Below are 51,484 nucleotides of genomic sequence, written 5' to 3' on the forward strand. Positions count from 1 at the left end.
CTTTTTTGGGAGATTTAGGCTTATTGATTTTAATTAAACTAGTACTTGTTAAGAAGGGCTACTGTAAGTATCAGTCAAGATGCTCTAGTTGGGGTGGAGACAGAGATTGAGAAAGTCTCTGCCGTCCAGAGCTGTGGAGCTTTGGTGCCCAATGAGGATTTCAGAGGAAGAAGAGAGAGATCCCTTTGAATTAGGATGATGAGAAAAATTCTTGAGGGCTGGCCTCGTGGCTTAGCGGTAAGTGCATGCGCTCCGCTGCTGGCGGCCCGGGTTTGGATCCTGGGCGCACACCGACACACTGCTTCTCCGGCCATGCTGAGGCCGCGTCCCACGTACAACAACTAGAAGGATGTGCAACTATGACATACAACTATCTACTGGGGCTTTGGGGAGAAAAAAAGGAGGAGGATTGGCAATAGATGTTAGCTCAGAGCCGGTCTTCCTCAGCAAAAAGAGGAGGCTTAGCATGGATGTTAGCTCAGGGCTGATCTTCCTCACAAAAAAAAAAAAAAGAAAAGAAAAATTCATGAAAGGGATAGCATTTAAACTGGGTCCCCAGAATTAGACTGAGACTGTACACCATTTTAAAATGCAGAGAAATGAGGGGGAACATTCTAGTTAGAGGTGATTGGAAATAGTGGTAATATCAAGTAGTTGTAATAAGATATGAGCCACTTACTGTTTTACAAATATTTTATAATTATATCCTCACTACAACCCTGTGAAGTAGGTACAATCGTCATCCCCTTTTGCAGATGAGGATACGGAGGCACAGAGCAGTGAAGTAATTTGCCCACACAGCTAGAAACAGGCAAAGCTGGGATACAAACCAAAGTTTTCTGATCCTAGAGCTCACCCTTTAAGGCAGAGGCATCGAAGTGATAAAATTTGAGGCATGTTTTGGGTATGTCCATACCATGCACTTAATGTATAAATGGGCACAAACATTTAACGTGGTAATCAATACTTTAAGACAATTCCTTAAAGTAAATCAATACTTTAACGCCAAGAGCCTTTTTTAGAAAAAGTAAAGTCAGGGACTTTACATATGTTTATTTTTTCCAGCATCCTTCTTTCTTCTGGAAACTATGCCCCATGAAGCTATTAGGTTCTACGGGGCTCTGTCAGTCTTTTGTCACAGGTGTGGACCCACCTCCTGAGCCCAGCAGTTGGGGTCATTCCCCACTAGCTCTCAGCTTATGATGATGGGGAGAAGCGGTTCCCTCGAGAGGCTCTGTGGGTGCAGCTGTGTCCTGGCGCACCAGCACAAGAGCAGGTGGCACCAACACCAGAGTGCTGTGGAGTCCTATGCCCTCAGACCAGTTTTCCCTGAGCCACACCCTGGCACTTGCGTTTTTTGAGTATGTAAAACAATAAACTATTTTTCTTTTTCTCTAGGACATTTTCAGTGGGCTTTCTGTCACACAGGACTAAAAGTAAAGGAGCTTCCATTCCCCACTCCTGGGCTCGCTCTTGCTTCCTGCCCAGGTTTCTAACTTTCTCACCTTCGTTTCTAAGATCATGACCTGTCAGAGGCCCAAACAAAACCACACAAATTCTTGATGTGTCCAGTAAAGATTTTTTGTTTTTTTTTTTTTGGTAAGGAATATTGGCCCTGAGCTAACATCTATTGCCAATCTTTCTCTTTTTGCTCAAGGCAGATTGTCGCTGAGCTAACATCTGTGCCAGTCTTCCTTTATATTTTGTATGTGGGAGGCCACCACAGCATGGCTTGATGAGTGGTGTGTACGTCTGTGCCTGGGATTCGAACCTGCGAACCCCAGGCCACCGAAGCAGAGCACATGAACCTAACCACTATGCCACCCACCGGGCCAGCCCCATGTCCAGTATAGTTCTTTTTTTTTTTAAAGGTTTTATTTTATTTTATTTATTTATTTATTTATTTTTTCCCCCAAAGCCCCAAGAGATAGTTGTATGTCATAGTTGCACAGCCTTCTAGTTGCTGTACGTGGGACGCGGCCCCAGCACGGCCGGAGAAACGGTGCCTCGGTGCGCGCCCGGGATCCGAACCTGGGCCGCCAGCAGGGGAACGCGCACACATAACCGCTAAACCACGGGGCCGACCCTCCAGTATCGTTTTAAAGGAACAACTCTCTGTGTTTCCTACAGGGCTCTGCTAACAAATCTACACTAAGGCCTCGAGCCCATGGCTTCCTTGGGCCCCATGGGGCTGGGAATCAGGGCAAAGCTTCAGAAGAGAACAGAATCCAGTGCAATGAGTGAGACCTGAAGAAAGGGATACTGGGATTAAATCCAGGGCAGAACAATTCCCAGGGGCCGACAGAGGTGAGGGGCATGGGGTAGGAGTGGCCTTGGGCCTCTGTTCTTCCTGCATCCTTAGCTGGAGTACCCCAACTGCATTGTGGTTATTCTGCTTTGAGCCCCAGGTCAGGGCCTGCTTCATGGGTGTGTGATCTGTGCAGTTGCACAGATCCCCAGGCTTAGAAGGGCCCCTGCTTGGTTTTATATTCTTCTGTAATTGTCTTGAGATTCTTAATGATCTTTCAACATCCTGCACTTTGATTTCCACTGGGCCCTGCTCCAGGTCGGTGTGTAGTTGTGGACCCAGGCGCTGTGGGAGTTGGTACAGATGTGTCAGCCCCTTCGGATGATGAAGCTGAGGCGCGAGAGGCAGAGGACTAGGAGTTGAACCTCCATTCAGCTACCCTCCTTATGGAATCCTGGAAACTTCTAGATTGGGGGCAGTTTCCTTTCTGAGGAAGTGTCCCCTACTCCCCAGAACCCCAGACACCGCCGACTCAGTGTCTTCCTCAGTGATTCATGTGCCTATGGTCCAGGTAAGCCCCCTCTCCATCTTCTCCCTCCCAGACTCAGCCCCTCTCTACCCACTCAGATCAGCTCCCCCCATCTCCTGCAGGTCTAGCCCAGGCCAGAAGGCCCCCAGCCCCTGCCTGTGTCTGTACACCTGACGGGTGTTCAGAAGTCTGTACCTCCCTTGGAAAGTACCCACCCCCACCCCCTCTTCCCAGGCCCTGTTGGCTTCTCACCATTCCCTGAGGTCAACTGTTTTGGGGCAGAGGGCAGAGGTCTTAAAAGAATTTGTCACAGACTGTGTGGGATATTCTGAGAGATGGAAGAGAGACGGTATGGATAGTCAACCTCTGGTTCTGCCAGGAGAAGGGTGGTGTGAAGCTAAGCCATGTCCTCTAGGAGACCCAAACCTTCTTCTCTGTCCATGAGAGCATCAGGGAAGGGGAAGGAGGAGAAGGTGGCAAGACCATGGAGGTATGGCCTGGCCCCTCTTCTGGATGCCTCTTCCTCCTCCTTTTTATTTTGCGAGGAAGATTAGCCCTGAGCTAACATCTGTTGCCAATCCTCCTCTTTTTGCTGAGGGAGATTGGCCCTGGGCTGACATCTGTGCCCATCTTCTACTTTACATGTGGGACGCCTGCCACAGCATGGCTTGATGAGAGGTGCCTAGGTCCACGCCCAGGATCTGAACCCGTGAAACCCAGGCTGCCAAAGCAGAGTGTGTGAACTTAACCTCTAGGCCATTGGGCTGGCCCCTCCTCCTATTTTTAATTTATCCTTTTCTAACACCTCTCCTCCTCCTCTACTAACCCCTCCTGTCCACTCCTTCCCTCATACCCTCCCCAAGGCTGGACTATACCCAGGACAGGCCACAAGAAGGGAGGACTGTCTTCCCTGCAAAAGGGAGGGGTCACAACCCTTTCCCATTCCCCGAGGTCTCAGGAAGATGCTGGGACAGGATGGGGAGGATTGTCTGCATGCAGCAGAGCAGAGCCTTGACTGTGAAGCAGGAAAACTAGATTTGCCCTTGTTTCTGCTTTGGAAAGCTGTGTGACCCCAGACAGGACACTTACCCTTTCTGGGTCTCTGTCCTTAAAATTGCAAATAATATCAGATGGGGCATTGTATATGCAAAATGAAATATGAAACTGCAAATAATACCAGATGGGGTATTGGGATATGAGTTCATGTCTATTTGACATGCCTGACTGCCAAAATTCCCAACCTTTGAGCAATATAGGCAGATATTCTTATTGTCCTGTTACAGATGAAGAGGCTCAGGAAGCCTAAATGACTCACGGAAGGTCACAGGCTGGTCAGTGGCAGAGCTTCTAGCCTGGAAGGTCTCTGAGAGCAGAGACCGTGTTTCTGCCCACAGTGTGTCCCAGTGTGTTGACAGAATGGGTGGCACAGAGTGAATACGTGCGTAAATAAATGAATGATTGTTGAATGAGCCGGGTTGGAACTTAAGTTTATCTGACTCTAAAGCCTATGATTGTCCTAGTATGTCTTATCTTATCTCTATGACAATACTTATTTTAACGATAGTTACCATTCATTAATTCCTGTATTGTGGGCAGGGCTGGGACTTGCGTGTGGTGAGTGAGGGACTGGCCTTGTGCTCAAAATTTAAGGGGGCACCAAAAAACTGAGTAATTAAGACAAATGGTATTGTAATGAAATATTTTAAAAATCAAAATTAGTGCCAAAATATCAAAATTTTAAATAAGGATGGGATAAGTAACAGTGCTATGCCAAGCCATATTGGAGCCTGAGGCAAAAGGAAAAATCCGTGGGAGCTTTCTGTTAGAACATCCACCCATCGGTCCGTCTGTCCGTCCATCTACATAATACGTATTTACTGAGTGCCTACCATTTGCCAGGCCTTCTGCTTGGCACCAAGAATACCACGGAAAGCCAAAAGATCATGTCCATGTTCTCCTGGAGGCAGGCATTAAATAAATAATCACATAAGTAGATATATACTAATACATTGTAATAAACAATACAATGGAAAGTAGTATATCGGGGGCTAAGAGAATGCCTTTCTGAGAAGAGAACATCTGAGCTAAGTATAAAATGATCAATGTTAGGTAGGTTGAAAAGCAAGGAAAAGAGAAATACAGGTAAGGGAAACAGCTTGTGCAAAGGTCCTGAGGCAGGAGGTCCTAGCACACATCAGGAACTGAGTGTGGCTGGAATCCTGAGAGCAGAGGAAGGGAATACCTGTTAGGGCTGGAGAGGCAGACAGGGGTCAGATTGCACAGGGCATACATAGGCCATGTTGTGGTTATGAGTTTTACCCTGAGGACAACAGGAAGCCTTTGATGTGTTTTAAGCAGGGAAAGCATGATCAGTTTTACATTTTGTTAAGCTCACTCGAGTAGTTTGTGAAGAGTGGGTTCAGGCGGCCAAGGGTGGAGAAACCAGTTAGGAGGCTACTACAGTCCTCCAGGTGGAAATGATCAGGGCTGGACTCAGCTGTAACCAGGGGAATGAGGAGGAGAGGATCTCTTGATGGTGGGAGTGACTGGCTGGGACCTCCAGCTCACTTGCCAAAGTGGGGTGAGGGGCTGGGGATGAGGTGCTGCTTACTGCGTGAGGAACCCCGGAGGAGGAGCAGTTCCACATTCCCAGAGCTGACCACTCAAATACCAAGCAGGAACAGCCACCCCCACTGCGGCTTTGTGCTAACAGGGCAGGCCCATCCTCTTAGAGTATGTCCAAGAAGACACATTACTTCGAAGACCTAGCCTCACTGAGTCTGAATGTCCTCATCTATAAATGGGAATCTACACCACAAGACTGTGGGGGGATCAAATAAGATGTCATCTGTGGAGCACCTCACACGATACCTGGCACATAGTAGGTGCTCCACGAATCTGTCTCCCTTCTGTGACCCAGATGTCTCCCCTCCCTGGTGGGCCAGGTGACAATGGGCTGTCTGTAGGATTATAAGTCTAGGGTTTTTGTTAGCACCCCCGTCTGCCTTCCTCACTTCCAAGCCCTCTGTTTGGCCCTGCAACATCGTTTACCTGTGCCTAAGAGCTCACTGTCCCATTGTCCCCTGCCTTCCCTTCCATCCTTCCTGGAAGGCTTGGGTGGCCCCAAAGCCTGGAAGTCACCAGATGTTCCCCACCTCACAGCTGATTCCTGACTTTTAGTTTTGGCCTTTTAAGGCCTGTTAAAATGCTCTGGTGAGTCACCCACACTTTATTGTGAAAGGAGGCTCACAGAGCTGATTTTAGGATGGCGTCTGAGTGAGAAGAAAATTGAGGCCACGAGGAAATTAAGGATTGGGGCTTGGGAGACGCCCTAAAGTGGTCTAAAGGGGGAAGCTGAGGGCAACGGAGGCAGACTCTATTCATTTCCTGATTTTTCCCTTTACTGTATCGGGCAACCTCCTTTCTCTCCCTGAAAGACATGTAAAAAAAAAGATGGTAAATACCACTCACATGGGCATGATACCACCTTGATACAGATCCACAAAGAAGGTTGTGATTTTTAACCCCTGAACTCACATTGAATGTATTAAAGGTGGGAGGAGGTGAGAGATGAGGGAAGAAGGTTTTGGAGAGGCTGTGGTAATGCTGAGAGTTCTCCTTCTCTCGAGGAAGGCTGGAGATGCTTTCCTCTACATCTAAAGTTGGAAAGAGGGGCTTCAACCAGATGATTCAGCAGTTTGGGGGATGCAGCGGACAGCTGTCTGACTCTGGTCTGGAAAATCTACAGGAAGAGAGGTGGGCTGGCCGGCTGCTTTGAGTTTGGAGTTATTACAGGTAAAGCTGCTATGAATATTTGTGTATAGTTTCCTTTTTTTTTTTTTTAATTTTTTGTTTATTGCAGTAACATTGGTTTATAACATTGCAAAAATTTCAGGTGTACATCATTGTACTTCTATTTCTGCATGGACTACATCATGTTCACCACCAAAATACTAATTACAACCCATCACCACACACATGTACCGAATTATCCCTTTCACCCTCCTCCCTCCCCCCTTCCCCTCTGGTAACCACCAATCCAATCTCTGTCCCTATGTGTTTGTTTATTGTTGTTATTATCTACTACTTAATGAAGGAAATCATACGGTATTTGACCTTCTCCCTCTGACTTATTTCACTTTGCATTATACCCTCAATGTCCATCCATGTTGTCACAAATGGCTGGATTTCATCGTTTCTTATGGCTGAGTAGTATTCCATTGTGTATATATACCACATCTTCTTTATCCATTCGTCCCTTGATGGGCACTTAGGTTGCTTCCAAGTCTTGGCTATCGTGAATAAGGCTGCAATGAACACAGGGGTGCATGTACCTTTGCAAATTGGTGTTTTCAAGTTCTTTGGATAAATACCCAACAGTGGAATAGCTGGATCATATGGTAGTTCTATCGTTGATTTTTTGAGGAATCTCCATACTGTTTTCCATGGTGGCTGCACCAGTTTGCACTCCCACCAGCAGTGTATGAGAGTTCCCTTCTCTCCACATCCTCTCCAACACATGTTGTTTCCTGTCTTGTTAATTATAGCCATTCTGACGGGCGTGAGGTGATATCTCATTGTAGTTTTGATTTGCATTTCCCTGATAGTTAGTGATTTTGAACATCTTTTCATGTGTCTGTTGGCCATCTGTATATCTTCTTTGGAGAAATGTCTGTTCAGGTCTTTTGCCCATTTTTTAATTGGGTTGGTAGTTTTTTTGTTGTTGAGATGCATGAGGTCTTTATATATTTTGGAGATTAAGCCCTTATCAGATGTGTGGTTTGCAAATATCTTCTCCCAATTGTTAGGTTGTCTTTTCGTTTTGTTGATGGTTTCCTTTGCTGTGCAGAAGCTTTTTAGTTTGATGTAGTCCCATTTGTTTATTTTTTCTATTGTTTCTCTTGCCCGGTCAGATGTGGTGTTTGAAAAGATGTTGCTAAGACCGATGTCGAAGAGTGTACTGCCTATGTTTTCTTCTAGAACTTTCACAGTTTCAGGTCTTACATTCAAGTCTTTAATCCATTTGGAGTTAATTTTTGTGTATGGTGTAAGGTAAGGATCTACTTTCATTTTTTTGCATATGGCTATCCAGTTTTCCCAACACCATTTGTTGAAGAGACTTTCTTTTCCCCATTGTATGTTCTTGGCTCCTTTGTCAAAGATTAGCTGTCCATGGATGTGTGGGTTTATTTCTGGGCTTTCGATTCTATTCCATTGATCTGTGTGTCTGTTTTTGTGCCAGTACCATGCTGTTTTGGTTACTATAGCTTTGTAGTATATTTTGAAATCAGGGAGTGTGATACCTCCAGCTTTGTTCTTTTTTCTCAGGATTCCTTTAGCTATTCGGGGTCTTTTGTTGTTCCATATGAATTTTAGGATTCTTTGTTCTATTTCTGTGAAAAGTGTTGTTGGAACTTTGATAGGGATTGCATTGAATCTATAGATGGCTTTAGGAAGTATGGACATCTTAACTATGTTCATTCTTCCAATCCAAGAGCACGGAATATCTTTCCATTTCTTTGTGTCGTCTTCAATTTTTTTCAGAAATGTTTTATAGTTTTCGGTGTACAGATCTTTCACCTCTTTGGTTAAGTTTATTCCTAGGTATTTTATTCTTTTTGTTGCAATTGTAAATGGGATGGTATTCTTAATTTCTCTTTCTGCTACTTCGTTGTTAGTGTACAGAAATGCAACTGATTTTTGTATGTTGATTTTGTATCCTGCAACTTTACCATATTTGTTTATTACTTCTAAAAGTTTTCTGGTGGATTCTTTAGGGTTTTCTATATATAAAATCATGTCATCTGCAAATAGTGACAGTTTCACTTCTTCCTTTCCAATTTGGATCCCTTTTATTTCTTTCTCTTGCCTGATTGCTCTGGCTAGGACTTCCGATACTATGTTAAATAGGAGTGGTGACAGTGGGCATCCTTGTCTGGTTCCTGTTCTTAGAGGGATAGTTTTCACTTTTCACCCATTGAGGATGATATTAGCTGTGGGTTTCTCATATATGGTCTTTATTATGTTGAGGTACTTTCCTTCTATACCCATTTTATTCAGAGTTTTTATCATAAATGGATGCTGGATCTTGTCAAATGCTTTCTCTGCATCTATTGAGATGATCATGTGATTTTTGTTCTTCATTTTATTAATGTGGTGTATTACGTTGATTGATTTGTGAATGTTAAACCATCCCTGCATACCTGGAATAAATCCCACTTGATCATGGTGTATAATCTTTTTAACGTATTGTTGTATGCGATTTGCTAGTATTTTGTTGAGGATTTTCGCATCGATGTTCATCAGTGATATTGGCCTGTAATTTTCTTTTTTTGTGTTGTCCTTGTCTGGTTTTGGTATCAGGGCAATGTCAGCTTCGTAGAATGAGTTAGGGAGCTTCCCCCCCTCCTCAATTTTTTGGAAGAGTTGGAGAAGGATAGGTATTAAGTCTTCTTTGAATGTTTGGTAGAATTCACCAGGGAAGCCGTCTGGTTCTGGACTTTTATTTTTGGGGAGGTTTTTGATTACTGTTTCGATCTCCTTACTGGTGATTGGTCTATTCAAATTCTCTACTTCTTCTTGATCCAGTTTTGGAAGGTTGTATGATTCTAAGAATTTATCCATTTCTTCCAGATTGTCGAATTGGTTGGCATATAGTTTTTCATAGTATTCTCTTATAATCTTTTGTATTTCTGAGGTGTCTGTTGTAACCTCTCCTCTTTCATTTCTGATTTTACTTATTTGTGCCTTCTCTCTTTTTTTCTTGGTGAGTCTAGCTAAAGGTTTGTCTATTTTGTTGATCTTTTCAAAGAACCAGCTCTTGGTTTTATTAATTTTTTCTATTGTTTTTCTGGTCTCTATTTCATTTATTTCTGCTCTGATTTTTATTATTTCCCTTCTTCTACTGATTTTGGGCTTGGTTTGTTCTTCTTTTTCCAGTTCCTTTAGGTGCATTGTTAGATTGTTTATTTGAGATTTTTCTTGTTTGTTGAGCTAGGCCTGTATCGCTATAAACTTCCCTCTTAGAACCGCTTTTGCTGTATCCCATAAATTCTGGCATGTCGTATTTTCATTTTCATTTGTCTCCAGGTATTTTTTGATTTCTTCTTTGATTTCTTCGTTAACCCAGTCGTTGTTCAGTAGCATTTTGTTTAATCTCCATGTATTTGTGGTTTTTCTGATTTTCTTCCTATAGTTGATTTCTAGTTTCATACCATTGTGGTCAGAAAAGATGCTTGGTATTATTTCAATCTTCTTAAATTTATGGAGACTTGTTCTGTGGCCTAATATGTGATCAATCCTGGAGAATGTTCCATGTGCATTTGAAAAGAACGTGTATTCTTCGGTTTTTGGATGGAATGCTCTGTATATATCTACTAGGTCCATCTGTTCTAAGGTGTCGTTTAAGGCCAATGTTTCCTTATTGATCTTCTGTTTGGATGATCTATCCGTTGGTGTAAGTAGAGTGTTAAAGTCCCCTACTATTATTGTGTTACTGTCTATTTCTGTTTTTATGTCTGTTAATAATTGCTTTATATATTTAGGTGCACCTACATTGGGTGCGTAGATATTTACAAGTGTTATATCCTCTTGTTGGATTGTTCCCTTGATCATTATGTAATGCCCTTCTTTGTCTCTTTTTACAGTTTTTGTTTTAAAGTCTATTTTGTCTGATATGAGTACTGCTACCCCAGCTTTCTTTTCATTGCCATTTGCGTGGAGTATCTTTTTCCATCCCTTCACTTTCAGTTTGTGAGTGTCTTTAGGTCTGAAGTGTGTCTCTTGTATGCAGCATATATATGGGTGTTGTTTTTCATCCAGTCAGCCACCCTATGCCTTTTAATTGGGGCATTTAGTCCATTGACGCGTTTAAAGTAGCTATTGATAAGTATGTCCTTACTGCCATTTTTTAACTTTTTTTTTTCTCAGTGTTTTAGTAGTCCTTCTCTGTTCCTTACTTCTTCTATACAGAATTGATGGTCACTTTAGTTTGACCTCTGTCTGAAAGCTGTACTCTTTAACTACCCTCCTCCCTCCTTTTATGTTTTTGATATCATATCTAACCTCTTTTTTGTGCATTTGTATCCATTACGTTCTAATCGTGGAAATAGATAATTTTTCCTATTTGTGGTCTTCTCTTTTCCCCTTAAATCAGTCCCTTTAACATTTGTTGTAACACTGGTTTCTTGGTGACAAACTCCTTTAATTTTTGCTTATCTGGGAAAATTTTGATCTCTCCTTCCATTTTGAACGATAACCTTGCTGGGTAGAGTATTCTTGGCTGTAAGTTTTTTCCTTTTAGCACTTTAAATATATCGTGCCATTCTCTTCTAGCCTGTAAGGTTTCTGCTGAGAAGTCAGCTGATAGCCTTATGGGGTTTCCTTTGTATGTAACTTGACATTCTCTTGCGGTTTTTAGGATTCTCTCTTTATCTTTAATTCTGGACATTTTGATTATGTTGTGTCTTGGTGTGGGCCTCTTTGGGTTTATCTTGTTTGGGGCTCTCTGTGCCTCCTGTACCTGGATGTCTGTTTCCTTCCTTAGGTTAGGGAAGTTTTCATCTATTATTTCTTGAAATAGATTCTCTGCCCCCTTGTCTCGCTCTTCTCCTTCCGGGACACCTATAACACGGATGTTAGTGCGCTTGATGTTGTCCCAGAGGTCCCTTAGACTGTCCTCACTCTTTTTAATTCTTTTCTTTTACCTGTTCACCTTGGGTAATTTCTTCTAGTCTTTCTTCCAGCTCACTGATCCATTCTTCTGTATCCTCTACTCTGCTTTTGAGTCCCTCTAATGAGTTTTTCATTTCCAGTATTGTATTCTTCATTTCTGATTGGTTCTTTTTTATATCTTCCATTTCTTTGTTGACATTCTCACTGAGTTCATCTATTCTTCTCCCCAGATCAGTGAGCATCCTTAACACTCTTAGTTTGAACTCTCTGTCAGGTAGGTTGCTCATTTCTGTTTCACTTAGTTCCTTTTCTGGGGTTTTGTCCTGTTCCCTTACTTGGAGTGTATTCTTTTGCCTCCTCATTTTGCCTCTTTCCCTGTGCTTGTGTCTACGTATTAGGTAGGTCAGCTACGTCTCCTGCTCTTGGATAGGTGACCTTATGTAAGTGATGCCTTAGGAGGCTTACAGTGTGCTTCCCTCAGTTTTCAATGTTCCAGGGATGGCCCCTATGTGGGCTACGTGTGTCCTTCTATTGTGGCCTGTTAGCTCTCCCTATAGGCGCCCAGGGAGGCTGAGTTATGCTCCTGGCCAGCTGTTGTAATGCTCAGCTGCTTGTAGTTGTTGTGGGCCCTTCAGTCTCTTTATCAGGTGTGGGGAGCCCCAGCACAGTTGGCTGTAAGTTCTAATACCACATTTGTGTTGCAGTATTTCTTTTAAGTGAGTAGGCCCCCAGTGTGGCAGGTTGTTAGGCTCAGGGCCTTAGAATTGCTGTAAACCTCTAGCCTATTAGGTCTCTTGTCAGCTCTCTGAGGATTGCAGCTGGGTGGGGCTGGCCTCAGGCACAGGAGCACCCAATTGTTTCAGGCTTTGGAAGGTGGGGCAAACCTCCTATGTGGGTCTTTGAGAAGCACAAGTCTTCTGCAGCTGACAAGCCCTGTTGCCCACAGGTCCACACACACAGTCAACACAGTCCTGCCCCGTGTGAGCGCCCCGACCTCCCCAAGCGGACCCAGTCTCTCCACGGCGGGAGCCCCACACACTCCGCCACCACCCCACACTCTCCACCCGCTCCTTGTGCACACCCTGCCCCGCTCAAGTCAGCTCAGTTGCCAGGCTGCAGAGAATCCAGTCACCAATCTATGCAGGCCCACACATTGCCTGAGGGCTTGTTGTTGGGTGGGGCCAGTCTCTAGGGTGGGCTGCCTGCCCTGGCTGAGCTGGATTAAATCGGTGCTCTAGCGGGTGGAGCAGACCCTGGGCTAGCAGGTCTCAGGGAAAACTCCAATGGCGTCTGTGTCAGCACGCTCACACCAGGCCACAACAATGGCCGCCGCCAATGTCCCAGTCCCTGGAGAGGTCTCACCCCTCACCGAGATGCACTCAGGGCCTATTAGGTGAGTCTCTTGTCACCGAAGCACTGTGCACCTTTCTTTCTGGTGATTTTAGGATGCTTTCTGGAACGGGTGAGTTTGTGCACGGGCCCTTTAAGAGCCAGTTTTAGTTTCTTTGTGAACCGGGTTTTCTGGGGGTCTCCCCAATGCTTTAGTAGCAGGCAAAGTCAGATATTATGCCACTGGTGTCGATTGTGCTGAGTCCACAAAATGCCCACAACGGGGGCGCTCCCCGGCTCAGGGCCCCGCGCCTCCAGGGAGGGCTGCGTACCTGTGAGCTGCTCCCGGTGGCCGTGGAGCTGGCGGGTTGTGAAGGTGGTGTTTTTCCTCTTCAGAAGGGAGTCTCTGCCTCTTCTACCCCAGTTAGGATTGTCCGTTGTTGCAGGAGTTCCTCTTATCCAGTTTTCAGTTCTGTCTCAGTGGTAATTTTTCCACGAGTAGTTGTAAATTGGCTGTGTCCACAGGAGGAGGTGAGTTCAGAGTCTGCCTACGCCGCCATCTTGACTCCGCCTCAAGCTCCTTTGTTTTTAAGACTAATTGTAGCTTCATCAATAGCCTTTTCTTCCCCTATATAAATAACTTGGCCTAAAATTCCCCACAGAGAAAAAGAACCAAAAAATATCAGAAAAATCAACCTTCCCTCCTCTGCTAATAATATTAAATATATGAAATATAATATTAACTATTTCAAATCCAAAATCTTCAAGAAAAGTCTGTAAGCTCTAGCTCTTCTCTTATGAATCAGATATTAAACTTTCATGAGGCAAAATTTAGGGGGAAGCCCAAACTGAAAACCTATTTTTTCCCCTCAAAATTGAGATTCATAGTTGATATTGACAACCAGGTGCTGGGGTAGCATTCATCATCTATTGATTTATTGACGGATTGATTGACTGATTGATTAAACTAACAGTTATTAAGTGTCTACTAAAGCCCAGGGCCAGACAATTGGAATATAGTGGTGAGCAGAATGGAGACATCTTCTCATGGCAGCTAGTAGTAAAGAAATAACTACACAAATGAAACTCAAATTACAAATTGTGGTTAATGATCTGAAGGAAAAGCCAAGGATACTCTAAGAGAACAACAAGAAATCCTAAATTGGGTTTGGTGGCCATTTAGGCTAAGATTTGCAGAGTGGGAATGAGCTAGGGACAGAGTATGGGAAAGCCCTCCAAGAGGAATGTTGAGAAAAACTGTGAAAGATTTTGAAATGAACTGCCCCCCCCCCAAAAAAAAGGTTACTTGGTGTCCTCTCTGGGGTACTCTTCTGGATTACCTGATTCTTTCAGTGATGTTTTATAGTTTTCAGGGTACAAGTCTTCCATTTCTTTTGTTAAATTCATTCCTAAGTATTTTATTCTTTTTGATGCTATTGAAAATGTAATTATTTTCTTAATTTAATTTTTGGATTGTTCATTGCTAGTGTACAGAAGTATATTTGATTTTGCATATTGATCCTGTATCCTGCAACCTTGCTGAATTCATTTATTAGTTCTAGCAATTTTTTTTTGTTTGCTTAAAGAAATTAAAGAAGAGCTGAATAAATGGAAAGATATCCCATGTTCATGGATTGGAAGACTTAATATTGTTAAGATGGTAATACTCCCCAAATTGATCTACAGATTCAATGTAATTGCTGTCAAAAAATTTTTTTGTGTGTGGAATCCTTTGCATTTTCTATATATGAGATTATGTCTACAGTCTCCTCTGAACTGGAGTGGTTGTAATATCTTACTGTTTTCCTCATTATTTAATGAGTGTCTTTGTCCATTTGGTCTACTATAAAAAATATCACAGACTGGATAGTTTATAAGCAACAGAAATTTATTTCTCACAGTTCTGAGCCTGAAAGTCTGAGATCAAGGTACCAGCGTGGTTGGCTGAGAGTCTTCTGGGTTGCAGACTTCTCATTGTGCCCTCACATGGTGGAAAGGGCTAGGGATCTCTCTGGAGTCTCTTTTATAAGACAGTAATCCCTTTCATGAGGATAGTAAGTTTTGACTTACACCCTTGTGATTTAAGCACCTCTCAAAGACCCCATCTAATAATACCATCACCTTTGAGGGTTAGGGTTTAAACATATGAATTTTGGGGGAACACAAACATTCGGACCATAGCAATGAGTTAAATAAAATTTTTGACACTTTTAAAATATTTATATGAGAGTTATGATTTTACCTTTTTAAAACAATTATCTTTTAATGGAAACAGTTTCCAAGACAAGAAAAAGTAAATCTTGGGGAGTGAAAACAAATGGTTTGAGAGTGGGGAGAAGTGTAAGCATGGTGCAGAAGGGGCTGGAAAGGAAGTTGCATTGCGCGGACTGTTGTAGGGCAGGTTAAGGAATTTACATTTCTATCATAAATGTAATGGTAGGCAATTGAAGTGTTTTAAGCAAGAGAGTGACGTATTCTGTCATGTGCTATAAAAAATCACTCTGCAGACAAAGGACCAAGAGGATGCAGTCAGGAGGCTATGGCCATAGGTCAGGTGAGAGATGTTGGCGGCCTGGACTATACTGGAAGCAGTGGAGATAGAACAAATGGATGAATTTGAGATATAATGTGTTTTGGAGAAACAAGTAGCTTGGGGATTGATTACATGTTGAGACTAAAGGGTAGAGAAGTTGATTCCCAGATTTCTTCACGAGTGTCAGGGTGGATGGAGATGCCTTTGATAGACATGTGTAAGACAGTCATAGCACCCAAGCTATGAAAAATATTATCATGACATTGAGGCATCTGTTTTCTTCCTGTTACTAAAGAAAGACAAAAAAATTTGCCCTCCGCCTCATATCTCCTGTAAGAACCCTTTCCTTGCTCAGCTAAACACACTTTTCTGCATGGAGGAGAAGTGAAAAAATGATTTTCGTGTTCTAGGGGATTTATATACATCATCTAATTTGATCCACAAGGCAAACCTGGAGACACTGTAAGTATGATATCTAAGGGTTAATGAGGACAAGTAGCTTGTTCTGGGTCACACGGAGTCTGTGGCAAAGTTCACATTTGAAGCCAAAATGTCTGACTCCAATGCTCATACTTTGAATGCTCTTGTTAAAATTATTAACTTTGCAACCTTGGGCAAATCTGCTTACTTTTCTTAATCTTGTTTTTCACCCCTATAAAATAGGCCAAATAATCCCTACCAAGGTGTTTCGATGAATAGAGTAATATTTGTAAGGAATCAATACAAATTTCTTCCGTGTTTGAATTTCTAGAAGGAAAAGAGTGGACTATTGGCAAGCTGCTCTTTTCTGTGCCATTTGTCATAGACATTTCCATTGCTCATGCCTTTTTTTCCCTTTCATATCTTTCCCATTTCCATTTTATCTTCAGGCTGCAGCTGACAGCACAAGAGCCCTGCCAGTGGTGACATTTTCCCCCACTCACAACCTGGGTCTGTCCGACAGGGCCTCTCTAAACAAACTGTTTCGTAGAAGCTCATCAGATGCAATAAAACAGCCACTCCTTCCACCATTGCTGTTCCAGAGAACCACGCACCTTCTTCTTTTGATTTCTTTTTAATCGGTCTTAGCTTATAGCCATACAAAAATAGGTAGTGACCAGATTTGGACCCTGAGTCGTAGTTGCTGACGCTTGAATTAGAAAGTCATGAATGAAGGATGGTGAGAGGTCAAGGGTACTCCCAGGTCCTGCACCAGCAGTGGAAGGAATGAGCTGCTTTTTACCTCAGTGGGGAAGATGGAGCAGAAGTCTAATCACAGAGCCGTGGAAACAGAGAGCCCTGGGGCCTGAAGCATCCGTCATATGCTCATCCCTGCTGAACAAAAACTCAATCCTCATTCCACACATTTCCCCCCATTTTTTTTCCTGCTTGTTATAATCACTTCTTTTGCTTGAGGGAGAAGTACCAGCACTCTTTTTGTTGGTTAGGTGTTTTATAGACATCATTAAAACCCTGTGAGTTGGGTGTTACTGCCACGTTTTCTAGGAAAGAAGATGGAAACTTTAGGAGATTAACTTGCTCCTGATCCAAAAAAGAAAAAAAAGTTAAGTGGCACAGTTAAAACGAGACGCCAGGATGCCTGGCTCCTTAGCCTATTATTTGAACTTCTCCATTAACATTACTAGCTGGGTGGTATTGGAAAAGTCACTTATGGTCCCTGAACTTCAGTTTCCATACTTATAAATGGGGTAATACTTCCTGTTTTTGCGAATTGTTGAGGTGATTAAACTCAAGGAGTTTGCACAGTGCCTTAATGTGGTAGTTGTTCACTAGAGGCCATTGCTTTCTTACTACCGCCTCCTGGGTGCCTCCTCCTAAGGCACTGCTTGGTTTCCAGTGGGTAAAGAGCAGCCCAATGTCGCGGCTTCTTTTTCTTGCCTTTCCCCAGCCCTTCTCTTGCTCATTCCTTTTCTCCTTGGCACAGCCTCAGGCACCCTCCTCCATTCCCTATTATCGTCCAGCTGCAGGTGACAGCACCAAACATTCCTGGCCGAGTCACCTTCTCTTTCATAAGCCCTGGATCACCCTGTCCCTCTGCAGCCCTGGGCTCTCTTGGCTGGGAGGGGTGTGAAGATTTGTACCCAAGGAGCCATTCCTTAGAGGTTATTGGAGGCAGGCAAACAGGTGTTCTCCTGCCACCACTGCTCTTGGAGATGTCAGAGCAGCTTAGGTCAGAACACCATCAAGAAAAGTAGATGTTAAATTAAGTTTTCTCCCTTTCTTCCTCCTTCCCTGCCTCCCTCCTTCCCTTCTTCATTTCCTCTCTTGCCTCTTTATATTTCAGGTACTCAGATGTTAACCCCAAGTTAGCATCTTGCCCCTCAGTTCATGGCCCCTCACCACCATCAGTCGAGTCCAAGTCACTACTGAATTTTATTGTTTTCTCCTTTATCCTCTATGACTATGCCCACTCTCCTTCCCCTGTGGGCACTCATTCTGATGTGCTTAATGTGTGCCCTTCTTTTGTTTAGATACATGTGTATTCTTTTTTTTTTTGCTGAGGATGATTAGCCCTGAGCTAACATCTGTTGCTAATCTTCCTCGTTTTTTGCTTGAGGAAGATTGGTCCTGAGCTAACTTCTGTGCCAATCTTCCTCGACTTTATATGTGGGTTGCTACCACACACGGCTGGTGGGTGGTGTAGGTCCACACCAGGATCTTCTTCTTTTTGCTGAAGAAGATTAGCCCTGGGCTAACATCTGTGCCCGTCTTCCTCTACTTTATATGTGGGACGCCTGCCACAGCATAGCTTGATAAGCAGTGCGCAGGTCTGCGCCTGGGATCCGAACCCATGAGCCCTAGGCTGCCGAAGCGGAGTATGCGAACTTAACCGCTATGCCACCAGGAGGGCCATGCAAACTTAATCTTTGCCTATGGGTATTAATATTCTTGGCTGATTTACATCTTCCTATCTATGTTTAAGTATAAACTTTCTGAGGCTTACCCACTAGGGTACAGTGTTATTATCTTAAACAAATTGAGATTACTGAGCCAATTATTTACAGTCTCCACCAGATCACCATCCCAACAGCAAGGGTTGCTTATTGGCCAAAAGGGACTTGAGATCTGGGCCTGTGCACTTCCAGAGTGTTTCCTCTCCACCATAACTGCGTACATGGAGCTCTATTTTAGTACTTGAAATGACAACAAGAGTTTTGGAGTTCACTTTTTTAAAACAAGTTGGTGTCCTCTAGGTTCTAATTATACTCTCGAGTGATTCTTCTGTGTGACCCGTGTAGACAGAAGTCAGCACCGTCACTGAGGGTGCAGCAAACATTCCTCACATGTAGGCTAGAATCTTTCATTTCTTTAGTTCTCATAGCACATTTATTACCTTCCCTCCTGACACTAAAGACACTTTAATGCCAGTCTGTCGCCCTTTAGATCTTTCTATAATTCTCTCTGAGCTGCGTGGGTGGAATTTTGCACCCTTTACTAAGGTTGTGGCTGACTTCCTTCAGGAATTTCTTTCCACATAATTGAATTCTGAATTTTCATGGTCTTCTGACTGCCTGGGTATGGTTCACAGATGCCTGATTGGGTTCTGTGTACCTGCCAAACCCTCGTCCAGTTCTGAGGCTCATCGTGAGGTCATGTGGATGAGACCTTGGACTGGAGTGGTGGTAGAGGAGCCGAAGAGGATTTGAGAGAGATTTTAGCAGAGCTGACAGAATTTGTTGATGGATTAGATGGGGGTGTGAGGGAGAGGGGTTTCAAGGACGACTTCCTATTTTCAGCTTGAGCAACTTGGAGAATGGAGATTCTGTTTCCTGAAGAGGGTGACTTGGAGAAGGAGCACTGCCCACAGCAGTTATAGTTCTGCATTCATAGGACATTCAGTATCCGTCTCAGCTCCCCTCAGGGCCAAGCACTCCAGATACCTAAGGAGAAGAGCCACATCTGAACAGCAGCAGGAGTGAACTGCCATTGTTTTCTACTTTCTGGAGCCTGTCCTGTGAAGTTCATTAGTGGCTATCCCCCAGCTTGGAAGACATGCTCTTCAAGACAAACTTGTTCCAAAGATTGTCTCCTGGCAGTCCTCTCCTCTGTAGGCTTGTTTCTGAGCCTACGTGACTTCATCCAACCATCCATCCATCCATCCATCCATCCATCCATCCATCCATCCATTCAACAAATAGTCTCCAGTGCCTACTCTGTACCAGGTACTCTCTAGGCACTGAGGGTAGAGCAGTGAATAAATATTAAAGAATCTCTACCATCATGAAGCTTACATTCTAACTGAAGGGGACAAGTAAACATAAATAAGTAAATGTATAGTGCAATACAAGTTGATAGGTGCTATGGAGTTAAAGAAAACAAGTAGGGAAGGAGTATAAGGAATTTTTCTGGGGGGAGGGAGGTGCTATATAGTATAGGATGTTCAAGGAAGGCCTTCCTGATAAGGTGGCATTTGAGCAGAGACTTGAAGGAAGCTGACCAGATGTGAGGGAGGAGCATTTCCACAGTGGGAACTGGCACAAGACCCTGGGGCTGGATCCTCCCTGTTGTGTTTGGGGAACAGTAAGGAAGGCATTGAACTGGAATGGGGGGAGCTGGGGAGGAAGCAGGAGATGAGATCAGAGGGTATGGGGGCTGGTGGGCGAGTCATGTAGAATCTTGTAGACACTGTGAGGGCTTTGACTTTGACTCTGAGATAAGAAGCCATTGGGGGATTTTGAGCAAGAGAATGGAATGATCTGACTTATGTTTGAAAAGGATCATTGGCCGTTCTGTTGAGATTACAAGCATGGATACCTTTACAAGACTATTTTAACTGTCTTGGTGAGAGACAGAGGGTGATGGAGTAGCAGCAGAGGTGGCAGTGAGTGCTCAGGTTTTGGATGGCTGAAGTACAAGATATGTGAGGTGGGAAAGAAATAGCAGAATCATGGATGACTACAGGATTTTGTTTGGAGCAGCTAGAAGGATGGAGCTGCCATTTACTGAGATGGGGAAGGCAAAGGACGAGCAGATTTAGGGACATTCAGGAGTAGTTTTGGACCAGAAAAATTTTTTTTTTTTTTTTATTTTTCCCCCCCAAAGCCCCAGTGGATAGTTGTATGTCGTAGCTGCACATCCTTCTAGTTGCTGTATGCGGGACTCGGCCTCAGGATGAACGGAGAAGTGGTGCCTCGATGCGCACCCGGGATCCGAACCCCGGCCACCAGCATCGCAGCGCGCGCACTTAACCACCAAGCCACAGGGCCGGCCCAGGACCAGAAAAATTTGAGGAACTATTAGACACCTAAGTGGAGATGTCTCAGCTGGGGAAGTGTTATTTTGGAAGTTGTCAGTGTACAGGGGAGTACGGAAGCTGTGAGTCTGGCTGAGATCACCTAGGGAATGGGATCGATAGAGAAGAGTTAGGAGGACTGCGCCCTGAATGGACTTTATGAGCTCTATACCACAGGGATATGGGATGATTAAATGATGTTGTGTATGTAGAGAGCTTTGCACAATTCTTGGCACATAGTAGGTCCTTCTGTAAGCTCCTTCCTTCCCTCCTGTAGGTAGACACGTTCACCTTGCTGGTGGCCAGGTGGCGGTGGGTTACCCGTATGACTGTAAGTCTCCTGTCTTTGTGTCCCTGCTGCTCAACCTCCACCTGCAGCCTTGTTGACCAGCTTGGTCCTCCAGCTTCAGGGCATCTTCTGTGTCCAACAGCTCACTGCCCCTTGACATTTGGGCTCCCTCCCATCCTTCCCAGGGACCCCAGGCCTTCCCCACCTCCTCACTGATTCTTGTCTGTTTGGATTTGGGATTTGAGCTCCCCCAAAGCTTTGATCACATTTTAGTGTGAATAGAAGTGCAGAGAACTGGTTTTCAGAGGGGATTTGAGTATGAGTAAGCCCAGGAGCATTAGCGCTCTAAGGGTTGGATTTGGGGAGAGAAGGGGGCTGTAAAGTGAGGAAATGGGCCTTGAGTGGGGAGTGTAAGGGCACCAAAGAGACTTTGCTTATTTCCTAACTTTGCCCCTGACAGTAGCTGGTCCTGCACACCCCACTACTAAACTCACAGATCTAGAGATCTCTGACCTGGTGTCAAACAGCATCCTTCTTCCACAGGAGATTAGGATTGAGGTAGAAAACCATGCTGTGTCTTCCCCAAGGTCTAAGTTGGAGGGCATGTGCTGGACCACACCAGCATCCCTGAGCCCCTTCTCTGGTCTGTGTCCTGTGAAGCATGGCCAGGTTGGCATCAGCCTCAGCATCCCCAAGAGCAGAGTACCTCCCGCCTACCTACCTTTTCCTCCTTGTACCCCACAAAGCACTGCCTTGTACCTGGCTCGGTCTTTAGTTGGGGTGGTGGTGGTGGGGACAGTCAAATTTCCAAAGTCACTTTTATACCAGGCAGCAGGCATAAGGGCCAAGAGAGCAACTGAAAAGAATACAGACTTCAGTGGTTGGGGGTGAGTGGCTTTGGGTGAGGAGGACAAGAGGTGCTATTTACACTAGATCTTGAGAGGTGGACAGAGAAGTAAATGTTTTAAAAGGCAGAGATGTGGGGAAGAGCTCTCAAGGAAGAGCGAGCTGCAGCCCCTAGCATGGATGAGGGGAATGATGAGGTGTATTAGGTGTGCACCTCAATTATCCACTTCATATGCAAACAAACAATACTCAACATGGTTGTCTGTATTTTCACACTGTTCCCATTATGTAAGGCCCTGAACTAAGGGTCACTTGTTTTCTGTGCTCCTGATTCTGACTCTGCTCCATCATTCCACTTTTTAAATTGAAGTGTTTAGAACGGCACCTGCTACCTAGTAAATACCACAGTATCGTCTGTAAAATAAAAGAAATAACAAGGCTGTCTTGTGAGAGAACCAAAGTAAATAACCAGGTTCTCTTTCTACAGTGCAGTTTTATTTCAATAACCAGGTGCCTGCGAGGGGAAGACAGATGGTGTCTGGGGCCACAGTGTCCACAGGCCCCAGAGGGCAGAGTGTCATGGCAAAGCTTCAGGAGCGAGCAGGAGACCTCAGAGCATGAGAGCACAGAAAAGCAAGAATGGGCTTCAATTCAGGCTGGGATACTCCTGGGGACCATCTGGGCCTGAGAGTTGGGGAGGGGAGGTGGCTCTGTGGCTTCGTCTCATGTTCCTTGGGCCGTGCGCCCAGATCACTTGGACTGGCCGTCCAGGTATGTGATGTACTCCTGCACCCAGGCAACGCTGGGGTTGACGCAGACCTGTCGCCCTTTTCCAGTAAGGAAGCTGTGGAGAAGAAGGAGAAAGAAGAGAAGCTGAGAGTCAGCAGGCGGGAGAGGAGCCCATTCCACCACCCCACTCTCTTCCCCATGTAAACCTCCCCACCCCTCTCTCCGCTGGATGTGGCTCCTCGCAGAGAGAGAGACCGCCCCCAACCTCAATCCCCACTCTTACAGCCAGCCTCTGTTTTTCCCCAGGAAGTCAGTGAAGGCCTCACCAGGAAGCCCCACTTTCCTCCTCTTTCTTGATCGCTCTCTATGCACTGGGACAAGCTCCCACCACCTCCCTGCAGGCCCAGCTCAGGCTGGGAAGTCCCCAGGCCGCAGCTTCCTCCTGTGTCCCCTATTAATCCCCCTCACCATTCCTAGAGAGTCCCACCCCCTGCTTTCCTCTCCCAGGCCCTACAGGTTCTCACATTTGCACACCTTCCATTATCGGTGGGGCTGTACTTACACAACTGCTGGCATGGGGCATAGGTCACTGGTCCTATAATAGTCTTTTACAAAGCGGAGTGGGATTTTCCTTGAGATGTAGTTGAAACAGCAGGGAGTCTGATCATTGGCTGGTTCTGCAAAGTAGAGAAAGGGCTGTATGACTCGAAACCTTCTCCACGTGGAAGCTTAGACCTGTATCTCTACTCCCCAGAGCATCCGAGAGGGGATATGGGGAGAGGAAGAGACAAGATGGGAGCACCTGGGAGGGAGAGTGGCCTGGCCCCTCTCAGGCAGCTCTGCCTCCTCCCACTCTTCATTGAAGATGATCCTTCTCCAATACCTCTCCTCCCTCCCCACTGCCAGCCCCGCCTGACCTCTCCTTCTCTCAGACCCTCCCCAGGGCTGGGATGTGACTCTGTGGTCATAGTGTTTCAAATTTCTGACAGCCTTCAGAATTCTGGAATAAGAAATCAGAATTCCTGGGAGTTCTCAAATCATAAATCATTTTATATTTTTCTTTTTCTTTAAATTGAGATATAGTTGACATATAACATTGTACTAGTTTTCACTGTACTGTATATTTTTCATAACACTTTATTGTCATGTTTTTAAATAATAATGCATGACCATACAGTAAACAGTGAATCACTTTTCTGTGATAGGGTTGTACTAAAAGTTTCAGTGGTTTTGTGTATAAAAAAATAATAATAAATGCAAGGTAAGGGGCCGGCCCCGTGGCTTAGCGGTTAAGTGCGCGCGCTCCGCTGCTGGCGGCCTGGGTTCGGATACTGGGCGTGCACCGACGCACTGCTTCTCCAGCCATGCTGAGGCCGTGTCCCACATACAGCAGCTGGAAGGATGTGCAACTATGACATACAACTATCTACTGGGGCTTTGGGGGAAAAATAAATAAAATAAAAATAAAATTAAAAAAAATGCAAGGTAATAATAAATATCTATGTGTTATGACAAGATTATATCTTCAATAACATGTCAGATGTTCTCTAGCAGATACAGACAATCAATAATAGAAAACATGAAAAGAAAGGAACATTAACACAAAATAAATGGCCAATAAAAATCATTTAAAAATAGAAAAAAAAATACTACAACTCTAATATTTAAAATATTTAAAAGTTATCATTCAAAAATGAAATTCGAAAACACAGGAAGCATTAATTGCCCTGTTTGTAATCTTTATCTTTGTTTTGTAACAAATATTCCAGACATAGAACATTTTTTCCATTTTGCATTGATGTTGGCCGAATTGTTGAAAGTGTGTCCAAATGCACCTTCAAGGTGGGCGTTCGAGTACATAATGCTTCATATAAGCTCATTCCTTTTTTAACAAAGGGCATATCTTGTCTACTTGTCCTGACTTTGGTTTTCCCATTCAAATTGATATTGCTTTTGCTAATTTAGATTTTATATACGAATTAGCAAATATTCCTGGTTTCATGTCCCAGGATTCCACGGCATTTACATATTTTCTCTTTGTATTTCTTCTGTTAAAGCATTTATAAAGAACTACAGCCTATAGCAATTATTCAAACACTGGGCAATGTCAGTGAACATTATTGTTCAAATAACATAATATTCACATCTTCTACAAGAATCATAGTTGAAATTGCCCGTTTAAGGACATATTTTGCTTCCAAAACTTGCTATTTCTGGAGACGATTTGTGTAAAGTGTATTACACAGACTGTATACAAACTCATTAGCGTTTACTTAGCAGCGGACAGGCCCATGAACCCACACTGGTAACATGGCAACGGCTTCAAGCTGTTGGATTGTGACCGCGCCCACTCTGTGTGCTCCTGTCCCAAGTCCCCAAAACGCTGATCGTAACTTTGAGTTCCCAGTGTCAAGTGTTTTCTGCTCTTGATGTTAGTGGATTCCTTTAAATCAGTAACGTCTCTATGTTGATTGTTAAGCTTTAATTCTTGCAGGAGAATTATAATACTTTTCCCCATTTTCCCAATTTCTCAACTGAGTTTACTTGGGACTTGGGATTTGGAAAAATGTATAATTTTCTGACAAACGCTGAGAAGGAATTCACGCATGGAAATGCTAGTGGATGCCCAGGGTGGGCCACAGCAGGGCAGGACTGCTCCCCTGCATACGAGAGGGTTCTCTTTCATAGGCCTCAGAGAAATGCTAGAAGGGGGAGGTTTGCTATGCCAAGAGGAGCAGAGCCTTGGCTGTAAAGCAGGAGAGCTAGACTTGTCCTTGCTTCTGCTCTTGAAAGCTGTGTGACTCCAGACGGGACACTCACCCTTTCTGAACCTGTGTCCTTAAAATGGCAAATGACGGGGCAAATACTGTGCATATTGATTTATATACCAATGACTGTTTTGTGCAATAAAGGCCTTATTACCCTTGTGTAACAGACGAAGAACTGGAGGCTCAGGAAGCCTAAACAAGGCGCAGAAGGTCACAAGCTGACCAGTGCAGAGCTTCCAGACTGAGGCTCCCTGGAAGCAAAGACAGTGTCTGCTTCTGCCCACCACTGTATTCCAGCATGTTGACAGAAGGGGTGGCACAGAGCAGGCTTTTAATATATATTTGTTGAGCGAATGAGTGAATTCAGTTTGAATCTATGACTTCCTGACTGTAAAGCTAGTTATTTCTCCATTCTGTCTTGCTGTTCTCTGAAGAGAAAAAAAAAAAGCTTCCGTTTACATTAAAGTCTCTAGTACAGGCCTGGTGCATGGCTTAGTTCCTGACAGGGCTTATCTCCATTCCTCACAATAACCCTTTGAGAAAGTATTACCTGTTCTGTTTGCAGATGAGAAGTCATATGATGATAACGGGAATTATGGGAAAGCATTAAGGAGCGCTATAGCTCATTGCAGTCAAAAGTCCTGGAAAGCAGCCATCATTCCTCGGACTAGTAGGGATGTCAAATGAGAATTCTAGGACCCAGTGTTTTTCTGTCTCTGATTTTGATTGAAATTCAGCTCAGGTGAGTAGTTTCCCGGAAATCTCCTCCCAGGGCCCCTGGCTCCAGCCCACTGCTGAGAGGCAACCATGCCTGTTTAGGCAGGAAAGGGCTTTGAGCTGGGAGTCAGCACACCTGGGGTCGAGCCCTGCCTCTTTCAGTCACCAGCTGCTTCCTCTTCGTGTATCCCACAGATGTTTATTGAGAGCTTACGATATGCCGGGAGCAGCTCTGTGCCATATAGACAACTACACATATCTTTAGGGAGAGGAGGGAAGCTGATTCCGGGGCCTCAGGCTGAAATGACCCTGCAGGCCAGGCAGACAGCAGCTAGGTGTGGCCCGGCAGTGGGGACTCCTGAGACCTGGGGAGCCCACCCTCTGTCTAAAGGGGAAAGCACCCACCACCTCATTTCCAGTCGAAGGTTAGCTTGTGGAAACTTGGGCTCAAGTCTGCTTGGTCTTCCATATTTGCAAAAGAAACGGGAAATATAGATTTTTAAATGTTTCCAATTTTTAAATGTTGGCAAGCAATCCAAATATTGTAAAACCCCATCTAAGCTAAGCCGTGCAGACAGTTTGATCCTTGGCGGTTTCCTCTCTCCCAGCCTACACTTACACGTGGCTCCTGTGTCTCCCCAGGAGGCGGCGCAGCAGATAGCCTGGAGGACTCTGGATCAGCTCCTCTCTGCTGGGTACCCAAGGGCCAGGGAGGCTGTATTCAGAGGCAGGTTTTCCTCTCCCCAGAGGAGGCGGAAGTGAGTCTTGACCAGGTATGGGGAGAGAACTGTGGTAAAGACGCTATCTGTTTCGCAGGGACCCCCAGGCAGCCTTTTCTGGAACGCCCACCTCTCCTCCCTGCAGCTCCCTGCCTCCAGCCACTGTGTGCTCTTTGTTCAGAGGAATGAGAGTGACAGATCTCACCTTCATTGGCTTCAGAGTGGAGGGCAGCAATGAGGAGGAAGGCCAGGGTAGCCAGGCTGCCCTTCATCTTTCTGGCGGCTGACGAGCTGCAGGAACAGGGCTGGGCCAAGGACTCGTGGGTTCTCCGATTCCTTGAAATCTGGGCCCTGAGCTTCCTTTATAAGAGGTTGCTGGTCAGGAAGTCATGAGATAGAAAAATCCAAGATTGCATGGGAGTTTTGGCTCTTTAGAATCGTGACTGATGAGATATCTAAAATATGAGAACTGAGTCAGTTTATTCAAAGAAAAGTATAAGGCAGAGAATGACCCTAGGTTTCACATTTGGCTTACATCTGGAGGGTGGTGGTGGGGGAAGCCCAGAGACCAAGGGCTTTGGGGTGGAAGCTGCCCTCCTCCCCTGCCCCTCCCCAGGGAGCTTGGTTAAGCCTCCTTGCTAAGCTCATCTTTGAGTGTGGACCATGAGTTCAGAGGCCTGGGCAACTGTATCAGGCTCAGCAACTCCAGGGCCCACCGGGATAGAGATGTGCTGTGTCTACCTCCGGCACGAAGCCTGGACTCAGGCCTGATGGGGGCTGGGATTGGGGAGCTGGGTCCGAAGGAGATCCTGGGATGGTTGGGCCTCACCAGCCAGGATTGGACTGGAACCCTTTACCTAGGCTGAGCTGAAGGCCCCTGCCCCCGCCCAGCACAGGAAGCTTGATCAGATCCTTAGCAACCAAGGAGGGTACACAGGGCTCTCTGATCTCTCTGGGTGTACAAATATCTCTTTGAGACCCTGCTTTCAATTCTTTTGGGTATATACCTAGAAGTGAGATTGCTGGATCATATGTTAAATTTATTTTTAATTTTTTGAGGAACAGGTGTCCTGTTTTTCCACAGCTGTTGCACCGTTTTATATTTCCATCAACAGCACAGAAGAGTTCCAATTTCTCCACATCCTTGCCAACATTTGTTCTTTTCCGTTTTTTTTTGATAATAGCCATACCAATGGGTGTGAGGTGGTACCTCATTGTGGTTTTGATTTAAGCACCTGTGTTTTTATCAGTTTTATATAAAGGGGTTCCAGGTAAGTCTGTTTGCAAAGAAAACATGCCCCTACTAAAAAGAAAATTTTAAACCCCCGTTCTAATGGAAAGGGCTTTTGATCTAGACAGAGGCATTGTTTTTCGTCTTGGAATCCATCACTCATGAGCTATGGGTACTTGTGAGTAATTTCATTAAGCTTTTAAAGCTTCATAAGGCTGCTGAAAGGAATTTGTAACATAAACAATCTGAGTGAAATCTTCCTTATGTGTCCATAGTCAGACCTTCCTCAGGGCTGATGTTTGTTCTTTCAGTAGATGTTCATTGAGCTTCTACTGTGTGCCAGGCACTTTCTAGGCCCTGGAGATACAGAGGCAGACAAGAAAAGCAAGGCCCCTGCTCTTCAGGTGCTCAAATTCTAGTGGAGGAGACAGACAAACAAGGAGGCAGGAGATGGAGTTAAAAGCTAGGAAGAAAATCAACCAGGGTGATGTGATAGAAAATGCCTGAGGGTTGGCTGGAGGTTGCTTCATAAGCTGGTCAGAGGAGCCTATTCAGAGGGGGTGTTATTTCAGCTGAGACCTGCTTGTTGAGAAGGAGCCAGACTCACCCAGATCAGGGGGAAATGTGTCCCAGGGAGAGAGAACAGCAAGGGCAAATATCCAGAGGTGGGAATGAGCTTGTGCATTTGAGGGACAGACAGAAGGGCAGGTGACTGGAGAGAAGGGGTGACAGTGAGAGTGTTCAGAGATATGGTCCATTGTCCAGGTCTTTTGGGTCTGGACACTCAACAGTTTGCATCCCATTTTACCACCATCTCATCCATGTGGGCACTGCAGGTGGTGACAAAACAAGCCAGAGTGGCTCATATTCCTGGGGGACCCTGGGTAGCTACGTCCTGGAGAGCAGGTGGGTGGATTTAACATGAACACTTGTCAGTTGCTTTAAGGGAAAGCAGGGAAGAGAAGACCATGGATTCCTCCCCGCTTGGACTTCAGTCTCCCTCCTCTAGGTGGATGGAGAGGGTGTGAGCTGCCTGCTTTCTCCCAACAGATCAGGAGCATAAGTGGGAAACAGCATGTCTCTCCATTCCTTGTAGGTTCAGAGAGAGAGAGAGAGAGACCTGGATGGATGCCTCTAATGTCTGTCTTTCTCCTCCCTGCTGACTGTGGGCTACAGTGTGTACACAGCAGGTGGCAGGTGGCAGACAGTGGCCTTTGTCCCCTTGGTTAGCAGAACATCAGATGTGGGGGACACACACGGGCAGGAGGATGGAAGAAGCTGACTCATACCATCATTTGGGTCCCTGCACCAACTCCTGGGCTCCTGAATCTAAGTTACTGATGACACAGAGTCATCTGCCTTCCATGCTTTGAAAGTAAACCACATCCACCCTTCTCCCGGAGCTTCAGTCTTGTTTGACTGACTCTACTTCCCCTATTCAAATGAGAAGGGATGGAGTGGAGGAGGGGGACTTGGGGAGGGTTAAGACTCTAAGGTTTTTTTTTTTTCAGTAAAACTGTTGTTTTTGTTTTTGCACACTGGCACATACAACAATGGTGCTGGCCCACAATAGATTATACATTAGTTTCCTGAATTTTCCTGTTTTCCCAGCTGATTCCAGTGTACTTTTGTTAAATGCTGAAGACCAGAGTCTATCTACAGCTCTCTCCAGCCCATACATCCTCAGATGTCCCTTGCTGCCAGAGAAGGAAGTGGGGTTGGTCCAGCCTGACTTGCCCCAGCTTTACTCATGCTGACTTGCGGTGATCACTTCCTTTTTTAACGTGCCAGCAAAGGATTTCTTACCAAAAATTGCATAGATATAGAATCTTGCCCGGAACAGATGTGGCTGACCACTCTTAAGCTCACGGAATCCATCTTCTTTCCCTCTCCTTTTTTGGAAGACTGGCTGCTGTTTGCTTGTCTTCAATATCCTGCAGCCTCTCTGCCTCCCAAGGGTCCACAAAGATTATCAGACTCTACTGTACATTGTCTCAACTACTAGAATGGACTTCATCCAAGCCAAGGAATGAAATGCCATGCAATCTACCTACCCATCTTGGCCTTCGATTTCTTCTTATCTTTGGGAAATACACCCTTTCTAGACTATAATGGACAGAGAAGGGACAAATGAAAACTGGAGACTAGGTGTTCTGCTTTATCTCTTTCACTTGTTCAGTTAGCACTCTGTTCATTCATTAATTCACTCATTTACTCATTCACTTATTCTATAAATAATTGTTGAGTGCATACCGTGAGCTGAGCACTGTTCAAGCACCAGAGATATTAGCCGTGAACAAGATGCATAGGGTCTTCTGCGAATTTAAGCAAGCAATAGGCCTTTGACAGTTTTTTCTGAAAACAAAACAAGACAAAATAAAAACTTTCATCATGATTCATTATTTAAAAAGCAACACTATGGAGAAATTTGGGAAATACTTAAGCAAAAAGAAGTAAGCAGAAATCCCCTGTGATCCCACAGTAACATTTTTTAGATGTATCTTCTGTCTTTCTCCTCTACATGCTTTCTCCCTAGCTGAGGTCATACCAAAAACCCAATTTCATAACCCATGATTTGACATATTGTGAACAATTTCATTTCGTTATATGCAATTTAAAATAATTTTTAGCAAAAATGGTGCGTGCTTTTTATAGAATTTTGAAGAAAATTAAGGAGGAAAAAACTCACTGTTTACCACCATAAATATTTCAATGTGTAATTTTCTAGTCACTTTTCTATATATAATCATTATACATATTATATACATACTTAACTAAACAAAAAATGGGGTCATACTAACTGTTCTTTTGTATAACCTGATTTTTATAGTTTTGTAATTATTTTTATTTGCTATCGAGGAGGCATAAAATAGAGATTGATGATAAAGAGAAACAACACAACAAACGTCCTTGCATCCACCACCCCTCTGCAAGCCTGTCCCCACTCCCTTCTTCCTCTGACCACTCTCTCTCGCAAACATTATTCATACTATACTCTTGCTTTTCTTGTAGTTTCACCATGTGTATTTGAATCTTAAACAGTGTATTTTTAGTTTTGTATGTTTTTGAACTTTATATAAATAGAATCATTATATGTATTCCACAGCCTTTTTCTCTCTCCACATTGTGCTTCTGAGATTCACCCATATCACTGTGTGTAGCATTTGAGCATTGTGGAGACTGGACAATCATTCACCTACATTTGCTTTCACTCCTGATGGAATTTCAGTGTATGAATATACCATGATGCATTTTTCATTTGCCCCCTTTTATTTTTGCTAATGCTAACAGGGCTGTTATGGGTATTCTTGTGCATGTTTCCTCCTGTACTTGTGCTAGGGTATTTGTGGGATGTATCTGGAGTGGGAGTGCTAGGTCTTTGGCTGTGCACGCCTTTACTGTACATGATGACAACAGTATTTTCCAAAGCGATAGGACCAATTCACACTCCCAGCAGCAGTGTGTGCGTATCAGTTGTTCCATACCCTCTCTAATATTAATACTTCTCAAATTTAATATTTAATTAAATTTGGAGGGAGGGACACAGGAAGGAAGGAAGGAAAACTTTATTCTTTCCAAACCCAGAATCCAGAACTAGGTACTCATAGTTAATAAATATTGCTGGTTTGATAAATTTCTTACAATGTCTGCCTGGACCCAGCGCATTGCAGCCACTGAAATCTCCTATGTGACTGAAGGGAAAAAGATGAGGGGAAGCAAGGGGGGGCCATGTGATCTCTCAGAACATTTAGTAAATAATACAATTCGAAACTCAAAAGGAATTTCAACCATAACGTAGCATACATAAATCTAAAATAAACGTGAACAGAGCCCTAGAGTATGTCTGGAAGCGGCTTCTGAGGTCTCAGGGAACTTGCCTGGCTCAGGTCGCCGTGTCCAATCTGTTCACATCTCTAGCGCTTTCCTTGCTGGTTCCAGACCCCTCAGGGATCTAATTCCAGTTGCTGATGTATTTCTGGAACCACACCTTGCTGGGGTTGGCACAGACCTGTCCAGTCTCTTATATGGAGGAAGCAATGGTGAGAGGGAGAAGTATACAAAAAGGAACAATTCAGCAGCAGGATGCCTGTGGGATTCTCTCTCTCTGCTCTATGTCTCACTCTCCATAGGGGTGGGCAGGAAGACTGGCTCTGACACGGCACCAGGCTGGGAGTATCAGCTGCTGGCCTTTAATAAGAAATTGTGAGAGACCCAACGAGAAATGTATGAGAAGCAACAAGGGTTTATCAATTTTATTAATCTTCCCAAATGACCAATTTTTGACTTTGCTGATTTTTCTCTTTTGTTTGTCCATTTTCTGTTTCATTGCTTACCAATCCATTTTCTTCCTTCTACTTACTTTGGGTTTAATTTGCTCAATTTTTCCTAGCTTCTTGAGGTGGAAGCTTTATTCATTTATTTCACAGCTTTCTTCTTTTTGAATAGAAATATTTAAAGCTATAAATTCTCTTCGAGGTTTTGCTTTAGCTCCATAATGCCAGTTTTTTGTATGATGTGTTTCATCATCATTCAGTTCAAAATATTTTTTTATTTCCCTTGTGATTTCATCTTGGTTGTATGAGTAATTCAAAATTGCATTCATTATTTCCAAATATATGGGTGTTTTTTTAATATATCTTATTATTATTGATTTCTAATTAAATTCCATTATGGTCAAAGAATATGCTCTGTGTTCTTTTAATGCTTGGATATTTACTGAGACTTGTTCTTGGCCAGGCTGTAGTGTATCTTGGTGAGTGTCCCAGGCACAGATGAAAAGAATATGTATTCTGCACTTGATTATGTTGTGGTTAGTTGTCATTTTCTTTGTATTTGCCTTGCTTGGGGTGCCTGAGCTTTCTGGATCTGTAGTTTGATGTCTTTCATCCATTGTCTTCAAAGGTTTTTTCTTCCCCATTCTCTCACTTTTTCTGGTACTCCAAGCACATGTGTGTTACTTAGATATTTTCTTATATACTTTGGGTGTGCTCTTCTTTTTTATTTTCAACATTTTTTTTTTTTTACTTTTTTGCTTTTTGTGTTTCAGTGTAGATGTTTTCTATTGACCTGTCTTCAAGACTACTGATTTTTTTCTTTGCCCTGTCTAGTCTACTGTTAGCCCAGCTAATGTATCTTTGATTTATATGATCTTGTTTTTCATTGCTAGCATTCCTTTTGGTTCTTTTTTTAAATTTTAATTTTTTAATTTTATTGTGGTCATGATAGTTTAAAACATTGTGAAATTTCAGTTGTACATTATTATTTGTCATTCACCATATATATGTGCCCCTTCACCCCTTATTCCCACCTCCCTTACCCTCTGGTAACCACTAATCTATTATCTTTGTCCATGTATTTGTTTATCTTCCACATATGAGTGAAATCATATGGTGTTTTTGTTTCTCTGTCTGGCTTATTTCACTCAACATAATGCCCTCAAGTTACATCCATGTTGTTGCAAATGGGATGATATTGTCTTTTTTTATGGCTGAGTAGTATTCCATTGTAGATATATACCACATCTTCTTTCTCCATTCATCAGTTAGTGGGCACTTGGGTTGCTTCCACGTCTTGGCTATTGTGAATAATGCTGCAATGAACATAGGGGTGCATAAGTCTCTTTGAATTGTTGATTTCAAGTTCTTTGGATAAATACCAAGTAGTGGAACAGCTGGGTCATATGGTATTTCAGTTTTTATTTTTTGAGAAATCTCGTACTGTTTTCCATAGTCGCTGCACCAGTTTGCATTCCCACTAGCAGTGTATGAGGGTTCCCTTTTCTCCACATCCTCTCCAACATTTGTTGTTTTTTGTCCTGGTAATTATAGCCATTCTAACAGGTGTAAGGTGATATCTCATTGTAGTTTTGATTTGCATTTCCCTGATAATTAGTGGTGTTGAATATCTTTTCATGTGCCTGTTGGCCATCTGTATATCTTCTTTGGAAAAATGTCTGTTCATATCCTCTGCTCATTTTTTGATCAGGTTGTTTGCTTTTTTGTTGTGGAGTTGTATGAGTTCTTTATATATTTTGGAGATTAACCCCTTGTCAGATATATGATTTGCAAATATTTTCTGCCAGTTGATGGGTTGTCTTTTCATTTTGTTCCTGGTTTCCTTTGCCTTGCAGAAGCTCTTTAGTCTGATGGAGTCCCAGTTGTTTGTTTTTTCTTTTGTTTCCCTTGCCCGAGTAGATATGGTATTCAAAAAGATCCTTCTAAGACCAATGTCAAAGAGTGTACTGCCTATATTTTCTTCTAGGAGTTTTATGGTTTCAAGTCTTACCTTCAAGTCTTTAATCTATTTTGAGTTAATTTTTGTTTATGGTGAAAGATAGTGGTCTACCTTCATTCTTTTGCACGTGGCTGTCCAGTTTTCCCAGCACCATTTATTGGAGAGACTTTCCTTTCTCCATTGTACATTCTTAGCTTCTTTGTCAAAGATTAGCTGTCTGTAGAGTTGTGGTTTTATTTATGGGCTTTCAATTCTGTTCCATTGATTTGTGTGTCTGTTTTGTTACCAGTACCATGTTGTTTTGATTATTATAGTTTTGTAGTATATTTTGAAATCAGGGATTGTGATGCTTCCAGCTTTGTTCTTTTTTCTCGGGATTACTTTAGCTATTCGGGGTCTTTTGTTGCCCCATATGAATTTTAGCATTCTTTGTTCCTTTTCTGTGAAGAATGTCATTGGGATTCTGATTGGGATTGCATTGAATCTGTAGACTGCTTTAGGTAGTATGGACATTTTAACTATGTTTATTCTTCCAATCCATGTGCATGGGATATCTTTCCATTTCTTTGCATCATCATCAATTTCTTTCAATAATGTCTTATAGTTTTCATTGTATAGGTCTTTTACCTCCTTGGTTAAATTTATTCCTAGATATTTTATTCTTTTTGTTGTGGTTGTAAATGGGATTTTATTCTTGAGTTCTCTTTCTGTTAGTTCATTATTAGAGTATAGAAATGCAACAGATTTTTGTAAGTTGATTTTGTACCCTGCAACTTTCCTGTAGTGGTTGATTATTTCTAATAGTTTTCTGATGGATTCTTTAGAGTTTTCTATATATAAAGTCATGTCATCTGTAAACAGTGAGAGTTTCACTTCTTCATCAACAATTTGGATACCTTTTATTTCTTTCTCTTGCCTAATCACTCTGGCCAAAACCTCCAGTACTATGTTGAATAAGAGTGGTGTGAGTGGGCACCCTTACCTTGTTCCTGTTCTCAGAGGGATGGCTTACAGTTTTTCACCATTGAGTATGATGTTGGCTGTGAGTTTGTTTTATATTGCCTTTATTATGTTGAGTTGCTTTCCTTCTATACCATTTTATTGAGAGTTTTTATCATAAACAGATGTTGGATCTTGGCAAATCCTTTCTCAGTATCTATTGAGATGATCACGTGGGTTTTTTCCCCTCATTTTGTTAATGTAGTGTATTACATTGATTGATTTGTGAATGTTGAACCATCTCTGTGTCCCTGGTATGAATCCCACTTGATCACAATGTATGATACTTTTGATGTATTGCTGTATTTGGTTTGCCAACATTTTGTAGAGGATTTTTGCATCTATGTTCATCAGCAATATTGGCCTTTAGTTTTCCTTCTTTGTGTTGTCCTTGTCTGGCTTTGGGATCAGGGTGATGTTGGCCTCATAAAATGTGTTAGGAAGTGTTCCATCTTCTTCAATTTTTTGTAATAGTTTGAGGAGGATAGGTACTAAATATTCTTTGAATGTTTGGTGGAATTCTCCAGAGAAACCATCTGGTCCTGGACTTTTATTTTTGGAGAGGTTTTTGATTACTGTTTCAATTTCTTTGCTTGTGATTGGTCTATTCAGCTTCTCTATTTCTTCTTGGTTCAGTTTTGGGAGATTGTATGAGTCTAAGAATTTATCCATTTCTTCTAGATTGTCTAATTTGTTGGCATATCATTTTTCATAGTATTCTCATAATCCTTTGTATCTCTTTGGTATCCATTGTAATTTCCCCTCTTTCATTTTTTATTTTATTTATTTGAAGCTTCTCTCTTTTATTCTTTCTTAGTGAGTGTGGCTAAGGGTTTGTCAATTTTGTTTATCTTCTCAGAGAACCAGCTCTTAGTTTCATTGATCCTTTCTACTGTTTTCTTGGTTTCAATTTCATTTATTTCTGCTCAAATTTTTATTATTTCCCTCCTTCTGCTGACTTTGGGCTTTGCTTGGGTTTCTTTTTCTATTTCTGTTAGGTGTAGTTTAAGATTGCTTATTTGAGATTTTTCTTGTTTGTTAATATGGGCCTGTATTGCTATGAATTTCCCTGTTAGGACTGCTTTTGCTGCCTCCCATATGAGTTGATATGGTGTATTTTCATTTCCATTTGTCGCCAGATAGTCTTTGATTTCTCCTTTAGTTTCTTCAGTGATCCATTGGTTGTTCAGTAGCATGTTGTTTAGTCTCCACGTGTTTGTCAGTTTCCCAGCTTTTTTCTTGTAGTTGATTTCTAGTTTCATAGCATTATGGTCAGAAAAGATGCTTGATGTGATTTCAGCCTTCTTAAATTTATTGAGGCTTGCCTTGTTTTCTAACATATGGTCTATCTTCTAGAATGTTCCATATGCACTTGAGAAGAATGTGTATTCTGCTGATTTTGGATGGACTGTTCTATATATATCTATTATGTCCATCTGGTCTAGTTTTTCATTTAGTTCCACTATTTCCTTGTTGACTTTCTGTCTGGTTCATCTATCCATTGATGACAGTGGGGTATTAAGGTCCCCTACTGTTATTGTGTTGCTGTTAATGGCTTCTTTTAGGTCAATTAATTGTTGCTTTATGTACTTTTGTGCTCCTGTGTTAGGTGCATATATATTTATAAGTGTTATGTCCTCTTGGTGAAGTGTCTGTTTTATCATTATATACTATCCTTCTTTGTCTCTCATTGTCTTTTTTATCTTGAAGTTTATTTTGTCTGATATAAGTATGGCAACACCTGCTTTCTTTTGTTTGCCATTAGCCTGGAGTATTGTCTTCCATCCCTTCACTCTAAGCCTGTATTTGTCTTTAGAGCTGAGAGGTGTTTCCTGGAGGCAGTATATTGTTGAGTCTTGTTTTTTAATCTATCCAGCCACTTTGTGTCTTTTGATTTGGGAGTTCAATCCATTTACATTCAGAGCGATTATTGATATATGAGGGCTTAATGCTGCCATTTTAGCTCTTGTTTTCCGGTTGTTCTGTATTTCCCTTGTTTCTTGTCCTGTGTATTTTGGACTGCAAGTTCAATTTGGTGGCTCTCTATGATGGTTTTCTCAGTTTTCCCTTTGTTTATCATTTGTATCTCTGTTCTGATTTTTTGTTTAATGGTTACCATGAGGTTTGTATAAAAGATCTGGTAGATGAGGTAGTCCATTTTCTGATAGCTTCTTATTCCCTTAGTCTAAGCAGGTTCCATCCCTTTCCTCTTCCCCTTCTAAGTTGTTGTTGTCACAACGTATTTTGTTTTGTGTTGTGAGTCTGTGGTTAAAATGAAGCGATTATATTTACTTTTGATGTTTTCCTTCCCTTTATCTTTAAAGTTATAATGAAGTGTTTGCTAATCTGTCTGATAGAGTTGCAATTTTCTGATTTTGTCTGCCTATTTATGTCCTTGCTCAAGGCTTTGTAAATGCTTTCTTATTTTTTCAGATATGAGGGCCTTCTTGATCATATCTTGTAGGAGATGTATTGTGGTGATGAACTCCCTCAGCTTTTGTTTATCTGGGAAAGTTTTTATTTCTCCATCATATCTGAAAGGATATTTTTGCTGGATATAGTATACTTTGCTGAAAGTTTTTGTCTTTCAGAATTTTGAATATATCATTCCACTCTCTCCCAGCCTGTGAGGTTTTTGCTGAGAAATCTGCTGAAAGCCTGATAGGGGTTCCTTTGTAGGTTATTTTCTTCTGCTTTGCTGCCCTTAATATTTTTTCTTTGTCATTGACTTTTGCCAGTTTTACTAATATGCCTTGGAGAAGGTCTTTTTACATTAACGTAATTAGGAGTTCTATTAGCCGCTTTTACTTGTAATTCCAGCTCCTTCCCCAGGTTTGGGAAGTTCTTAGCTATTATTTCTTTGAACAAGCTCTCTGTTCCTTTCTCCCTCCCTTCTCCCTCCGAAATACCTATAATCCTTATGTTACATTTTCTAATTGAGTTGGATATTTCTCAGAGAATTTCTTCATTTCTTTTTAGTCTTAGTTCTCTCTCCTTCTTCATCTGAAGCATTTCTATATTCTTATCCTCTAGATTCCTAATTCTATCCTCCATAATATCAGCTCTGTTATTTAAGGAGTCCAGATTTTTCTTTATCTCATTCATTGTGTTTTTCATCTCCAACATTTCTGATTGGTTTTTCTTTATAGTTTCAATCTGTTTTGTAATGAATTCTTTCTGTTCATTAATTTTGTTCCTGATTTCATTGTACTGTCTTTCTGAGTTTTCTTGTAACTCATTGAGTTTTTAAAATGATAACTGTTTTGAATTCTCTATCATTTAGATTGTAGATTTCTGTGCCTTCAGGATTAATTTCTGGGTGATTATCTTTTTCCTTCTGGTCTGGAATATTCATATTTCTTCATACTATTTGATGGGGTGGGTTTGTGCTGTCACATAGTAATAGTATCTGGTCACAGGTTCCACCTGACGCCACTGGAGGGGGTAGGAGCTGTGCATTCTGAGCCCACCACAATCCCTGTCAGCTGTGCCTGTTCAAGTGTGAGCTACTCCTTGGGACTGCAGTGGCCCTGTGGGTTCTCCCACTGAATGGGAAAGCCATTACATGGGGATTCAGAGCTGCCACTGCCTGCTCTGACAGTCCCACTGAGATGCACTTCCCCTTTTGGGGCTGCAGCAGTACTATGGGCATTTGCAGCAACCAGGAACTCATTTTCCTGGGTGTGCAGATCTGTTGCCCTCTCTTCCTAGATAGTACCAGCTGTTGTTCTTGGTGGGTGGGGCCTCCCTACTGGGTCCAAGCCAGAGCCACTCCCTGGGACTGCAGCAGCACTGTGGGCTCTCCCACCAGTCCAGAGAGCAATCACACAGGGATTCAGGGTTGCTGCTGCCTGCTCCCACTGTCATACCAAGAGGTGCTCCCCGCTTCATGGCTGCAGTGGTATTATGGGTGTTCACAGCAGCTGGGAGCTCATTCACTCAGGTGTGCAGATCCATTGCCATCTCTTCCTAGGTCACACCAGCCATTGTGCTTGGTGGACAGAGCCTCCCCACTGGGTCTGAGCCTGAGCTGCTCCCTTGGGACTGTGGCGGCACTGTTGTCTCTCCAACCAGATGGGAAAGTGATCACATGGGGGCTCAGGGCTGCCATCACCTGTTCCCACAGTCACGCCGAGGAGCACTCCCGCCCTCAGCACTGCAATGGTGCTATGGGCACTCTGGCCAGGAGAGCAGTCGCATGCATGTAGAGGGCTGCCAGGGGGCTGGGGAGTGCTCACCTAACTCCACCACCTACCTGAGGGTAGTCCATCCATCTTCAGACGTATAACTGCACGGGTCTCTCAGCACATCCACAGCCACTGATGTGCTGTGTGGGTGTCCTCTGCTGATCAATGAATGCCCATTTAACTGTAGTTTGAAAGGGGAGAGGCAAAGGAACAGCTCACTCAGCTATGTTGCTGACGTCTTCTTTTTGGTTCTTTTTAAAGGTCAGTGTCTCTGATGAAATTCCCATCTCTTCATTCATGCTGATCACCTTTTCTACCAAATATTTAATGCTTTTTATCATAATTTTTTTTTTGAGGAGATCAGCCCCGTGCTAACATCTGCCAATCCTCCTCTTTTTGCTGAGGAAGATTGGCCCTGGGCTAACATCCGTGCCCATCTTCCTCCACTTTATATGGGACACTGCCACAGCATGGCTTGCCAAGTGGTGTGTCGGTGCGTGCCTGGGATCCATACCAGCGAACCCCAGGCTGCCACAGCAGCGTGTGCACACTTAACTGCTTGCGCTACCGGGCTGGCCCCTATCGTAATTTTTTAAAAGTCTCCATTTGATAGTTTCAACATCTGGGCCATCTCTAGATCTGCTTTTATTGAATATTTCTTCTTCTTTTTTTGTTTTGTGAGGAAGATTAGCTCTGAGCTAACATCCATTGCCAATCCTCTTTTTGCTGAGGAAGATCAGCCCTGGGCTAACATCTGTGACCATCTTCCTCTACTTTATATGGGGTGCTGCCACAGCGCGGCTTGACAAGCAGTGCGTTTGTCCACCCCTGGGATCTGAACCTGTGAACTCTGGGCTGCTGAAGCGGAGCATGTGAACTTAACTGCTATGCCACTGGGCCGGCCCTTGAATATTTCTTCTCTTGATCACAGGTCATATTTTCTTGCTTCTTCCTATGTTTCATAATTTTTTTTTTTTGTGAGGAAGATTAGTCCTGAGCTAACATCTGTTGCCAATCCTCCTCTTTTTGCTAGGGAAGATTGGCCCTGGGCTAACAGCCGTGCCCATCTTCCTCCACTTCATATGGGACACCACCACAGCGTGGCTTGATAAGCAGTGAGTAGGTCAGTGCATGGGATCTGAACCTGCAAACCTTGGGCCACTGAAATGGAGTGTGCGAACTTAACCACTACACCACTGGGCTGGCCCCATAAGTCTTATAATTTTTGATTGTGTGTTGGGCATTTTGTATTGAAGAACAATAGGGACTGAAACAAATAATATACTCAGAATAGGCATATCTCTTCTTTTAGGCTGCTAGAGTATGGGGCTGATTCAACCTGATCTGTAGTTGAGCTGGATCTGGGCTTCGTTGCAGCTTTAGTTTGACTCGCTCTGCACTGGCTTTAAATATCCTGAGGAGAGGATCAGGACTTTTCCTTCAGCAAAGTTGGGGCTCTGAGCAGTGGAAAAATTCTCAAGATCTCTTTCTGCTGCCAGCTTTCTGAGTCACAGGAGATCTTTTTAATTTACAGCCTGTTTGCCAATCTAGGTTACTGGTAATTTCTTTACCATACAGTATTGCTCTCAGCTTTCTGCACCTCAGGAGATTTCTCTTTGCTTCTTTACTTAACCATAGATTTTGGAAGGCAGCTGCCTTATAATTTGTGAAGGAGTATAATGCCCCAGAGAGATTTCTCTATGCTCTCTTACCACTGACTTCAGTAGCTAAAAGCCCAGAGCATCCCAGAATGTTTTCTCTTAACTTTCCTACCCCCTCCTTTCAATAGCTGAATGCCTATAGTACATTGTATGGATTTACTTCAGATTTCTTGCCATCCCTTCAGTCTTTGGTAGCTGAAAACTTGGAGAAACTTGGATGAATTTCTTTCATCTGTCCTGCCCCACTTCCTTTGGAATGTAGTTGCTTTGAACTTGATGGAGGCTCCACGTGTCTCAGGGGGTTCTCTTTCAGCTCTGCTGCCCCCAGCCTTTAGCATGCTAGCCATGCTCTTGGTGAAGTCTTGTAGGAAAGAGTTGGCAGATAGGTGCAGGCTTGCTCTGTGTCTGAAGCTCCTTGGAATACTAATCTGTTATACTAATCCACACATGGCTATTGGAAGTTAAAGTTCAGAAGGTCACTTTTTGGAGTTTAGTTCATTTTGCTTTATTTTTTTCCGTTTGTACCTTTCTTATGAGCATGTGTGTGATATCACATTTATTGAGGTATAGTTTAAATACAGATAAAATTGATCATTTTTAAGTGTATAGTTTGATGAGTTTTGATAAATGTATAAAGTCATGTAACTGTCACCACAATCAAGATTTAGAACATTTCCATCACTCCAAAAAGTTCTCTTTTGCTTCTTTTGCATCAATCACCTTCCCTCATGCCCAGTCCTTGACAACCACTGATCAGATTTCTGTTCCTACAGTTTCACCTTTTCCATATGATCATATAAGTGGAAAAAATCAGTATATAACCTTTTCAGTTTGGATTTTTTTGCTTAATATTATGCTTGTGAGATTTATCCACCTTGTTTCATGTATCAGTAATTGGCTCCTTTTTGGTACTGAGTAATATTCCATTGTATGGATGTATAGTCAGTTCTGCTATAATGCTTATTTAGAAAATGTGAATTTATTCCAATATTATTGATATATTAGGAAACAATTTGAGCATAACAGAAGTTCTTCCATTTGCTTACATGTGATTTTATCTGTGAAAAACACCACGTGATCAAGCCTCTTAGGAATATACAAAACACAGACACACACACACATCTCAAAAACCTACCAGCTACCTCAGTTCACTGCATGTTATGAGCCACACCCATCTACAACTGAAATTACAACTTTCTGTCTGATTTCAGATAACCCTCCTTCTACCACTTCACAATAACTTAATAAACTGCAACACTTCTGACTCTCACTTCCACAAGCAAACTACAGATCTTTTTTCAAAGTAAAGTGTCACTTTTATTGTAGTATTTTTGTTAACTATTTAACATGTGTAAAACTCTGCTACCGTTTTTATTAGACTTCTATTTTTTTATTGAGGTAACATTTGTTTATAACATTATATAAGTTTCACGTGTACAACATTATAATTTTACATCTGTATACACTACAGTGTGCTCACCACCAAAAGTCTAGTTTCCATCTGTCACCATACAATTGACCCCCTTTACTCATTTCACCACCACCCCAACCCCCTTCCCTTCTGGTAAAGACCAATCTGTTGTCTGTATCTATGAGTTCGTTTTTGTTTTGATTTTTTTATTCATTTGTTTAATTTTTTTTCTATATTCCATATGAGTGAAATTGTATGGTATTTGTCTTTCTCTGTCTGACTTATTTACCTTAGCATAGTACCCTCAATGTCCATCCATGTTGTCACAAATGGCAAGATATCATCTTTCCTGGCTGAGTAGTATTCCATTGTATGTATATATACAACATCTTTATCCATTTGTCCCTTGATGGGCACTTAGGTTGTTTCCATATCTTGGCTATTGTAAATAATGCTGCAATGAACATAGGCGTGCATATATCTTTTTGAATTAGTGTTTTTGTGTTCTTTGGATATATACCCAGATGTGGAATAGCTGGGTCATAAGGTAGTTCTATTCTTATTTTTTTGAGGAATCTCCATACTGTTTTCCATAGAGGCTGCACCAATTTACATTCCTACCAACAGTGCATGAGGGTTACTTTTTCTCCACATCCTCTCCAACACTTGTTATTTCTTGTCTTTTTGATTATAGCCATTCTAACAAGTGTGAGGTGATATCTCATTGTAGTTTTAATTTGCATTTCCTTAATAATTAGTGATGTTGCACATCTTTTCGTGTTCCTGTTGGCCATCTGTGTGTCTTTTTTGGAAAAATGTCTATTCAGATCCTCTGTCCGTTTTTTAATTGGATTGTTTGTTTTTTGTTGTTGAGTTGTATGAGTTCTTTATATATGTTGGATATTAACCCCTTATCAGATACGCTTTGCAAATATCTTCTCCCATTTGGTAGGTTGCCTTTTCATTTTGTTGATGGTTTCCTTTGTTGTGCAGAAGCTTTTTAGTTTGATGTAGTCTCATTTTTTTGCTTTTGTTTCCCTTGCTGTTGGAGTCAAATCCACAAAAACATCACTAAGACGAATGTCCAGGAGCTCATTGCCTATGTTTTCTTCTATGTATTTTATGGTTTCAGGTCTTACATTCAAGTCTTTAATTCGTTTTGAGTTAATTTTTGGTGAATGATAGCGTGATGTATGATGTAAGATAGTGGTCTAGTTTTATTCTTTTGCATATGGCTATCTAGTTTTCCCAACACCATCTGTTGAAGCGACTTTTCTTTTCTGTTGAATGTTCTTGGCTCCTTTGTTGTAAATTAGTTGTATGTATATGTATGGGTTTATTTCTCAGCTCTCAATTCTGTTCCATGCATCTGTGTGTCTGTTTTGCTGCCAATAACATACTGTTTTGATTGCTATAGATTTGTAGCATAGTTTGAAATTAGGGAGTGTAATACCTCCAGGTTTCTTCTTTTTTTTCAAGATTGCTTTGGCTACTCAGGGTCTTTTTTGGTTTCATACAAATTTTAGGATTTTTTGGTCTATTTCTGTGAAAAATGCCATTAGGATTTTGATAGGGATTGCGTTGAATCTATAGATTGCTTTAGGTAATACAGACATTTTAACAATGTTAATTCTTCCAATTCATGAGCATGGAATATCTTTCCATTTCTTTGTGTTTTCTTCAATTTCTTTCAACATATCTTATAATTTTCAGCGCACAGATCTTTCACCTCCTTGGTTAAACTTATTCCTTATTTTATTCTTTTTGTTGTGGTTGTAAATGGGATTATTTTCTTAATTTCTTTTTCTGATAGTTTGTGTTAGTGTATAGAAATGCAACAGATTTTTGTATGTTAATTTTGTATCCTGCAACTTTACTGTATTCGTTTATTATTTCTAGTAGTTTTTGTGGTGTGTAGTCTTTAGGGTTTCCTGTATATAAAATCATGTCATCCACAAATAGTGACAGTTTTATTTCTTCCTTTCCAATTGGATGCCTTTTATTTCTTTTTCTTGCCTAATTGCTCTGGCTAAGATTTGTGTGTGTGTGTGTGTGTGTGTGTGAGGAAGTTTGGCCCTGAGCTAACATCTGTTGCCAATATCCCTCTATTTTTTGCTTGAGGAAGATTGTCCTTGAGCTAATATCTGTGCCAATCTTCCTCTATTTGTTTTTTGTATGTGGGATGCCACCACAGCATGGCTTGATGAGTGGTATATAGGTCTGCACCTGAGATCTGAACCTGTGAACTCTGGGCTGCCAAAGCAGAGCACATGAACTTAACCACTATGCCACCTGGCCAGCCCCCTCTGGCTAGGATTTTTAATACTACATTGAATTAAAGTGGCAAGAATGGGCATCCTTATCTTGTTCCTGATTTTAGAGAAAAAGCTTTCAATTTTTCACCATAGAGTATGATGTTAGCTGTGGGTTTGTCATATATGGCCTTTATTATGTTGGAGTACTTTCCTTTTATACCCATTTTATTGAGAGTTTTTGTCATAAATGGCTATTGAACCTTGTCAAATGCGCTTTCTACATCTATTGAGACGATCATATGGTTTTTTTCCTTCATTTTGTTAATGTGGTGCATTATGTTGATTGATTTGCAGATACCAAATCATCCTTGCATCCTTGGAATAAATCCCACTTTATCACAGTGTATGATCCCTTTAATATATTGTTGTATTTGGTTTGGTAATATTTTGTTGAGGATTTTTGCATCTATGTTCCATCAGAGATATAGGCCTGTAATTTTTTTTGTGTGTTGCCCTTGTCTGGTTTTGGTATCAGGGTAATATTGGCCTTGTAAAATGAGTTAGGAAGCATTCTCTCCTCTTCAATTTTTTGGAAGAGTTTGAGAAGAACAGGTATTAAATCTTCTTTGAATGCTTGGTAGAATTCACCAGTGAAACCATCTTGTATGACTTTTGTTTTGGGGAGGTTTTTGATTACTGTTTCAATCTCCTTACTAGCAATCAGTCTATTCAGATTTTCTATTTCTTCATGATTCAGTCTTGGAGGGTTGTATGGTTCTAGGAATTTATCTATTTTTTCTAGGTTGTCCAATTTGTTGGCATATGGCTGTTCATAGTAGTCTTTTGGGATCCTCTTATTTCTATGGTATCCGTTGTAACTTCTCCTCTTTTGTTTCTGATTTTATTTATTTGAGCCTTCTCTCTTTTTTCTTACTGAGTTTAGCTAAAGTATTGTCTTTTTAGTCTCTATTTCATTTATTTCCACTGAGATTTTTATTATTTCCCTCCTGCTACTGACTTTGGTCTTCATTTGTTCTTTTTCCAGTTTCTTTAGGTATAAGGTTAGATTGTTTATCTGAGATTTTTCTTATTTCTTGAGGTAGGTCTGTATTGCTGTAAACTTCCCTCTTAATACGGCTTTTGCTGAATCCCATAGATTTTGGTACACCACATTTTCATTTTCATTTGTCTCCAGGTATTTTTTTATTTCTCCTTTGATTTCTTGATTGACCCAATAGTTGTTCAGTAGTATGTTGTTTAGTCTCCACATATTTGTGATTTTTCCAGCTTTCTTTTTGTAGTTGATTTCTAGTTTCATTCCATTGTGATCAGAAAAGTTGCTTTATACAATTTTAATCTTCTTAAATTTATTGGAACTTGCTTTGTGTCCCAACATATGGTCTATCCTTGAGAATGTTCCATGTGCACTTGAGAAGAATGTGTATCCTGCAGTTTTTGGATGGAATGTTCCTTATACCTCTGTTAAGTCTATCTAGTCTAATGTGTCATTTAATGCTGATATTTCCTTGTTGACTTTCTGTCTGAACGATCTATCCATTGACGTAAGTGAGGTGCTAAAGTCCCGTACTATTATTGTGTTGCTGTCAATTTCTCCCTTTAGGCCTCTTAATAATTGCTTTACATATTTTGGTGCTCCTATGTTGGGTGCATAAATATGTATTAATAGATGTTATGTCTTTTTGATGGATTGTCCCCTTTATCATTATGTAATGTCCATATTTATCTCTTGTTATTTTTTTTGACTTGAAGTCTATTTTGTCTAAGTATAGCTACACTCACTTTCTTTTGGCTACCATGTGCTTGGAGTATGATTTTAGTTTGGTAGTTTTCTATGATGTTTTTCTCAGTTTTCTCTTTTTTTTGTTTCATGTCTCTGCTGTAGATTTTTGTTTTGTGGTGCCCATTAGGTTTGTATAAAACATCTAATAGATAAAGTAGTTCTTTTTCTGCTGATAGATCTAGTCGTCATTTGCCTATACAGGTTCTGTCCTTTTCCTCTTTCCCTTTTATGTTTTTGTCATCACAAACGAATGATCCTCTTTTATGTTGTGAGTTTGTTGTAGTTAGTTATTTTAATGTATTTTTCCCTTTAACCTTTATGCCTTAGTTAAGTGTTTAGCACCCTATTCTGTAATAGCTTTCCAATTTTCTGATTATGTCTGTTTATCACCTTACTCAAAGTTTTGTGTACTTTTGCCTTTTTGTTTCGGGTAGAAGAGCTTTTGACATATCTTGTAAGTCAGGTCTAGTGGTGATGAACTCCCTCAGCTTTTGTTTGTTTGGGAAAGTCTTTTTTTTTCCTTCATATCTGAAGGATAACTTTGCTGGATAGACTACTCCTGGCTGGCAGCTTTTTTTTTTTTTTTGTGAGGAAGATCGGCCCTGAGCTAATATTTGCCAATCCTCCTTTTTATTTTTTTTGCTGAGGAAGACCAGCCCTGGGCTAACATCCAAGCCCACCTTCCTCTACTTTATATGGGACGCAGCCAGAGCATGGCTTGACAAGTGGTGCATTAGTGTGTGCCCGGGATCCGAACCGGTGAACCCCAGGCAGCCACAGCAGAGCACGCGCACTTAACCGCTTGCGCCACCGGGCTGGCCCCTGCTGGCTGGCAGCTTTTATCTTTCAATATTTTGAATATGTCATTCCACTCTCTCCTAGCCTGTGGAGTTTCTGCTGAGAAATCATCTGATAGCCTAATGGGGGTACCTTTGTAGGTTTCTGTCTTTTTTTCGCCTGGCTGACTTTGAAATTCTTTCTTTATCATTGACTTGACGGTTTTAATATAATCTGTCTTGGAGGTCTTTTTGTGTTGAGATAATTAGGCATTCTATTAGCTTCATTGACTTGTATATCCTGTTCCTTCCCCAGGGTTTGGAAGTTCTCAGCTATTAATTCTTTAAATGAGCTCTCTGCTTCCTTCTCCCTCTCTTCTCCTTCTGGGATACCCATTATTCCTATGTTGCCTTTTCTGATGGTGTAGGATATTTCTCACAGAGTTTCTTCATTTTTAAAAAATCTTAGTTATCTCTCCTCTTCCACCTGAATCATTTCTAGATTTCTAACATTGAACTTGCTAATTCTCTCTTCCATATGGTCTGCTCTATTTTCAGTGCTTTCTAATGCATTCTTAATCTTATTTATAGGGTTCTTCAGCTCCGGAATTTCTGTTTGGTTCCTTTTTAGAGTTTCAATCTATTTGGTAAAGTACTCCCTCTGTTCATTAATTTTATTCCTGAGGGGCTGGCCTGGTGGCTCAAGCTGTTGGGTGCGCGTGCTCCACTTCGGTGGCCGGGGATTCACCGATTCGGATCCTGGGCACGCACCGACGCAGCGCTTGTTAGGCCCTGCAGTGGCGGCGTCCCAAATGGAGTGGAGGAAGACGGGCGTGGATGTTGGCCCAGGGCCAGTCTTCCTCGGCAAAAAAGAGGAGGATTGGCGTTGGATGTTGGCTCAGGGCTGGTCTTCCTCACAAAAAAAAAAAAATTTTATTCCTAAGCTCATTGAACTGCCTGTCTGAGTTTTCTTGTAGTTCATTGAGTTTCTTTATGATAGCTTTTTTGAATTTGCTATCACTTAGATCACAATCATCCATGACTTTAAGTTTGGTTTCTGGAGAACTGTCATTATCTTTTTGTGATGCCATGTTATTGTGATTGTTCATGGTGCTTGATGAGTTGTCCCTCTGCTGGCACATTTGGAGTAGTGAACATCTTTCCTTTTTAGGTAAAGCTTTGTTTACTTTGATTCTAACAAGTCAATAGGTTGATAATTAGAGACTTTCCTTTTGTTTTCCAGTAGGTGGTGATATAGCACAAGTTTTTGGTTTCTCCTATCTGAGCTGCCTCTGACTATGTTTGAGAGCCAGCACTTTCCACCCTCCACCCCTCTGTCAGAGGTGTCCCTAGCGCCCTCATCATCGCTGCTTGTGTCTCTGGGCTTGCTATTGTCTTGCTGCTGCTGCTGTCACTGCGGTTGTGGACATCACTGCCATAGTCACCAAGATGGCAGGTGCCTACACTGCATCCATGGTCACCTGGGTCATGGGCACTGCCACTGTGATGGGGACAGGGAGAGGAGAGGGGTCTGGGGTTGCAGGTGCCTTCACAGCGTTTGAGGTTGTTGGGTTCACAGGCATGCCTCTGCCACGGTGGGGGCAGGGGGTGGGGATGGCTGGGGTCATGGGTGCTGCTGTGGCTGAGGAGACTGGGGTTGTGGGCCTTGCTGCTACTGCTGCCCAGTTCCCTGTAGCCATGGTGTCACTGTGGCCGGGGGACCAGGGTCATGTGAGCTGCCTCCACTGCTGCTACTGAGTTCTCTGGAGGTGTGGGAACACTGCAGCTGGGGTGGTGGTGATGTGGAGTTGAGGGCACCAACAGCATTGGGAGGGCCAGGGTCATGGGTCCTACCTCCACAGTTGCTGCTGGGTTTGCTGGGACTGTGGGCTCAGCTGCCACGATGGGGGGGACAGGGTCACTCGCACCACCTCTGCTGTTTCCCCAGTTCTGCCTCTTCTGTGTGTTCCAATCCACCCACCTTCAGATGTACAGGTGTGTGTATCCCTCTGGCATCCTGGTGTGCTGAGCAGAGGAATCTTTGTTGAGTTATGAATGTCCTACTAGTTGTAGATTGAAGGGGAGAGACAAAGGGAGTGTCTCACATGGCCATGAGGCTGAAGTCCCCTAGATCTCTATTTTTTTTTTTTTGTGAGGAAGATCAGCACTCAGCTAATATCCATGCTAATCCTCCTCTTTTTGCTGAGGAAGACCAACTCTGAGCTAACATCTATTGCCAATCCTCCTCCTTTTTTTCCCCCCAAAGCCCCAGTAGATAGTTGTATGTCATAGTTGCACATCCTTCTTGTTGCTGTATATGGGACCCGGCCTCAGCATGGCTGGAGAAGCGGTGCCTCGGTGCGCACCCGGAGCGCGCGCACTTAACCGCTAAGCCACGGGGCCGGCCCGATCCCTATTTTTTTAATGTGTCACTGATGAAGTGTATGAGTGTTTTGCCCCAACTCCATTTTCCCCTAAGCCCTATGATTTTTTTTTTGCATGATTTTGCACAGTGCAGTGATTTTTAGAAATGCGTGTGTCGTGTTATAGCAGAACTGGCTGTACCACAATTTTGTTTATCCGTCCACCACTTGATGCACATTTGGGTTTTATTTTGAATAAAGTTTGGAGATATTTTGAATAAAACTGTTATAAACATTTGTGTAGAAGTCTTTGGACATAGAGATGAAAACAGTGGGAAGTCAGAGGGAGCAAATATAAAGGTCCTGATGTGGATGGAGCCTTCACCATGTCTGCATATAGGAGGACTTGGCATAGGGCTCACTCTTCATTTGCACCCCAAGCTCCCTGGCTACCTGTTGTATTCAGTGCCATCAAGACATCCTCTGGACTGACATTTATTTTCAATTCTAATAGCAGTAAGTAAGGATAATGAGGAAAGGGAAAACTTTCTTTTAGAAGCAAAATTATAGTGTTCAATACAATTAGGTATGTAATATGTCTGTTATTTTCTTATTAATTTGTTCTTGGTATACGAAAAATATTAACCTTTATATAAGTTGTGTATATCTTTTCTAAAATTGGGGAAGTAGCTGTGATTTCCTATCTAAGTTGCAGAGTTCTGGTATAATCTTATGGGTAATTATTCTTTTTTATTCTCTATCATTAGGTAGTGTCACCGCCCTCTGTCTTCCTCAAACTTTTTTTTGTCATTTAACAAGATGTTGACAGGGATATATTGTGTTGCAAAAAGCTGTTGTTTTATTCAAAAAAGACCATGCCATATACCCCCTCTAGAGATAATATCCCCTGGAGACAGCAGGACTAGCCTGATACCTCTCTCCATCCCTCCAGGCAACCAAAGCAGGAGACTGAAGAGAGGGGAGAAGAGAGAATCATTGCCCAGGGCAGGGAGTGTTATAGCTTTACTGCTCCCATAAAGGGAAGGGAGAGAACTCCAAGGGGAATATTTGCAGAGATTGGGGGTGCCATCAAGGAAGAAGGGAATCTTCTCAATATCTAGTTAGATTCAACGTAGACAACACATTTGGTGATGTATTCTGAGTGTGTCTGAGTAGGGGTAAGGGAAGCAAGAGAGATGGCAAGTGGAGAGACTTGGCCTGCACTCTGACTTTTGGTTTGATAAGTATGAGCAAAGTGAAGATTCCATAATAGGTAGAGGGACTTGAATCATTTGCTTTTGCTCACCCAAGAGGATGATCTCCTGGTTAGCTGGAAGCAGAATCCCACATCCTGGAACAGAGAATGTCAGGTTAAATCTGTTCCAGGTAGAACAACACCTTGAAGGACAGGGATCTGATGGTTAAGAGCACGGGACATGGACCCAGGTTTAAATCCAACACTGGGGATGTTAACCTTAGCTCTCTCAACTTCTATTTCTTCATCTTCAACTGGGGCAACAGCAGTATATACATCATAGTAATATTATTTATTTATTTATTTATTTTCCCCCCAAAGCCCCAGTAGATAGTTGTATGTCATGGTTGCACATCCTTCTAGTTGCTGCATGTGGGACACCGCCTCAGCATGGCCAGAGAAGCGGTGCCTCGGTGCGCGCCCGGGATCTGAACCCAGGCCGTCAGCAGCGGAGCGCGCGCACTCAACCGCTAAGCCACGGGGCCGGCCCCATCATAGTAATATTTTGAGGACTAAATGAGCCAGTACATGAAAGCCCTTAATTCATATGACGCTCTCAATAAATGTCATTATTTTTAGAAATATTCTATTCAAGAAAGCTTGATTTATTTAAAAAGTGCAAAGATGCACATGAAGGAATGTCTTGTTTTTTTGTTCATGTAGAGTGCTGATTTTATTTTAGGGACTATAAATTATGG

At 42.4% G+C, this 51,484-nt stretch overlaps 1 protein-coding gene across 1 annotated transcript; it reads right to left on the bottom strand.

Moving 5' to 3' along the window:
- Positions 1–21,963: 21,963 nt before the first annotated feature.
- Positions 21,964–26,930, bottom strand: LOC101402457 (regakine-1-like). The gene is made up of 3 exons (XM_004434849.3): positions 26,819–26,930; positions 22,972–23,086; positions 21,964–22,524 (listed from the first exon to the last, which is right to left on the bottom strand). The coding sequence occupies exons 1-3, from the start codon at positions 26,883–26,885 to the stop codon at positions 22,431–22,433; spliced, it is 276 nt and encodes a 91-aa protein (XP_004434906.1). The 5' UTR covers positions 26,886–26,930; the 3' UTR covers positions 21,964–22,430.
- Between the last annotated feature and the right edge of the window lie 24,554 nt (positions 26,931–51,484).

Source organism: Ceratotherium simum, chromosome 16 (assembly GCF_057802395.1).
Source record: "Ceratotherium simum simum isolate JZ-2026a chromosome 16, ASM5780239v1, whole genome shotgun sequence".
NCBI classification, from domain to species: Eukaryota; Metazoa; Chordata; class Mammalia; order Perissodactyla; family Rhinocerotidae; genus Ceratotherium; species Ceratotherium simum.

Coding starts and splice junctions, on each gene's coding strand:
- LOC101402457 (XM_004434849.3), bottom strand. CDS start 26,885: ATGAAGGGCAGCCTGGCTACCCTGGCCTTCCTCCTCATTGCTGCCCTC. Junction 23,087..26,818: donor CCACTCTGAAGCCAATGAAG/GTGAGATCTGTC, acceptor TCTACTTTGCAG/AACCAGCCAATGATCAGACT. Junction 22,525..22,971: donor TGCCCCATGCCAGCAGTTGT/GTAAGTACAGCC, acceptor TCTTCTCCACAG/CTTCCTTACTGGAAAAGGGC.